Genomic DNA, 72089 nt, shown 5'->3' on the forward strand with positions numbered 1-72089 from the left:
GAAAAAGCAAATAGACAAAAAATACATCATTTACAAACCAAGCAAAGAAGCAGATGTATTCAAAATTGTGCACTGGCCACTCCAGAGCCCAGACCTCAACATCACTGAAAGTGTTTGGGATTAGTTAGAAGCTTAAACTGTTTCCAAGGTGTGGAAATATAACCTTGCAGATGAAAAACTCCAGCAGCTATGCTGTGTCTGATCCATTTGTACCGGCACAAAACTCACTTACACACCACCACCACAGCAGCGCTGAGAATGATCCACTACCATTTTTTAATATATCTACTGTACTATTTATTAAATAGCATTCAAAACATAAAACACTGGCGATATGGACAGAAGCACATAGGCCAATTCATAATATTCCTGGCAAGCAAAACTGACCAAAAAGAAAGTTGTGTGTTGTTCTGCCAGGTTCTATCAACCCTCAGGAGTGAAGATTCAGTGTCTACCGGCACGTCTTCCAGCATGCTCTGATAAGCAGCGCCTTAGCGCACTACGCTAACTTATCTGCTTCCTATCTTTAATTAGCCCTGCTGACAGACACGCTTGCCAACACACAAATCCGTCAAAGGCCACTTTGTATCAAGCACACCGAGCAACAAAAAGGGCCACAGGCTCTAAACCCTTGATGTGGACCTCCTCAAGGCCCAAGTCTAATCCATATGCCGTATCTATATGTGGCATTACACAAACCTTAATTCTAAAGTCATGGCAATAAGTGAAATGTGAATGTACACTCATAGGAGGCCTGCAAAACATTTCAAAAAATGGTGACAGGAATATTTTTACAATTATATTTACAGTCAAAATAAAAGTCAATTTAATAATAAGTTAAATAAGTATAGAATAATAAAAATATTAATGAAATACACTTTAAAAACAAATATAAAACAATTATTAAACTTTGACTACAATGTAAAAATTAATACATAGATTAATTAAAAGGGACACTAAAATAAAATGATATAAAAGAGAACTGACAAATCACTGTTTTTTTTTATTAAACCTACTGTCATTAATTTGTTCACTGAAGAGTTGCAGGGAGTGAAACCATCTCTGAAATGTTCAGCTGTATGCCCATGATTCCACACTTGAGGATGATAGTAAATTATAACTGAGTTTTGTCATGGCGTTCAGAAATATGGGCGCACAAAAACATCTGTTGAACATATTTTGCTTGTAGAATTGTTTTCACGGTGTACCAGTGCAGCCTGGTGTTGTTTTTGTACAAACCGTGCCAGCTGCTGTCCTTTCAGAACAGTCAGGATGAATTGCAGAGAAGCATGTTTTTTAATCTCAGTTCTACATGGAAAAATAATACTGAATAAAAATTAGGCAGTTTATTACAAGCACCTTCCTTGTGTCTATGTACACAAGCAATTTTATCAGAAACACCTGCCATACACTGACAAAACAAAACATTAAGTCCACCTTCATGTTATTCTGTTTTGAATGCTGGCATGGTTCAAACTTACATCCACATTAAATTGGATCCAGGGTTTCCCAGCAGAACTGTCCCAGTGCCTCACACCCCATCCATCAGCTTGTCTGCTTCCCACAGTGCATCATAGTTCATCACTTCTTCAGGTAAAAAAACAGCACCAGTTCTCCAGATGACTGAAAAGAAATCCCAGATGTGTCCCACATCTGCAGATCTTTTATGGCCCACTGACTCAAGTAGGTCTGACTACATCCATTCAGCCACAGAGAGTTGACCCGTCTGGCACACACAACTTGTCGTAACCTACGTCAAGCTTGGTTCATGGCAGCTGGTCCATATCCACCGTTGTAATTGGGTCATAAGCCCCAATGGTGGCATGGATTCGGCACAAAGGTGTCTGCAATATGGGAATGGGACTCATCAGATCAGGCAACCATCTTCCATCTCTCTCTGAGGACCAGTTCCATTTTTCTCAGCTCCATTGTATGTGACTTTTAAGGACAGGAGTTGGCAAGGGCACTCTGACCAGTTTGTAGCTCCATTTTCCAGTACAGGGTGATACATAGATTAAACTGAACAAACACTGGGGCGGCACAGCAGGTAGCGTTGCAGTCACACAGTTCCAGGGACCTGGAGGTTGTGGGTTTGATGCCCACTCCGGGTGACTGTCTGTGAGGAGTTTGGTGTGTTCTCCCCGTGTCTGCGTGGGTTTCCTCCCATTGGCGACTCAAACATGTCCATAGGTGTGAATGTGTGTTACCCTGTGAAGGACTGGCGCCCCCTCCAGGGTGTATTCCTGCCTTGCGCCCCATGATGAACCCACCGCGACCCTGAACTGAATAAGCGGTTACAGATAATGGCTGAATGAATGTATGAACAAACACTGGATTAGTAACACCTACCTCGTATCTACACTCATTCTCCATTTTATCTGCTCCACTGACCATACAGGAGCACTTTGTAGTTCTACAATTAAACAGTAGTCCATCTGTTTCTCTGCATATTTTCTTACTCCTTTTTCACCCTGCTCTTCAATAGTCAGGACCCCCACAAAGCAGGTATAATTTGTGTATTGGATCATTCTCAGCACTGCGGTGACACTTCAGTGACGGTAGGGAGCTAATGTGTTGTGCTGGTACGAGTGGATCAGACACAGCAGTACTGCTGGAGTTCTTAAACACACTGTCCAGGTTACACTTACCTTGTTGGTCCACCTTGTAGATATCAACAAATTAATCATCATATTATGTCCACCTCCTTGTTTCTACAATCACTGTCCATTCTCTCAGATCTACTGCCCACAGGAGCACTTTATAGTTCTACAACTAGAGTGTAGTCCGTCTGTTGCTCTGTATACATTTTTTGATTACTTTCACTCTGTTTATCAATGGTCAGGACCACCACATAGCAGGTATGATTTAGCAGGGGGATCATTCTTAGTGCTGCAGTGACAATGATGTGGTGGTGCTGTGTTAGTGCGTGTTCTGGTATGAGTGGATAAGACACAGCAGTGCTGCTAGAGTGGTAAAAGCCATCAGTGTCACTGCTGGACTAAGAATAGTCCACCAACCAAAGATATCCAGCCAAAAGCATACACTGTCCACTGATTAAAGAATAGAAGTTGCACTTTTCCACCTTGTAAATGTGAAGTCTGACAAAGTAGCCCATCTTTTGTTGCACAACTTTTGTTGGTCGTCCTCTAGTCCTTAATCAGTAGACAGTCTTCCTGCCTTGTGCCCAAGGAATCCAGGTGGGCGCCGTACTCACTGTGACCCAGAGCAGGATGAAGTGATTACAGAAATTATCACATACATGAGCAATCAACCATTTATTAACCAACTGATAACAAAAAAATTAAAGTGATCACCAAGTGTTCTCTTATTGACAATTATCAGGATTGCAAAATATCAGGTTGTAATGTTAAACTTTATATACTTATAATTGCATGAGTATCCTTAATACAGAAAATCTACTGCAATGCCCATTGCTTTCCTGCTGGGTATCAGATATGAATGAAGGAAACAAGGAGACTACGGCTCATCTACGCAGGATCTGAGGAATGCAGAGGATCTATGATGAACTAGGCATGGCTGGGACATGTGGTTGTGTTGTGTCAATCCCCTAACACAGAGGCCCAAGTCCAATTTATGCTTCTGCGTAGGTACCAGATGGTTCCCTATTGGACAGCCTATTATTTGGGTAGCAGCAAGTAATCCTAACCTTTACAGGGAATAAGGAGTCATTCAAGATTAACCCCAAATCTGCTACCTTGGTATGATAACAGTTTGACTGACTTAAGGTGAATAGGGGCTTACACATAACTTACACAGCCAACTCAATGTCCATAGAGCAGTTGGAGCTAGTGATTTGCCTCAAGGGCATTCAGCCATCGATGATGAAGAAAGAGACAACACTATTCCTTCTCCTCCCCTGCCCCCAAATTTCTGCTGCTTGTGGGGATCAAACTGGCAACATTTCTTTCCCATTCCTGCTTCTCTAATCTTAGGCTGTCAGTGGCCTAATGAATTTAACATAATGTGTGTTATTCCCTACAATATCAAAGTTTTTGCCAACAAATGGAAACTACACACAAATATTTGCAGAAAAAGGCTATATTTGTTTGTTTCTCACAAAGAATATTTAAAAAACAAAAAAAATGACGTGAAATTTCGAAACTTTTGCAGGCGTCTGTGAAATAGATTATTTCTAAATTATTTCTTTAGCTTCATAGTTCACTAACGTCACATGGGAAACAGGAAGCCATTTGATGTCAAAGTGGATGAACAGACATGCCTCTTCTGAACAGTCGTGCTCCCAGTGGGTCAGTGCGTGCCTTTCTGGACCATCTGTGAGAAGCGGTTGGTGATGGCCAGGGTGGTGTCAATGAAGCGCTCCACACAGCTCACCAGACACGTCTCCGTCCGAGAGTCCAGCTTGGAGCTTGGTTTATCCATGCATTTGTCCCAGCACACGTCTGTAAAGTTGTGCACCTGTGAAAACATCAGCAATATTAATATAACTCAAAGCCCCAAAACAAGTACTACTTTTGGCTTAACATCATTCCAGCCACCTGCTTCGAAAGGTTAGGACACGTTCCAGCAAATGTTAAAAACCTTTATGTTATCCTCAAATTTGGAGAAATTTACTGATAATTTCAATTCTAATTGAGTTTTTAAGATCTATTATTTTTTTAACTGCTGTACACATACTTATATAGCAATTCGTTTATTTTTATGAATCATTTTCTCTGCTATATTTCCTCTGTTGTCCTCTCCCTTTCCTCAAGTAGCTTGTACTGCTATCGTTGTAAATAAGTTTATTTTCTTAATGACTTGCCTGGTTAAATAAATGAGTGTGTGTATATAGTAGGGTTTTCGGTTTTTACAGGATGTTGAAAGAGAGCCGGTATGGCTAAGAGGATCCTCTCTCCGCCGGGTGTCCAGCGAGAACTGACCTGAGCCTGAAACTGGGCTTTCTGCTGCTCCACTGCCAACATCCGCTGGAGCTCCGCAGCGTCGGCGCTTTCTGACGAGCTGGCGGAGGGCACATCAAAACGCCCGAAATCAGACATCGCCGCTGGGTTTACACAGAGACGTTAAGGAAGGTGAAGCCGCTGAATCTAAAAGTGCTCAGTCAAAACAGCACGCGACTGAAAATGACCTCTAATGCATGGATGTGACGTCACACCGAACATAAGAGTTCGTTAACAAATAAAAAAAACGGTTTGTTCTCTTACATTCATAATATCACCATAACAAATTCCTAAAATGTTATGAAAAATAGATACATGTACCATAATATTTTTTCATATATATTACTTTTTGCTATACAATGTAATTTCCTACTTAAATCTCATTTACTTATTTATACTACCAAAACTAACATTTATCCAATTAAGTATATCGTGTACATTTTGATTTTTAACGATATATATTATTTTATATCGGCAATTTTAACATGGTTCAAAAACTAGTAAAAACCGTTTGAAAACGTGCACCTTTTTCATTGAATAACACCAATATTTGCCACTAGGTGTCACCGAATCCCTCTCCAACGTCTTTAACCAATCCTGTCCAGACCTCCGCCAAACACGTACGAAGAAATATAAAAATAAATATTGTATAAGAACTGTGGAAATACGGACATAAATAATACATAAATGTAGAAGAAATTACAAATAAGTAATTAAATTATCCTAAATGTGTATTCATTTCATGATTTGAGCCTGTTGCCCGTTGAGCAGATGAACCGAACTGGAAGTCGAGCACACATACATTCAGAATGGGACGCGTTCTCCCGGAATGCTAAAAACAGCTGTATTGAATTTTTTATGCTCCACATAGAACGAAAAATTCTGCCTCTTAAATGGAGGCTAATTTCCCTTTTGCCACAGAGGCGGTGACACCCCCTGAATGCAGGAGCGTGCATCTTCTCGGCTCTGATGAGGATTTTCTTGATTCTTTGTAGGCAGTTACCACAGAGGTGTATGTTGGAATCTCCCTGCTGTGACAGACCAGACCCTGTAGTGCTGACCTTTGCTTGAGGCTAACCCTAACGCTATAAACGTTCTAGCAATTAAGGAATTCCCAAACACATCTTAGCAAGTGTAGACCATAATTTTCTCTGGTCTCTCACGGAAATGAACACGTAAGCGTTGTTATTAGGTACTAAATTATGATCCCCACTATAAAATATATAATTCAATGTTCACATTTTCTTAGTTACATATGCTGCATTTATCAATGTCACCACCAGGAGGTGCTGTAGACTGACTACTGCCTTAGTGTTTTATGTGAAGAAGAATATGGAAATTGTTTGGCTTTATTGAATTCAAGTGTGTGTGATAGCTGCAGTGTAGCATTGTGTTTATTTTTTAATAATCAAATACATTTCAATGTTGAAATGAAAATTGTTCTGTTTGAACTATCTGAAATTTCTCTCAATATGTTTGACATAAAGTGATGAGCAGCAGCCTCATGAATGCTTCTATTATACTATTTATAATTACCTGCTTTTAGTGTAATGTTTCAAAACAGTGAGACATGAGTTTTCTATACAGTGTTCAAAATAATTTTGCCTGTGTCCCAAACTTTTTGTAGTGTGCTTCAGCTTCAGATCCTTAATGGGTTTTTATTTGCAAAAAACAATCAAGATTTTCAGTCAGTGAAAACATTAGAAATATTTTCTTTAAGCATGTATCAGGTAATTAAAAGCTCAAGGGTATGTAAGAAAAATCACAGACAGTGTTTTTTACTACATTTTATTAAATGTCCCAAACAACCAGTCCTATTGTGGTCAAACCTTCACTATAATAACTTGATGACATAAGTTCCATATACAGAAATCTCATTACCACACATACAACAATGAAGATTTAATACCTGGTCTGTGAATGTGAAGAAAAAATGCACGGTTTTCAATGGCCCTGTGATCCACTGTAAGTCTTCAATGTGAATAGATAATGTGCCAGTCAACCAAAATATTAAAATAACCTTGTGTCTGTATTTGCTCTGTATTTTATCAGCTCCACTCAACATGTAGGTGCACTTTGTAGTTTTACAATTACAGACTGTAGTCAATCTGCTGCTCAGCATACATTTTTTTGCCCACATTCACGCTGTTCTTCAACAGTAAGGACCTTCATAAGGCCACCACAGAGCAGATCTTACATAAGTGGTAGATTATTTCAGCGCTGCAGTGACACGGACGTGGTGATAGTATGTTAGTGTGTGTTTTGCTGGTATGAGCAGTTTAGCCACAACAGTGTTGCTGGAGTTCATAAACACCTCATTATCACTGCTGGGCACCAACCAAAAAATATTCAGCCAACAAAGTCGAGCGTCGAATGACGACTGATGAAAGACAAGAGTAGGACCAACACAAACTAAGCAGCAACAGATTATTTTGTTTTTTTGCATCTACAAGGTGGACCCACAACGTGTGTCTAATACAATGGTCAGTAAATGGGCTGTTTTTAAAAACTCCAGCAGAAATGCCGTGTGCAGTCCTCTCATACTACCTCAACACACCACAACCATGTCAGCGTTACTGTTGTGCTGTGAATGATGTCTAAACTATACTTGTTCTGTTGTGGCCCTTTAACCATGTAAAACAGGGCAACAGCTGGATTAACCTCTGAAAGACAGAGAAAAAACTGAAACCTTAAAGGTACATGGAACTGATGAAATGGACAATGAGAATAGAAACAAAGAGGTTGTATGATCTCCATAGAAAAGCATGACATTTATTTAGATGTCCTGAAACAGAGGGTCAGTCTAACTTCCCCAAAACGCATCACTGACCCTTCTTAATAGAATTAAGTGTTTACTGAAAATGTTTGAACGAACAAATAAATATCTTATCTTTACTCTCCAGTGAAAAACCTGTATCTCCATTTGTGTGGATTTTTAGTTTACTGCACTATTTGAACTCAGCAGCTGTTCTTCACATTGTGTGAAAATGTCATGATGAAAGAACCAATAGAAATGCTCCAATATCACTTGTAACATAAAATAGACATATTGCATATTTTTCTTTGAGAGTGTGAATGAATGTGTGTGTGTGTGTGTGTCACCCTGTAATGGACTGGCTCCCTTCCAGGGTGTATTCCTGCTTGTGCCCAGTGATTCCAGGTAGGGTCCACACCCACCGCGACCCTGAATTGGATGAGCGGTTACAGACAGTGCATGAATGAATGTTTTTCTTTGGACAGCGTCAATATCATATCATATATTATCATATGTTATCATAGCTGATTGATCACACAGACCCGTTTACTGAAGTGTTGTGAATTATGCCTGTTTTCTGGGTTTTGATTATGTCATTGTACACCATGTTTCACCTTTTTTATGCCCCCACTATCGTGGAGAGAAATGCTCAGCGAGCTCAGAATCCGTGACTTGATTTCTGACTTAAACTCACTGTATTTGCCAAGTAAGGTCAACATGTTTAACCAACATAGTCCCAGTAAAACACCTGAGACAATGTGTGTTTAAAAGTTAATAAACTCAGAGAAGCATTAGAGAAGCTAGCATTCCATCTGTATACAATGTATGGTACTGGGTTGCATATGTGCATTCCTGTGAAATCCCAGGCCTGATCTAAACTGCAGAGTGACTGGCAGCTGAGTATTTTTTCTTAAACTTTAAGTCAAGTTAATACAAATATATATGTCAAGTAATTGTTCTTCTGGAAAATACAGAGCAGCTAATATGTCCAACTCATATAAATGAAAATGAGCAAATCTTTACAAACCTGGATTTCATTAGACAACATCAATGCATATGTGTATGTTCATCCATTCATTCATTCAGGTTCATAGTGGGTCTGGAGCCTATCACTGGGCAGAAGGCAGGAACACACCCTGGAGGGGGCGCCAGTCCTTTACAGGGCGATATTCACTCACACACTCACACCTACAGACACTTTTGAGTCGCCTATCCAACTACCAATGTGTGTTTTGGGATTGTGGTAGGAATCCGGAGCACCCACACCCCAACATTTAACAAAATACTCCACAAGCGGCGCTATGCATTGGTTCATTCATTCATTATCTGTAAGGGCTTATCCAGTTCAGGGTCGTGGTGGGTCCAGAGCCTACTTGGAATCACAGGTCGCAAATTCAGAAATACACCCTAGAGGGGGCGCCAGTCCTTCACAGGGTGACACACACAAATTCACTCACACACTCACATCTATGGACACTTTTGAGTCACCAATCCACCTACCAATGTGTGTTTTTGGACTGAGGGAGGAAACCGGAGCACCCACTCCCCAACATTTAACAAAATACTCCACAGGGGGTGCTATGCAATGCTTCGAATTATGACACAACATGTTTGTTAAAAACCTGAATATGTTTATATGAAGTTGCAATTACTTTCAAAAGTTTGGCTTATAATGTGCACAATAATAAAACGAGGGTCATGTTAAGGTTTATCACCCTATTTCATGTGATGCTGCCAGAATGGTAGTTATGAGGAACGTTTATACTATCACTGAGGTACAACTCTTAAATCTTGAATTTTAAACTTCTACTGTGAAAAAAACTATTGATGAAACCAAATATATATATATATACACCATAATGATCTAAGCAATTACAGACATACAATGAATGTGCCATTTATGAGGAAAAATACTTTAAAAAGCAGTGTTTAATCAGCTTAGTTTTAAAAGAAATACATAAAAGGGATCGTGAGAAGTTTCAGTCAGGTTTTAAACCTAATCACAGTACAGAGTCTCTTCTAATGAAAACAGTCAATGATCCTGGTTTGGGTTGAGCTTAATAAATGTGCCCCTAACTAGATATAAGATATATACTGTATATAACTAGACTGAACATATTTTACAGACAGATGTCTTTTTGATTCTGGAATGTGTTTTTTTCTTGCATTTAATTAATGTGTGATTGATTCAGATTTCTTATTTATATCACCTTTCTTGCTTTGCGACCCTTAGATTGAATGGTTTACATTTGTTGATTTTATATAAAGCACTTAGAATTACATTCACTGTATGAAAAATGCTATATAAATACAAATGTATTGATAATTATTAGAAAATTATTATTATTTGACCACTAACCAGCCACTCTGAAACTGATTTTATCATCCGCCAGGGTTAATCAATATTAACAGATGAGATTGTTGCTTACACACGAGGACGTGAAGGTATTTCTCACAGTGTGAGACTGAGGCTAGTGAAAGTCGGTTCATTCAGCAGACTTGCCCTAATATACATTTAAAATAATCTGAGGCCACTGTAATAACATGACTGACAGCGGAGAGAGGCCAATGAGGAAATGTGAGAACGCTGAATCTGACCAGGAAGTGGGCTTGTTATGTACACATTCACCAAGGGACAAATTCCTCACACAGAGCTTCTAAACCACGTACACTTTAATCCTTTCATTCACCTCACAACACATTTGTATCTACTTGAGTGTTAACCTCTTGCAACCATGAAAGGTAAGCATTATTTTTTTATGCCATTCCTGTGTTTTTGTCCATGTTGCTTCCTGGACTGAGACCTCTATTGTCCCTTATTCATTAAAGAGCTGGATGGTGACATCTGATCATAAAATCATGCCACAAAGTTGATAAACACACTATAACAATCACAATACAATACTTTAATTAATGCTATAGCACTTACACTACATGTCTAAAATAATGTCCAACAACCCTATTAATTAAGTAGTTCACACACTTTTAGATGCATGCTTTGTGGGCACAGGTGTTCAACTGGGCACACAGCTTGTATAACTTCCAGAAAAGGGCTAAATGAAATGGACTACATTGGAGCAAGTGCACATGAGCCCTTAGCACATCATAACTAATGCCAAATGTGGACCAGAAGGGTTTAAAACCTCCCAGAAAAACTGCATTATCTAGATCTATGAAGCATTATTCAGTGTGTTTGAGAATCACAATCTTAAAAAGTGAACATGAAACATGCATTAACCTGCATCTTAACCATACACACATACTGGTGCACTGGGGCCAAGAGCACACAAACACACATACACACAACTGGAGCAGCGGGCAGACATCCTCAGTGCCCAGGAAGCAGTTTCGGATCTGGTGCCTTGCTCAAGGGCACTACAGCCATGTAGAGGAATGTGGAGACAGCACTATTCCTCCATTTTCCTGCTGGTTGTGGGGGATCAAATTATGATCAGTCACCTGTTAATATCACCAGTTAGACCACCAGTCACTGAGGCCAAGGCAAATTTTGACCCACGTCTGACCCACACAACAGTGCCACTGCTATATCTGAGCCAAAGGGCCAAAAGTGGCACAGATTACGTCCACATGTGTTTGCTATGTAGACAGAGTATTTCCTTCTGTCTACACAAATACAAACCCCATGTCCAAAAAGTTGGGCCATTTTAACAAATTACACAAAAGCAAAGAATATGTGATTATTAAATTGTCTCGAATGTATGTTTAATACATCCATTGGCATGGGGTACCAGTCCATAACAGGGCACCACACATACTCACATTCACTCACACTTATGAACAATTTAGCTTGGCCAATCAACATACCACATGTGATATTTGACTGTGGGAGGAAACCAGAACAGACACAAGAGACATTAACTCACTACCCCAAGACCCTGGAGACGTGTGACAGCAACACCTCTTCTGGTGTCATCGTGTCGCTCTATATTTAATGCATTGGTTATCAAAATGATTTCTACAGTGCGTCCTCTTTGTTGATAAGAATATCAATAGATAAAATTGCAAAGAAAATATTTTCAGTGGTTCACTGGCTAACTTAATTGTATTTCCTAAAATAACAACTTTACATGAAATTTTCACACAATGTCTATGGAGAGAGATTAGTCTCAAAATACTTTACAAATTCATAAATGTTAATCTACAAATTAAACAAAAGTCACAAATATGTTTCACTGTTTACAAATGAATCCCAATCTGTGTCTCACAGTCTGCAATTTGTACAAATAGTTACATTCATAAATACATCTTTTTGTTTTTCATAGATATATCACAATTTTATGCGAAAATAAATACATTTGTTTAAATTTACATTGCAAATATTTGTAAAGTAGAAGTCTCGAATCCTTCATTTCCTCTCGCGGGTTTGGGGATTTTGAGACTTTTGCATTTCCATCCGTCCATCCATCCATTATCCACCGCTTATCCGGGTCCGGGTCGCAGGGGAAGCAGTCGGAGCAAAGAACCGTTCTTTCGGTCACTACCCAAAGCTTGTGACCATAGATGAGGGTTGGGACGTAGATTGAACGGTAAATCGAGAGCTTTGCTTTTCTGCTCAGCTCTCTCTTCACCACAACGGACCGGTACAGAGCCCGCATTACTGCTGACGCTGCACCGATCCGCCTGTCAATCTCCCGCTCCATCTTTCCCTCACTCGTGAACAAGACCCCGAGGTATTTAAACTCCTCCACTTGAGGCAGGATATCACTTCCAACCTGGAGAGAGCACTCCACCCTTTTCCGACTGAATACCATGGACTCGGACTTGGAGGTGCTGATCCTCATCCCTACCGCTTCACACTTGGTTGCAAACTGGAGGTCCCGGCTCGATGAAGCCAACAAGACCACATCATCCGCAAAAAGCAGACATGGAATCCTGAGACCACCAAACCGGACACCCTCCGCCACTTGGCTACGCCGAGAAATTCTGTCCATAAAAATTATGAACAGAACCGGTGACAACGGGCAGCCCTGACAGAGTCCAACTCCGACTGGTTTCCTCCGGGTGCTCCGGTTTCCTCCCACAGTCCAAAAACACACGTTGGTAGGTGGATTGGCGACTCAAAAGTGTCCGTAGGTGTGAGTGAATGTGTGTGTGTGTGTTGCCCTGTGAAGGACTGGCACCCCCTCCAGGGTGTATTCCTGCCTTGCGCCCAATGATTCCAGGTAGGCTCTGGACCCACCGCGACCCTGAACTGGATAAGCGCTTACAGATAATGAATGAATGAATGAATGAATAATAAAACGAGGGTCATGTTAAAGTTTATCACCCTATTTCTGCCTCTGAAACAAATCACCCATTTTAACAGTCCAATCTCAAAAATATGAAACACATCGCGTCCCATATCAGTCAAGGCGACTTTTAGTGTCTAAATATAGGATGATTTTAACGTATTTTACGTGACAACCCTAGTATGCAGCGAAATTAGGGAAGTTCCGCTAGACTTTAATGTCGTTAAATTTAGGGCACATTCAAAAGCGTTCCCCAGTGATCACCCACTCCTGTCTGTGATATGAAGCTGAATTCAGCGGCTTGTGCGGATTTTTGTTCGATCTTCCACATTAAATGTTGCGCAAATGCGTCTCCCCCCACAGGGAGTTGGCCCCACAGGTCCTAAAGCAACAGTTGCAGATTTCATTCACCATATTAACATCCCATCTCTCTCTCTCTCTCTCTCTCTCTCTCTCTCTCTCTCTCTCTCTCTCTCTCTCTCTCTCTGTCTGCCCTGTTCCGAAAGCCTCTCACTCCCCACCCTTTCACTCCCTCCCTCCCTCCCTCTCTGTTGTCACTAGATATTGTTATGTAATTCTATAGGCCTGGTGACCGGCTCTTTTAAAAAGGGCTGATCATGTTCTCTTCTCTCGTCACAGCGCACACTCGCCTCCTCTCTCTGCTCTCGGCTCGATCTCTCACCAGCACATCATCTTCAGCCATGTCCTGTGTGAAGGCCTCAGCCTCAGGTAAGATGATTCTGGCTTAACTCTGTGGGCTGCCATCTGTCTGTTTTGGCTTATTTCAGCTGTGGACAGCGCCATAAACCACAGCTGCCACTTTTTTTTTTTTTTTTACACGTGTTTCAGTTCTTCGTCAAAATTTGTAAATGCCTGGGCTTCCTATATTAGATTTGATTTACCGGATTCAGAAAGTGCATAACTCTAAGCGTGCACGTGCCATCGCTGTGCTTTTAGGCAAAAGCCTCTCCTGAAACAAAAGCTCTTGTTTCTGCAGCCAAACAAGGTCACATGTTGTGAAGCGAGCTGGCAGGTTTGTAGGGCACTGAAACCCTCCCTGGTTTTATAATGGATTTGACAGCTAGAAATCTGTGGTGCTGTAAATGGAAGACTGTTCTCAATGCAGCAGAGAGTTATCTAACATTCCTTTAAGCTACTCAGGCTTGCAACGTCAACTAACATCAGTCACAAACTGAATATGGTTTGGATGTGTACAAGATCTTTGCTAATATGAAAATGCCCTCCATGTGCGTGGTATTCAGGAAAAAAAACACGTTGCATAAGTGTCACTTATTTTCAAATGTGAGAAAACATATAGTTAAAAAAACCACACAGAAACCTAAACAACTAAATATGATATTAATTGTGGCCAAGCTTCCTCATTGCCAAACTGCAAGGACTTGTTTTCTACACCTCCAAAACCTTTCTGTCTTCAGTCTTGTTTGCATTTTCTGCTTCTCTTGAGCCAAGTATTCCTGAAAACGTGGTTCTGGGATGGCTAGTCAATTATTTTGAAACCACCATTGGCTTCATTTCCTTTTCTTTTGCACTTGTGTTTTATTGAATCTCAAGAAAGAATAGTAACTTGATTTTCTCCTGTCTCTTAAAAACAAAGTACTCTTTATCTAGAGCTAACAGTTGTGGGGGTCTACTCTGGTCTTTCTAACTGTTAGAAGTCCTATTATCTCTTTAGGCTTCTATTTTAGCTATATTAGTTAGTTGAACAACTTGATTGTATTTTGTAATTATAAATGTATTAAGATATTTACACCTGCAAACCCAAAGGTTTTAGCCCAAGTGATCCATTTTGAATACAATTGTGCACCAAAAGTGGTGCTTAGCGATTCAGATTTTTACAGTTTCCAACAAATGCACAGTGGCGCAGCAGGTAGTGTCGCAGTCACACAGCTCCAGGGACCTGGAGGTTGTGGGTTCGATTCCTGCTCCGGGTGACTGTCTGTGAGGAGTTTGGTGTGTTCTCCCTGTGTGTGCGCGTGGGTTTCCTCACACAAACCGTAGGTGTGAGTGAATGTGTGTGTGTGTGTGTTGCCCTGTGAAGGACTGGTGCCCCCTCCAGGGTGTATTCCTTGTGCCCAATGATTCCAGGTAGGCTCTGGACCCATCGTGACCCTGAACATTATTACAAATGTGTCCAAGCCTAGTGAAACTGGTTCAAGAGGAAGACCCCCCAGCTTTCACAGTAGTTTACCAGTGTACCTTTCATATCTAACCTTGCTTTTATTTTGTGGGGACTAATTTGATTTGAGGTGCCCCAAGCTCTCCTTAGCATAAATACATACTTTTCTGAATTATGGCAAAGATTTACGTTCTGGTTGCTGAAATCCCTTATTAAGCATTTACTGTATGATTAAAACAATCCAGAATTCCCTGTAATTCCTACAGAATTAAAATAGGAAAAACCTACTGGCATATACTTTTCTATTTCCTTTTTCCCTTTGCTGCTGAGATACTGTAGCTAAGCTGTTAATGGTACTGTGCATTTATACTGTAAATATTATGTAACTTTTTTTTTTTAATTTTAAACCGATTTCTCTTTAAAGTGACCCATGCTGATTATAGAATTGTACAAATGTATACATATAAAGAATTCAGCATTGTTTTATTGTATGAGTGACACTGTATATGAAATATATAAAACACACCTTGTGTTACCTGTCCCCAGTTGCCAACAATAAGCAAAATAATGGCTGCAAAGTGATGCGTGGGCTTGAATGCATTGCTCCTCTGGTGCAGACAGTGGAGGAGACTCCAGAGTTTATCACTGCTTCAGTAAGAGGAACAATCCCAGCCTGGATCCAGGGAAGTCTGCTCCGAAATGGCCCTGGAAAATTTGAGTTTGGAAACCAAAGGTGAGTAAGCAAGAACAGCTACATCTGGTTCATTTATTACATAGCATTTTTCAGTGACAATGTCTATCACTTAAAGCTGGAATTTTCTTTTAGCTACAGTTTTTAAATGATCACTTTACTTATTGAGGAGAAACCACTTACTGAGGTCTTTTTTTTTTTTTTTTTTTTTTTTTTAAAATATAACCACCACAATAAAGTTAAAATGATAGTGCTTGTAATTATGGGAGGGACTGTGATATTTTCTTAGGAATTTATTTAGAAATGATATGATAAATTTCTAATAAACAGTTAACACTACTTCAGATGATCCTATGTTAACTTGTATCACAGCTAAGCTATGTATTTATTTCTTCTCTTTTTAGCTACAACCACTGGTTTGATGGCATGTCCCTGATGCACCGCTTTCAAATTCTGGATGGTCAGGTAACCTACAAAAGCAGGTTCCTACAGAGTGATTCATACAAACAGAACAGTGAGAAGGATCGCATCATGGTGTCTGAGTTTGGCACTCTGGCCTTCCCTGACCCCTGCAAGAACATCTTCCAGCGATTCCTGTCCCGCTTTGAAAAGATGAGTAAGTAAATCTCCAACTAACCCCTCCTCTCCAACCCCCAATATTCGACTCAGTGTTGTAAATGTATGCATGCATGTAACCTACCTACCTTCACAGTGAGGCGGTGCTGACTGTGCTCACTCTGCTTCTCTCAAAATTCTAATAAGCTGCTTTTTAAAACGTGGAGACTAACACTATGTTTTAATCATGAAAAATTATCATATGTATCTGACCTCAGTAATGGTGTCCAGAACATTAGAGGCTGTTACTACTCATACGTGGACATACTGTCTAATTCCCCTAATTCCAGAAGATATGTTGGTTGAATATGTTCTTACTAATTGTGTTTTGTGACAGAGTCAGACAGAGTTTAGGGTAAAGTTATTTAAATAAAAATGTATATCTGTCACAGCTGAAACAGTGTGAATTTTGCTGAGAACACACTCTCCATATGAAATGGCTAATAATACTCTCTCAGAATCCAATTATTCAGAATTCTCTTGGTTAATTTGATTCAGTTCAGATTAAATCAGCATGCTGGTAATTATGGTGATGCAAATTGTCCTAAAAGCTTTCATTTTAGAATCTTTACATTTTTATTTACACGTGTGGCCATCAGTTTATCTGACATTTCTCATGAAATCAGGGTTATTTATAGGGTGTTTGTTGGAATGTTTCTTAGGTTTTTGTTGTAGTTAGTCATAAGAACTTTGGTGAGGTCAGGTATTGATGTTAGACCATTTTTGCTGGATCATAAATGCCATTCAAACTCATCATACAGGTGTTAGAAGGAAGTTAGAAGGAAAATTTCTTGATGAATAAACAAGTAGAAATGCTCCATTCCAAATTCACTGTGCTTGTTCTAAAAATATGTTACTGGCTACCACAATTTTTGTTTTTGGTTTCTTTAAGTTATTCTTAAAGCCAGAAAGTTGCCATTTGAAATGCCTTTAGTTTTTTGTCATATCTGTGATCTGCTTTTTTTCTACAAAATTAAACAACTGAAAGAACATCCTCAGAGACTGGTGATTCCATAATTTTTGCCAGGGGTTGTATATATATTTTTTTACACTCACTTCCATCAAAAATTATGAAGTTTTTTTATCCTTCTCAACATCAAAACTATCTTAGAGATGTAGCTCCCATTTTGAGCTGCTTCTGGCCTGCAGAAATATGCTTTTCACGTATTTCACTGCTAGCTGCGATGTGTACATATACGTATGTGACAAATAAACTTTGATTTGACCAAATTCACTGACTCCATCGCTTAGACATTTGATACACATTAATCTTCAAACCCAACTTGTCCCAACTTTTCTAGAAATGGGGTTTTTACATCACACATACATACACATGCATGCTGAAAGGGCAGTTACATGCAATAATATTTACAACAAGTAATATTAGTAAATCTAATAGTGGTTGTTATATTAATTGCATTTTCAAATTAAATTTGCAATATCCAGAAAATGGAAAATAGCATTTTCAGAATGTTGCTTTAAATTTTCTTAGTTCAAATGTGTATGTTGGTTCCATGTGAATGAAACATATCTGTCGATAAATAATTATAGAAAGTTACATGAATTTGTTTTAGTAGGAATTATGATTTTCAAAGATTCACAAATTATTCCTTTGGAACCAGTTCATTGGATCAAGTTTAAAATCTGAAATTCATTCATTCATTCATTCATTATCTGTAACGGCTTATCCAGTTCAGGGTTGCCATGTGTCCAGAGCCTACCTGGAATCATTGGGTACACCGTGCCGCCCAAAATCCGAAATTAAATGGTTAAATTTTATTTTTTCCAGTATAGAGTGCATACTGAACTGTGTAAATAAAACTGTAATCGCTCAAAGCAGAAATACACTATATTGCCAAAGGTGATCACTCACCCATTCAGATCTTTGGTTTTATACACCTGTGGCCATGGAAATGATTGCAACCCCTGGATTCAAACACCTAGGCATGCAGGCTGCTTCTACAAACATTTGTGAAAGATTGGATTGTTCAGAGGAGCTCAATGAATTCCAGCGTAGATGCCACCTGTGCAACAAGAGCAGTCCTGAAATTTCCTTGCTGCGAAATATTCCACAGTCAGTTTTCAGTGGTATTCATAATAAATTGGAAGTCAATGAGAACAAAAGCAACTCAGGAATAAAGTGGAAGGCCATGTAAAATGACAGAGGGTCAGCAGATGCTGAGGTGCATAGTTCAGAGGTCACCAACTTTCTGCAGAGTTAATCGCTCAAAACTTTAGATTAGCTCATGAACAGTGTGTAGAGAGCTTCATGGACTAGGATTTCATGGTTGAGCATCCAAGCTTTACATCACCAATCATGATGCTTGGATGCTCGACCATGGAAACCATGCCTCCACTAGACTCTAGAGCAGTGAAGATGTGTTCTCTGGAGTGATGAATCATGCTTCTCCATCTGGAAATCCGATGGACAAGTCTGGGTTTGCCAGGAGAACGGTACTTGACTGCCTGCTTTGTCCCAAGTGTAAAGTTTGGTTGGGGGGGGGTTATGGTGTGGGGTTGTTTTTCAGGAGTTGGGCTCAGCCCCCTAGTTTCAGTGAAAGTAACTCTTAATGCTTCAGCATACCCAAATATTTTAGACAATGTCATGCTCCCAAAATGTGGGAACAGTTTGGGAATGGCACCTTCCTGTTCCAACATGACTGGGCACCTGTGCACAAAGCAAGGTCCATAAAGACATGGATGAACGACTTTGGTGTGAAAGAACCTGATTGTCCTGACCTCAACCTGATAGAACATCTTTGGAATGAATTAGAGTGGAGACTGCGAGCCAGGCCTCTCGTCCAAAATCAGTGTCTGACCTCACAAATGTACTGTTCTGGAAGTATGGTCAAACTGTTATAGCTACAACCGGTGGGCCGGAATCATATTAAATGCTATGAATTAAGAATAGGATATCACTCAAGTTCATATCTGTGTGAAGGCAGACGAGCGAATACTTTTGGCAATATAGTGTATATACTGGAGTGACCAATTGGTTGATTCTGTCTCTCTATTCCTTCACAGTGCCAACAGACAATGCTAGTGTGAGCTTCGTCAAATACAAGGGTGACTACTACGTTAGCACTGAGACCAACTTCATGCATAAAGTGGATGTGGACACTCTAGAAACAAAACAGAAGGTATACTCATGTCACTCTTCAAATTAATTACACACCTTTTAAGGAAAGTCAATATGTTACAGCAGTTGCTTAATCTATATTTTCCTCTCTAACGGTGCTTATTCCTGTATTATTCTACCAAAATATTTGTAAGCGTTAGCTCTCAGTGCCAGAATGCAAATTTAATTGCAGGTGATATCCCACTCATCTGAAGTCAGGGATCAAAGTGAGCACAATTGGCCTTGCTCTCTCTGGGTGGAAAGGGTGGCCTTTTGCCCTTCCATAAGTCAGCAACCATGCTAGCCAACACGAGTATGTGCTAAGAAAAATAACAGGTCTGAGCAGTTAATGTTTTCTTACAAGTGTTTTGAGCTGTCCACTGTTGTTGTGTTAGCCACAGCTCGAAAAGATGTCTTTTCATCTTGGAGAGAAAAAAAAAAGTGCTATACCTCTCCCTTTCAGGTTGGTAGCATTGTATGACTAGGAGAGATAATAGCTAAAGAGTGAGGATGACTAAAATGTAGGTGGAAAAAACAGATATTACTTTTGGCTAATTTATGCTAACATTCAAGATTCAGTGGATCAGATGAAAGAAAAATATTAACATTAGTAACTCATTGTTTATTCAAGTGTTACATAACTCTGGTTTGAGCATTCATTTTTTGCTGATATTTATTGATAATTTCATTATTATTATTACCACCAGTATTCTTAATTAAACCGTAATTCATGGTTATTATTATTATTTTTTTATTAAAGGTTGACTGGAGCAAGTTCATTGCAGTCAATGGTGCCACTGCCCATCCCCACATTGACCCAGATGGTACAGTCTACAATATGGGCAACTCCTATGGCAGCAAAGGTCAGATGACTCTATGTATACAGTCTTTATATAAAAAAATTTTTAACACTGTGCACATATAAATATATTTATTTTTGTATTTATTTATTTTTAATGAAAAATGGCTTTATTTCCCATCTTGGACTATGGCTTCGTCTTGGTGGAATAGTTTTTGTCTAATCACTTCCAGGGCTATGTTGTCATGAGCTCTGGGTTTCCAGTAGAGTCTCCCGTATTGAACAGGTCTGGAGGGAATATACAGAAATAACACCATTCACTGCCATCATCCCTTATGACTGGTGGAACAAGAAAATTGTCACTGGAACCTACCCCTAGAGTCAGGCCTAGGGTCTGTTGGCAAGCACATCGTCATCAGGGCAGCCCATGTAACCTAGCCAGGCAACTTGGGGGACTTGTGGACCCACGCGCTGAAGCTGGTGTGGGAGGTTGAGTGGTATTGGCTAGATATAGGTGGGCTCGTCTTCACACATTGTGGGCTTTGGAACCATACTTCTCAATAGGGAGGAGTGGTGCTGCCAGAAGTCATCAAGTAGAAGATGGAGACTTTTCAAGCTTGGCTGGTTTGGGGAACTCCTGATTTAGTGAATGGGTACTAACAGGCCAAAACGACTACAGCTTTTGCAATTGAAGAAGCAATAATCACAGTGTGATAAGAGTTAGGCCATGGTGATAGAAGGTGGACTTGAGGAGGTTCTGGAAAACACTTAAGCAGCTCAGGACCAGAGAGAAACTATCTGTCTGATAGTTAAACCTTGGTTTCATGAGGAACAATCGACATTTAATCCTGACCATGGAAGTGTGAATTGTCTCTTCAACCTTTCACAGATAACTGAGGAGACGTGAGTTTTCTACTCCACTCTAGATGTACATTTCGTAGATTTGGAGAAGGCAGAAAACTCTGTTCCTTGAGATATTCTTTGGGGGTGTTTTGGGATTATGGGATGCCAGGGTCTCTCAGGCGAGCTGTTCAGTTCTTGCACTCTCAGTTACGTTCACATTCTTGGCAGCAATCCGATTTGTTCAATGTGGGTGTTAGATTTTGTCAGGGCTGTGTATTGCCCCCACTCCTGTTTCTAACATTGTACAGGAATGGACAGGGTGACAAGGCTTAGGACAGGAGGGCTTCTGTCGTGAGATAATCGTGAGATCAATTTTAGGATAGGTGCAGTGTCTGAGGTTATGCAGTCGCTGTACTGGACAATTGTGGTAAACTGACGTAGCCAGTTGATCTATGTCCCCACACTATTGTCAATGAGACTGTGGAAACAACAGCTGAAATGAATGTTCTCCAGCAGATTGCAGGGCATATTCTCCATGATTGGCTGAGGAGCAGAGCAATCCAAGTTTGGAGTTGAACCACAGTTTATTTGCAATGAGAGGAGCCAATTGAGTTGGTTCAGGCATCTGATAAAGATGCCCCCTGGACACCTTTGACTGGAGGTGCCTCTGACATTACCAACCGGGAGGAGGGCCTGTGGTAGACCCAGGGCACACTTGCAGGAAGTGGTGGAAGTTGTGGAGGACAGAGATCCCTGGGATTCTTTGCTAACCCTCTTGTCACTGTGGGCCTGAAATGAATTAAGAGGAAATTAACATGATGATGATTGCCTAATTTTATATATATATTATAATTTATATGAAGAGGATGATAGATATAAACTTCTATTAAAAACCATTAAAAAATTCCACTCCACACAGTAGGCCTAATACCAGTGAGGATAATTGCAGGGCAGAGAAGTGATTGAACTTTATCAAAATGTCTCAAAAGGTCTTAAATCCTCCTACCATTCTAACATTTGTTCCATGAATATGAGCTGATGAAAGATTCATTAATACATTATTAAAGTGGTAATCATTAAGTAGAGACATTTCCAGTGATTCCTCTTTCTTCATATTATAAAATAGCCATTATACTGCCTTTTAAAGGTTAGGATGTATTAGCGATTAGGTTCATTCATTCATTGTCTGTAAGCGCTTATCCCGTTCAGGGTCGTGGTGGGTCTGGAGCCTACCCGGAATAACTGGGCGCAAGGCGGGGACACACACACACATTTACTTACACATATGGATACTTTTGAGTCGCCAATTCACCTACCAACATGTGTTTTTGGACCGTGGGAGGAGACTGGAGCACCTGGAAGAAACCCACGTGGACACAGGGAGAACACACCAAACTCCTCACGGTCAGTCACCTGGAGCAGTGACTGCAACACTCTTTTACAAGATCATACCCAAAACCGCACTCTAATCAAATAATTAACACATCTTTTCTGTTTCAGAAACCTGCTGCACCACTGTGCCGCTCAAGATTAGGTTCAGTCTAAGCTATTTTAAACCAAATAAATGAATGCAAAATGTCAAAATAAAACAATCACTTTGTTCAGTATTGTTTCCACATTTGTTCACACCGTAATACAAACTCAAAATATTATCAAGGTATACAGTATTAACAAGGTATAACAAGATATCTTTTTCAGATCCCGTCCACATTTTTAAACACCACATATACTGTATTACCCTTATACCACCCAGCTCTACTATTTACTAGTATTATGGTGGTAAAAATGACATACTGCTCCTTTAATATAGGTTAGTGTAGAATCACAATTATTTTGAAGCTGTAATCTTATGGTAAAATATTAGGTATTTCTTCTTTAACATAGAGATATTTTTTTTTAAACTGTCTGTTTATCTATCAGCTGCTCACTTGCGTTTTCACCAAGGTCATCATTATTGTATGGCCATAACTTTCTCTTTTCATGAAGAGGGTTCAGTTAATCTGCTCTTTTGTTTATGCAGGAGCATTGTACAATATTATCAGCGTGCCTCCATGCAAAGAAGGTCCCGGTGACACACTGCAGGGGGCGAAGGTGCTGTGCTCTATCATCCCCACTGACAAAAGCAGACCCTCTTACTACCACAGCTTTGGTAACTAAGCACAGTGTGTTCATTTAGACATTAATCATCCACTTTGCCCTACACATAATTAACCTTCAGGCCTCACAAAGCCATGCCACTCTTTTATAATTTCTCAGTCAGTAATTATTTAATGTGTCTTGTATATTTATTGCCCAAGTGGAAAAAAATAGTGTGGATTCTATTTCTCAAGTAGAAGGATATATATTTTTTTAAATGTGTGAATTTATTAGTGTCAGTACAGACTTGGCAAGCCATTTATGTAGGAGGCATATATGTAGGGTCTAAAATACAAATCAGAAGTCATTGAAATATAGGTGACAACATCCTGTTTGGAAAGAAGTGCTGTGGCATAAAGTATGACATCCATTATATGCTACATGCACAATTGAATTGAATGTCACACTTGCTTAATAGAGGGTATCAGATCAGATTTGAAGTAATGTTTTTTGCTGTGTTTGATGCTCTTGTGATTGTATATTTACATTAAGGCAGACAAACTTAAGTTATCAATCCATGGTAAAATCTTATTAAAGTCAGGCAATGTTAGGCTTCAGAGGTTCTGTGTTATAAGATAATGCTGAATGATTTGTTTTATTTCTTAAATTAAAAGTAACATTACCTCCCTGCAACAGATTCCCCCGGTAGTGGCCAGATACACTTTTCACATGGGTATGTTGCTCAGTCAAACAGCCTGTGAGCAAAAGGGCCATTTGGCAGTTTTCAGCAAATATCACATAACTAAAAGGGTGGTCACACAATATTTTACAGAAATTTGTAGTTCTTACAATATTTTTTGTTTTCCTGTTACACTGCAGTCTTGTTTTTCTAATTTCACCCCTCATAAATGTGAGGTTTTACTTTTGCCCAGTTTAAAGCATTAATGTCAAGACTGAAACATAATTGAGCAGAGTAACTTAATGCCGAATGATTTAGTAAAGGCAACACTTAATATTTTAATGTCCTTGTTTTGTCTTCTTAGCCATGTCTGAGAACTATGTGGTTTTCATCGAGCAGCCCATAAAGATGGACCTGTTTAAGATAGTGACAAGCAAACTGAGGGGGAAAAATATCAGTGACGGGATCTACTGGGACCCTCAGCAAGAGACAGTCTTCCACCTCATTAACAAACACACTGGAAAGGTAACAATGAAGCACCCTGCTGAGTGCACTGAAGGGGTAAGGGCAACTGGGGACTGGAATGAAATACTAAAGTCTCAATTCACTTTTACCCCTTTCACACATGCACAGTAATCCCGAAATATCCCGGTGTTTACACGGAGGAGATGTATGTGTGAACGTGACCACGCACAACATTCGTCCCAGACCTTACCCATATTTTATCCTCCTCTGCCCCCTTCACACATGAACTCCGGAGTATCGGGTCTGGAGATGTCCCGGAACGGTCGTTCACAAATGCAGTTCACAGCGGGAGATTTTCTGTCTCAGGCGCGCTCTAGCAACGGGAGATGAAACACGTGATTGAGGCGCATAGTATGGCATGCTTTTGGGGCCAACATCATCTTAATTCTAATGCCTGGACACTATATAACACGTTAACGCCTCTTCACACCATATAGCCAATCAGTGAACTTTAAAATGAATATATCTGCATGGGAATAAGGTACGTGACAAAAGCTGACAATGCGCAAAGTTTGGCTTCCCATATTCATGAGACACTTAAACATGTTACAACGTATTGCCTACTAAGCATGACACACATGCAAACATAGCATTACATTACACATGATCATAACAGCATTCTTATGTGATGGTACAGGGATATTTTGTCAATAACTTGTAGGTAGTCTGACAAGTTAGCTTTGGTTCCTCCCAAGATTTGTTCCTCAGCTCTGAGAGAGCTTTTTTGGTCGTATTTCTTTTACATGTACAGATGCAAAAAAACATGCCGAAATAAGAAATACATCTCAATACATCAACACACACATATTTTACGTCTGGACACGTAATATTTTTACGTTTCCAGATGTTAGACTCAAGACGATTTTGGCCCCAAATGCATGCCATAATAGTCCAGCACGTGCAGAGTCTTAATGCAGTGGAAATGCAGTGAAAATATATGCATGTGATATATTGTGTATAATGGTGAGCAATTGCTGATTGTAGAATCAATTCCATGCATTAGCAGTATGATATTTGTCCTCTTTAAATTTGTTAAAGGTGAGTCCGGTGAAGTATCACACCAAGGCTCTGTCCACCTTCCATCAAATTAATGCCTTTGAGGAGGATGGCTTCCTGATGGTGGACATGTGCTGCTCAGACAGTGGTCAGGCAATCAACAACTTCCTCATTCAGAACTTACGCAAGTCTGGAGAAGCACTGGATGCAGTATGTTTAAATACACACGCACACACATACACATATAAACTAGAATATGGAATGAAAGTCTGAATATATTGAATGAGTCCAGAAATAACTGCAACAAGGATATTCATTCATTCACTGTGTAACTTCTTATCTCAGGTATATAACAGCTTGGACAGGTCATTTCCTCGCCGTTTTGTACTGCCTCTAAACATCAGTAGAGAGACTCCACTGGAGCAGAACCTCAATGTACGACCCAACAGCTCGGCCACTGCCATCTGCCTAAGTAAAGACAAGGTAAAATACTTAAGACTTTAGATTTGCAGCATTGCTATTATTGGAACACTGAATCGCAACATTTGTCAATTAATGTGTATCAAAGAAAGGCTGTAGCTGAGGTAACAGAGGTCTTGCTTGGGCTGCTGTCCAAAAGCTCCTCTTCAATGTTGAATCCTACACATTTAAGATGGCACAATGCTTTATTGTGTGTGAATGTTTGTGCGTGACTGAAGAGCTGGCCTTCAGATTCTCAGAAACAAAGCAGGCATTTCTCAGCTGTGTTTGAGGAACTTTTTCAAATTCTTTTCCTGAACAATATACATCCTAAATACAATGAGAAAGAACACTTAACAACTTAAGTCAAAAGGATTAAGAAAGGTACAACTTGCTTCAAAAATATTTGTAGTATCCCATATAATTCATAATTTCTGTTATTTTAAGGTAATGTGCTGGTTAAAAGCATTTGAAATTGAACATTCATTCATTCATTCATTATCTGTAACCGCTTATCCTGTTCAGGGTCACGGTGGGTCCAGAGCCTACCTGGAATCATTGCACACAAGGCAGGAACACACCCTGGAGGGGGCGCCATTGACTTTTTCACAAATATACATACATCATTTAAAATAAATAAACAAAAACTTAGATTAAACTTGTATATAAAAACGATCATTTTATTTGATCATTATTGTAGCTGTCAAATAATAACCAAGATTCATTCATTGTCTGCAACCGCTTATCAAATTCAGGGTCGCAGGGGTTTCGGAGCCTACCCAGAATCACTAAACAAATAATATAATAAACAAATGTGAATCTGGTGTTAGTGTTTTCATTTAGTGTATTCTGGTGCCCTTCACAGGCATTTTGTGTTTTACCATTTGCCATTTCAGATTTTTTTATTTTATTTTTTTCTCTCTATCCAGGTGTTCTGCACATTTGAGGATCTCCATGATGATGATCTGGTGGATTATGGTGGTTTGGATTTCCCCCATATTCACTATAATAAGTACAACACTAAACCCTACCGCTATTTCTATGGCTGTGGCTTCCGTCACCTGGTGGGAGACTCACTAATCAAGATGGACCTGGAGAGTAAAAAGTTCAAGGTCAGCAGGACATGCTTCCCAAAAAATCTCTCTAACTTAATGCACTAGTTTTTTCTCCTTAAAATGAACCTTTTTAACATGTTTTTGCTTTTATTATTTGTTTCTGCAAACACAACATCCAGAGAACAGTTTTAAATCCATACTAGTACAAATTCAACAACTTTGGCATGTGTTGGAGAACCATTTCGTAAAGAAGTTGGGGCTGAATGCATAATGCTCTTCCACCAATGGAGCAGTTCACTAACCTAATTTGGAACGGTTCTGAGCACTTTGACTGACATAAATTGGTTCGTGCACCAGAAAAGTTCATTCCTAGCAGGAACCAAAGCATAGTTGGTTCTTCAGTGTAAACCACAATGTCGTTCATTAGGGTGTCAAGCTTAAGACACTCCAAAAAGAACTCAGAGCCTCAAATAAAGTGTTATCATGCAGCGGAGCTACACAGGCTGATTCACAGTTTTATATAAATAAATAATAGGAAATCAAACAGGAACATGCTTCATTTGTTTGGGTTTCCACGGCCATGTGGAGTGCAAAACAAGGTGCACTAGCTGTTTTCTCCCATTTTTACAAGTCCAGGAAGGCTCAGTGCAAAATTTTCATGTGTATTATATCTCGCTATGATGCGAATCAACTGTAAACACTGGATAAAGAAAAAAAATCTGTCCTACTTAAAATGGTTCTGGAGGTGGCACTGCCTTTAAGGCAGAAGGAACGGAATCGATTACCAGCCAACAGGCGCGGATAAATATGATTGGTTAAAACAGATTTGGCGGAGATTTCCTAATACCATGCCATAAATCAGTAAAGCTCTGCCTACACCCTTGTGTTTGCCTGGTTTGCTTTGCTTGAGTTGAGGATAGTGCAACTTGGGGACTCTGAGGAAGCTGCAGAATGCTCTGCTGCCTCTAAGGCAGATTGTGAAGAAGTTCTTTACTGCAGTTAGTGTTCAATCTGAGTTAGTGTTATAACCTTTTGCCAGTCCATCAGAGGCAGTGATATTATCTTTCATTCAAGTAAACATTTGCAACGTTTCCAACAAATTATGAAAGAACTAAGTCTACAGTAAAATAAATAAATAAGTGTGTGTGTTGCATATTTATTATTTCCAAGTCATATTTATTATTTCCAAAAACTTTACTGGTTTCCACCCACTGTCAAGTATACACTTTTTGACTGGTGACCATTGACTGGTCTGTCTCCAAGGCAGTTCTGCCTCCAGAACCATTTTGTGTAGTGATTTTGAACACAGGCTTTAGTTCTTGTAACAGCACATATTAACCTTGTTTGCACATTAAAAATTTGCAATGTTAAATGTCTTCATTTGCTGCAGAAACAGCTTTGCCCTAGATAATAGAACATTCATGTGAGGATTTGAATAAATTCAGACACAAGGTCATAAGGATTTGTTCAAAAAATTGTATAATAACTGAAACATTTTCACTATTGCTGTTTGATTGACAGGTGTGGCATCAGCCAGGTCTGTACCCGTCTGAACCTGTTTTTGTGCCGTCTCCTGATGCTGAGGAAGAGGACGATGGGGTCATATTATCTGTTGTTATCACACCCACAAAGGTACATTAGTGATAAATTTAAGTCCTATAATATTTCTAATAATTAGTTACTTGCATTAACTGCAAACTTGCAGTCAATCCATCAGTACAATACATGCTCTGAATATTTTCAGAATACAAGCACAGAATACAGTTATACTGATGTTTTAGGTTCATGTTTTCTTTGAATTGTAAAACATCTAATGTTCAGCTGCCAATGAAATATTAAATTTTTAAAGGGGAATATTAGTCTACCTTACATGTATGACGTTATCCAGAGCTGTTTCCAGTCTAATTATATTACTGAGATATATATGGAGTGTTTAACAAATTCAAATTCCAAATTTTTACGAATTGCATAGTACACTCTTAACATGTGCGGATGCTGTAAAAACACTCTTTATTAATAATTGTTTATCAAGCCATTTGTGGATCTGCTTAATGGGGACAAATTACACTCCTTTTACAGACGTTAACACAGTTCCCTTGAGTCAAACCACTGTGACATGCTTTGATAATAAAATACCCCAAGGTACAAACAACATAGCCCTGTTCTCCCCATGTTTAAACAGCCCACTTCAGAGTGATCCGTTTGAGCATCATTCTTTTAAATAACAATAAGCCCCAGCTTAGAAGCGAGGAGCAGAAGCTTTTTTTTTATTTTTTTTTATTTTTTTTTAACCTTTACCATTTTTGTTTTGCATAAGCAGATCACGAAGTACTGCCAGATTTTTTGTATTATTTATTTCAAAGCGTGTGTTTTGGTAGTAGCTCCAGATCCACAAATGAATGTGCTAATTTGGCCCCCTTAAATCTTACCAAGATATGATCAAACAGATCTTATCAAAGGAAGTCTTCCATCATTAGAGTTATTTGTTTCCAAAAGTAAATGAACCATACAACTGGTATGAGACAATCGACTTCAGCAGTTGACCAGTCCCTCTCAGGTATGTTTTTGTCTTTTCCTCCCTCTTGTGAACTGTCAATCCAAAGAGGCTGCAGTTGATTATCACCTCTGTGAATGTTGTTCTGTGAAGGTACTCATTGCTCTATCCTCTTTCAAGGAAAGGGGCACATTCCTCTTGGTTTTAGATGCGAAAACTTTCCAAGAGCTTGGAAGAGCCGAAGTGCCAGTTAACATTCCATACGGCTTCCATGGAATCTTCAACTCAGCTTAGGACAAAGAAGTGACCACATGTAGCTTATGATGACCACTACTAGCCTGTGATGACCACATACTGCCTTCATGGTGTATACACAAATCTAGCAATAGACTGTTTCTTATTTGCTCCAATACTTGACAAAAACTAAAATAAATAAATAACTGCAGAACAAAGTGCCAGGAAAAGGTGATGATGATGTTGAAGTTAAGAGTGTAATTCAAGGGGACTCCAAGAAGGCCATTCAGGTACAAATGATCGAGAAAGTTGAGTGGATTGAAATATTTTACAACTGTGAATTTGTTTATTCATTTTTGGTTTAAAAGAGATCATACCAATTAATAAATGTCTTACACTATTTTGGTATAAAATGATTGCATTACACTATTATTGCTATTAATGTAACAACTGAATCATGAAAATGAAATTTGTTATTGTTATTTAAAATGAATTAATAATAAAAGTGGCTATTAATCAGTATACACCATTTCACACATGTTACTGCACACTATGTATTTTGTATAGATTCATTACAAACAGAGTATTCTATTTCAAGTGTTTTTTTCCTCTTTTAATGTTGCTGATTATGGCTTTCAGCCAATGAAAACCCAGAAGTCATTATCTCAGAAAATTTGAATATTATATAAGGCCAATTTAAAAAATACAGAATGCAATAATGTTGGCCTGCTGAAAAGTATGTACAGTACATGCACTCAATACTTGGTCGGGGCTTCTTTTGCATGAATTACCGAATCACTGTGGCATGGCATGTAGGCGATCAGCCTGTGACACTGCTGAGGTGTTATGGAATCTCATATTGCTTTGATAGCGGCCTTCAGCTCTTCTGTTTTGTTGGGTCTGGTGTCTCTCATTTTCTTCCTGATAATATCCCATAGATTCTGTATGGGGTTTAGGTCAGGCGAGTTTGCTGGCAATCAAGCGCAGTGATACTGAGGTTATTAAACCAGGTAGTGGTACTTTTGGCAGTGTGGACAGGTGCCAAGTCCTGCTGGAAAATGAAATCCACATCTCCATAAAGCTTGTCAGCAGAGGGAAGCATGAAGTGCTCCAAAATTTCCTGGTAGATGGCTGCGCTGACTTTGGACTTGGTATAACACAGTGGACCAGCAGATGACATGGCTCCCCAAACCGTCACTGATTGTGGAAACTTCACAATAGAATCAAGCAGCTTGGATTGTGTGCTTCTCCACTCTTCCTCTATCCTCTGGGACCTTGATTTTCAAATGTAATGCAAAATTTACTTTCATCTGAAAACAAGACTTTGGACAGAACAACAGTCCAGTCCTTTTTCTCTTTGGCTCAGGTAAGATGTATCTGACATTGTGTTTGCCATCATTATGTAGCCTACTGAACCAGACTAAGGAACCATTTTAAAGGCTTTGTGTTGATCATTCAAATTTTCTGAGATAATGACTTTTGGGTTTTCATTGGCTGTAAGCCATAATTATCTACATTACAAGAAATAAACGCTTAAAATAGATCAGTCTGTTTGTAATGAATATATATGAGTTAACTTTTTGAATTGAATTACTGAAATAAATTAATATTTTATTAAGGTTCACTTGTATGTCACAGTCATTAATGTGATCTTAAATGTAAATATTTCGTCATTAACTGTTTGTAATTTTATGCTATTTTTCATCCTGATGTGGTCATATGAGGCCTGCCACTTTGCCAAGATTATTTAAAAGTATTTCACCTTGTGAGGACTCTAAAGACTCTACACATAATAGATGTTACACAAAGGTAAAAAAGATAAAAAAGCGTGTATTTACCTTGTTCCTTTGGGACTAACAGCACAACTCATCATATACTCTCACAGCAACTTGAAGTGGAAAGCTAGCAAAAAGGTGCCAGAAATAAAAATATATATTAGCACCATTAATACAGCTAGCTTAGAATATACTTACCAGTGAAGTCAAAGTAAGCATCAAAATGGCATGTCTTTATATATTGTATTGATTGTAAAACTTGTGTAAAGAATCTAGAGTGTAATCCCTGTCTATATATTAGCCTTTAGCATTAGCTTTGACCCTGTCTAATTGTGATAGGGCTATAAGATGATTCAAACAAGTGATTCAGTCTTAAGCAGTGGTTCCCAAAATTTTTCAGCTGTGCCCTCTTTTGTGGATGAGAATCTACACACACATACATGGCTTTTGCTTCCAGTTGCCATAGAAATGTATTATAAATAAAGTAATTCATTCCAAACTGCAATGTTTTATTAAACATAAATAAAGTGAAAATCCTTTAATCCACATTGCCCCATGGGACCAGGCCCCACTTTGAGAACTACTGCTTTAGGGGTTGAACTGTAGACAAGATCCATGGGGCTTCACAGCCTTGCAGTGTCCAAAACTATTCCCTACTCATTATATACTGCACTGTTTTGCGGTTCTGTCATATTTTGTGTCCAAAAACACAGCAGACAATTTTCAGTGCACTTAAACAATCCCACTATACACTGCAATAGGTAGTGTTCAACCCATGTAAACTAGCTGACATTAGTTTATAGTGGATACCCATAATGTGCTGCGCTCTTTGTATAGTGTGTAATATGGGGAATAATGAATAGGAAGCCATTTTGGACACAGTGCCTTAGACTTTACCTGAACTACCACAGAAACTCATTTGTAACTCGAGTTGTTCAGTTTTGTAGTACATTTGATAAAAGCTTTTTCCTGAGTTTAGAGACACATTAAGTGATCAGAAACAGCATAATTAAGTCAATTTTTCCCACCAATGGAACAGGAATAGAGCAATATCCTCAACTCGATTCTTGCTTTTCAACATTTGGAGGGCTCTCTTCATTGTTTAAACAACTCCTGATGCCTCTTCTTTGCCATAAACAGAGAGAAAACCTAGCATGCCCGACCGAGACACTGTTGTGTTTTTTTTTTTAAACCATTAACAGACACACCTCATCTGCTGGTGAGAGTTAATAAGTGTATGCTACCATGTGTAAATGTGATCAAATGGCCAGCGATTCATGAATTCATGATCTAGCAGAAATGATGGTAACATTTTACAATAAAGTCATATTAATTACCACTATTTAAGGCAGTAATAATCATTACCAATGGTAAGGTAATGTCAAAACTAATCATAAATAAATGATAAGAAACAAGAACTAGCATGAACTAGCATTATTTTAAGATTTTATAAAATCCAAAAATAATGCTAGTTCTTGTATCTGTTATGAATTAATGATTAATTGTGACTTAATCATTTAGTAATCCTTATTTCTATCTTATTACTTAATACTCTCTTAACTACCATTAATTATTGTAAACTTTATTGTAAAATGTTACCAATCATTGTTAAGAGACATACCAGTAATATTAAGGTGACAGATGCTGTACTTGACCACTAGGTGGAAGTAGGTAATCGCAGCAGGACATGTGGACTAGTTTTATGAAACGTACAAATGGTAATAAAAAACACAATGGAAGATACTCTACAGGTCCAAAGGATTATAGGATCTTATAAGTAGTGAAATCAGCAACTTTAATGGTCACTCATTGCTTCTCCACACAAAAGCATTGATCAGAAGAATGAGACAAACCAGACCAGCATGAGCCTGAGATTACCCTGCCAAGTGTAAAGCTTTGGCTAGAGGGGTATAAATCCTCCAGCATTGGGCTGTTGGGCAGTGGAACTGCATAGTCTCAAATGAAGGAAATCATTCCAATGACTTTGAGATTAACTGGAGTGGTTTTGATATGAGGAATTAATCATCTAACATCAGCATCTGACCTCACTAATGCTCTTAAGTTTGAATACAATTAAATCCTTGCAGCAAAGTTCCAGTACCCAGCGTAAAGCATTCCCAGAAAAGTAGGAGTTACTTTCCGCAAAGCGGAACGAGCCATTTATTAATACTTATGATTTCTGTAGAATCATTGGAGAAGTGCATGTCTACAAATTTCTGGCCATGAGTGTAACTCCTTTAGACACTTCTACTGAAGTCATTTGATTTTTTTTTTTTTTTTGGCTGTGTTAAGTGTTTTGTATTCTTATTTGTTGTGTGTGAGTGTGTATGTTTGTGCACATGCATTCCCAGTGCTGTTTCATTGAGAGAGATCTCAGGTTTCTGCTAATCCCTGCACATCAAAAAGCACTGAAAACAATGCAGAGAGATACATCCAGTGACAGCACCTTGGGAGCATGAATGCTTTGCGTTTGTAAGTGTGTGTGTATATGGAGGATTCTTCAATTGGGGACTTTTTTTTAGCCATTTTAACTTCTGAAAATGTAAATATATTTATTTAGCTTTAACTTCTACACAATTTCTAAACATCTCATGTGTTGTTATAATGAAAATGTTTGGGGAAAAAGGGATGTTTGGCCAAATGCTAGACAGCTGCTCGTATAAAATGCATTTTTAAATAGAAATGAACAATGTGAATACATATACATTTTCTTTTTTAAAATACTGCCATAAAAGCATAAAGAGTGATGCTGAATAAACCTGCTATCATGAGGAATACAGGGTTAAATTGCTCACATTTCCAGACATCAGCATGTAATTTATCTTCCTTGACTGGCATGTGCTGCCCTGTCCGTTTTTGTTTCCATGGTTTTGTCATAAACAGTTTTATCGTAAAATAATTCCTTAGAGAAATCAGAGGCTGCTGTAGTAATGATGGTAATTTTGGGGGCAATATTATATTTTTCAAAGAAGAAAAATAATTGTATACATTTAAACTAAAATAATACATTCTTTGCTGCCATAACATTATTATAAAAGCACATTTTGAATGTTTTGAATTATGAATTGAGCAGTTTTTAAATCTGGGCTGAGACCAGGCCAAAGGAGCAAAATATTAATGTTTAAAATATTTATTTTATTAAATCATGATTTTGGTGTATATATTTTTAATACCTCAGCTATTTATTTTGTAGAATAAATATGATGTTTAAAACCTAGGGACATAAGAGCTCTTACCACTGAAAAATTCCCCCGTACACATTTTCATATTTGTATAGTTGCCTGGACAAAATTTTGCCCTTATGTCCAAAACTTCCTAAAACAGTTCCAAGTTTTTTTCTGAAGCTATGTTATGGACATAGAATAATAATACAAAATGAGCTGAAAGTCCATCATTCTGTTTAATTAATTCATCATTAAAAGGCAGAATAAAGAAAACTGAAATGTTTGAAATTTTGCAAATCATCTGTACCTGTTTCCTCTTTATACATTTTCTGTGTTTCTACATCGCTTTATACACTCCACTTTTTCTTTGTATCAGTTTCTGCAGCATTTTATGCTTTTACTCTTCTTTCTGTACCTGTTTCTACAGCTCTGTGAACCTTTATTATGTTTCTACAGCGTCTTATACACAAATGTGAATAGATAACGTATGAATGGATGAGTGAAAATATGAATACATGGACAAATGGCTGGATGAATATAATGAGTGGATAGATTACAACAAATACATTAATGCATGAATGCTAAACTGACTAATAACGAACCAATTAATAGTTGGAAGATGGGTGGATAGTGAATGAATAGATGGATGGATAGATAACATGCTCAAAATTGAAAAGTAATATTGTTTTCTCAGAAAGTCAGGTAAAGCCAACTCATGTTTACACAGTAAGACTTAATGCAAAACCTTTATAATCTGATTCATTTGAAGCCAGTGTTTTTTTTTATTTTATTGATTTACAACACTGCAATGGGGTCATTTAGCAAATGGCATATTCAACATTTAAATGCCATCTGTAGTTAACTAAATAACTGATTATACTCTTTTATCGCTGTAGCCAGGAAGGACTTCTCAAATAGTTTCCTATGTCAGCTAGTGTTCTTGGTTGATTGGCTGATTGTCTTTATACTATATTTTCACTAGCCATACATTATAAATATAATATAATTTAGTAGACACTGTTTCAGAGCCACTTACAGCGGACATTAGGTCACAGCAGCAAGATTTTTGGTCACAGATGTAGGCAGATACAACATTAAAAGTCTTGCCCAAGGGTTCTCATTGCTGCAGTATGGTGTGTTTACCTGAATCTTCTGTGTAAAAAGCAGCAATATTAATTATCATTACACTACACCAACCACTGGTCACTGATCTATCAGTGAGAGAGAACAGAGCTGAAGTTAAAGCTCAGCCAAAAAGCTTCCTGATATACCTTCTGGTATTGCATGGCATAGTACAATCTACACTCTTTTATTCTATGCTGGCTCTACTTCTCTTTATGTTATAAATGGTGGATAGTAGACTAATGACACGCAGACACTAACTGGGACAGGAGTGACTCACAGGCAGCTGGGTTAGATCAGCAGTAAACAAATAAACAAACAAATAACACACACACACACACGTGTCCTACATTGCTTTTCATAAACACTGCCCTCCATGTGAAATTCATTACCCTCATACTTTCCAGTCGACTTATACAGGAATCAATACAAGAAAAGCGCTTAGTTCTTATGAATGAATTAATTAACCGATTAATTAATGGGGCAATGTAGTAAATGGTGGATGGATTAATAAAAAAACTACAAACAAACAAGAAAACCCACCAAAATATGGATATGCTGTTCAAACAGATGGATAAATAAATGAATGGATGCATGGTAGTCAGATGAATGGCTGCCCAAAAGAATGGAGGGATGAATGGAGAAATTACCACAGAACCTATGGATATTAGCAAATGATTACAGTACAATTCATATTATGTGTGTGTGTGTGTGTGTGTTACATGCCCTTCTGCCCTGTAAATCCCATTGTGGCACCTCCGCTTGACCCCCACTGCTGCCCCTCCTTTTCAAACAGCCTTCCACAAATACACAAAAAAAAAAAGAAAGGAAGAGAAAATATAGCAAGAAACAAATATTTCCAGAGAGGGAACAAAAAGACCAGGTGCAGACACAGACAGAAAAGGAAAATGTGCATTTGGATAGTTGTATTTCCCTCTTCAGAGCTCCATGACTACTCTAATTGTATCTATTATGCTCTCAACATTTTATATGACTTCAAACAGCATTTGTAAAGAGGCAGAAAATAACGAGTTTGAATGAATTATGTACTTTATTATCAGGTGCTATCTTTTGCTGTCTGTTCTGACAGTGAGTTGATAATTAGGGTGCTTCTATGAACATCAGTAAAGCTTCAGCAGAATACAAGGCTTCTTAACTTTATGTCCAATTCGCAGGCTTTCCAGGAGGCAGGGCTGATGGGAGCTTCACTCATTTCAAGTGTTGTTTTGACATTTCTCAGCAGGTAAGACAACAACTAGAACTGATTTTCCCAAAATGATTCCATGACTAGCCATTATCAATCTTCAGCTGCTACATATGTCCAATTTATTCAGAGCTGAACAACATTTACTGACATACACAGTATAGCTGGGGCAGAATTAGCTACTTATTATGCAATTATAAAATATAAGTTAAACAAAAATGATTGAGGTAAACCTTCTTGACTTTGGTAATATCCAACCACTCCACCTGCTGGCTGTGGGTCACAAAATACAAAATTGCATTCATTTTAATAGCTGAAAAATTATTAAAATTTGCTTTTACAATGCAACTTCTATTTTAAAATTTAATATTGGGGTTTTATGCCATTTGCTGCAGTAAAATCCACTAATCTGGAAACAGGCTTTAGAGAACATAGTGTGTTTAACTGCATCTAGCCACAAGAGCATTAGTGAGGTTAGCTACTGGTGAATGATTAGCTCTGGAGCATGACTAATACTTATGTTAAACACTAACTGCTGGGAATTTGCATTAAATTAGAACAGTATAAAATTATAAGGGTGTGGTCTGCTGGAAGGCATTGGCATTAATCAAATCAGTAAGAAGTGCCTATAATTAAAATAACTTTTTCCCCACTTTGGAAACAGCTGTGGGTCCAATGAATGCCCAAAATGACTTAAATATAAATATTTGCTGCGTTAACATTACCATTCCACTGGGAAATAGGACTTTATTTAATTGTCCTGTAAAAATGCCATCTTGGAGATGTTTTGTTTGCTTGTTTTTCTGATAACACACTTTAGAATTTCAGTGTACCTTTTACATGTATCGTGTTTAATGCCCTCACTCAATTTTAATCCAGGAAATGTGGCGAGAGTGTGACGGGAAAAGGAACATTACATGAGTCTTATGAGTACTAAACATTTTATGATTAAACATTGGAATATTTACGTTTTCTGAGGTAGTTATATGTGTGTTTTAGCACCGCTGCTCTGTAGGCAGTCAGTCATAGACACACACACACCTCCTGCTGCCTCTACTACACATCTACTCCCAGACTTATTGTAACCCATAAAACATGTCTAACATATTAATCAAGTCCGCTGGTGTGGCCTGCGCTTTTTTTCCTTCTTCTTTCTCTGAGAGAGAGAGAGAGAGAGAGTCTCCTGCTGATTCTACTCTCTTCTGGTTGGATAATGGAGCGTATCTGCGCGGCCAATCAAAGAATGGCGCTTCCCCGCTCTCCTAGCAACAGGGCCGTTTTCTATCAGTGCGACAAAATGAAGCTAACGATGCTAACGTAAAGAGGTAAAGCGTGTTAACACTGTTGTGGGGGCAGAGAGACTCGGTTTTCGTTTTCCTCTTCCCCGCTGCGTTCTTATAAACCGCCGTAAAGACCCTGTCTTTTTCCTTGCTTTTTCTCCCTCCCATTACTCTCGCTCTCAGTCTCCACTCGCGTTACTCTCTCGGTCTCGATTTATTTTATTTTCCCCATCTCACCTTCTTTCTCTATTATCTCCCCTCCCTCTACCTCAGTTCCTCTCTTCTTTCTCCCTACCTTCCTTTCATTCTCTGTTTCTCAGTAATTCTGTTAGTGATTCTCTCTCCCTTTCAATCTCTAGCTGTTAAAATCTCTATCCCTTTCAGTCTTACACACACACACACACACATTCAGTTTGTCTCCAGCCATCTCTCTTTCTCTCTCTCTCTCCTGTGAGACTCTGTTAGGGGCGCACACAGGCGACTCCTGTTTCATTCTCTTAAAGGAACAGTGCAGTTTGACTGAAGGGCCCAGCTCAGGGGATTCTGGGTAACAGCATGTACTCGTTGACCCCATGAAAAAGAGGGAGGCACTGTGAGGGGAGCAGCCTTGGAAAGAACTGTCCCACCAACCTCATTCAGCATTTCAGTTCAAATAACACATCCGATAACTCACACACTGCAGTTGTTTTGAAGCTACACAGATTACATCGGAAGACATTATGTGTTTAAATTTAAACATAGGCCTGCAACTTCAACACAATGTTGAAAGAAAAGATTGCAGTTCAGCACCCACAAAACCTTAGCAACTATTGGGACCACAGGGAAATTTGGGCTGGGACATTTGAAATGCACCAAACTCTTTATAGGAAAGTCTCTCCACTTGCCAGCCATTTTGGTAAGTTCGGCCAGTTATTTCCCCGCATTCAAGAAGAGGCTCCTATCTCAGGGGACAGGTCTATAAATCTAAAACTGAAAACCACATTATTTGTCATAATGTTTCTCATAGTTAGCTCTAAATTGCTAAATAAGAAAGTTCAGGCTGCATTGAATCTGAATCAGCAATCTTACTGGCTCTATGTTCAGTGTTATGAGACACTATTAATATGAGCATTTTTATCCTCAACAATTGAACTGTTACTTTCTATTTTATGTTTCTGACAGAACCCAGTGGTCAGAGAATGTCCTGCCTAAGTTTTTATCTTATTCTGATAAAAAGTCCCAAACCAAGGCCTTCATTCACATAAAGGCCTCATAGGCATAGGTGTGCCAGATGAAAAACTGAAACTCAATAACACACACAGATGCATTGAATAATGTTTGCAATTATAACAGATTGTTTACATCTCATATCTCTATTCAGAAACTGGCATTTTTGAGTTGCGTAAAGGCCTTTATACACTTTGTTTCTCACGTTGGCACAGGTAACTACAGAAATACTGAGTGTATGCCAGGACATGTAAAACATATGCCAGAACCCTTAATGACCAATTCAAATATTTTAAGCAACATCCTAAAGTCCGATGAACCCAATATCGTAGGTTGCATATTTTCTGTGAGCAGAAAAAGAGATCTTTCAAACTTAGGAGAGGTAAAAAAGTCAGATTTTTTTGTGTAATATTCCATGTGTAATAACCTTAAGACCAATGAATATCATAAAGCAGAAGCCCAGTTCAGAACCATATCAGTTCTATGGATGATAAAATACTGTTAGTTCTGCTTACTACAGATAGGTCTGTTTACTAAATCTAGTAAGGAGGAAAACTAAGGCAGGGTTAAATACTGGTGTACTAGAAGTAGCGGAGAGGTTATGAGGAAACTTATAACCCAGCCAGACAAGTAAATAAAAGTTGTCTTATTCGAATTTGAGAATCTTTTGTTTGGACAAATGACGGGTAGACCTTGCAATGTCCTAATGTTAGGAAAAATGTTTAAAGCAGTGGTTCTCAAACTGTGGTACATGTTCCACTGGTGGTATGTGAAGCATCCTAATGCGGTGTGCCAGATGACATCAGAAAATTCACTACATTCAATGAAAAAGGAATTATAGCATGATTGAAACCTTTTCATGTGTAAATTACAGCTTTCACAATTCTGTTTACATGTAATTGTGTTTTGCATTATAGAATAAGATATAGGCGATTTCCACATCTCAAGAAATTTCTTCCAATGCTTGCTTGGGATTGCAAAAGAAGGTATGTCATACTAAATTGATGAAGAACTCTGCTTACAACTTGCGTAAGGTAAGACCAAGTACCATAACAAAATTGGATGCTGAACAAGTGTTTAAAGCACAATGATATAGCCCCTTCCACTGAATGGCTAGGCTCAGCCCTTTCACTAATATGGTAAGTGGTAAATGCATATGTGTGCAAGTTTGTGTGTGGGTGTGTGTGCTCTAAAATGTTTGAGAACCACTTGCTTAGACTCAACAATTAAGAAACTCCATGTAATATTTTTTTGACTCTGGTATTGTTGAGATACTGCACCAGTTTTTCCCCCTAAGTCTATTTCAATTATAGAATGAGCTAGCCACACTATTGAGCCTGTCCCCTGTCAGATCCATCAGAACCACGCAGAGAGTGTTTCCATTTACTCCTCCTCCTCCTACTACTACTACAGATCCCCAGCTAGCCTGGCCCTTATCTAAAAATAATCTCACTAAAATATCCCCAGCTTAGGTCTAGATTCAATAACTGAGGACATGCATTAAATATAGATCCACAAAGAAATCAAGAGCCTGATCTGAGGCAGGCTTGATGTAATATACCTGGCCATACCAACAGCAAAGTGCTTTATATTCCACTATAACTGGATCTGTACACTCCCTTATCTCTGCTATCCCATATCATGTTAATACATTACTGTAAAGACCTGTGTTTTATACGGAAATTGTCCTCAGGGAAAATCTGCCTATGTGCTACAAACACTGCTTCTGTGAAAGTACAGGGATAGGTACTGACTGTAATGCTATACCATGGTATAATAAACAGAGCTAATATTACGTTTATGATTAACGCCTTAAAAAGTTACTGTAGGTGTAAAAATATATATACAATCTCCCTGCAAAGCTTGTCAAGACATTGTACATCCACAAATAGTTAAATGGATAGTTAAATGTAACAGTAAAGGGCAATACATATATAAGCTGTATGTACTAGGATGACCAGACGTCCTCTTTTCACTGGACATGTTCTTTTTTAGGACCTAAATATATGTCCAGCCAGACCATCAAGTTCTGTGACACTATTAGGGCATTACTTCATAGCCTTGGCATACGAGTCAGAAATTCTGACAGCTGCCGTCAATTTGTGACCTCACAGAATCTCCATATAAAGTAATGTAGCGTTAATTTTTAAGAAGATTTACGTCGTTAATATCCAATGGGGTTACAAATTGTGATGGCAGCTGTTAGAATTTGTAACACATGCTAAGGCTAGGAAGTAGTGCCTTCTAAGGTCACAGAATTAGGTGTAACACCAGGGATTTTGACACAAATGTCTGGGATTTTGCTTTTGCAATTTTCCCTGTCCCAATTCTTGCCTTAAGAATTGGATGCCGCTGCTCTGCCATAGAAACCCATTCCATGAAGCTCTCTACATACTGTTCTTGTGCTAATCTGAAGGCCACATGAAGTTTGGAGGTCTATAGCAATTGACATTAGGAACAAATATATCACTTTTTAATGCATGTAAACACTTGTGGATCTGGTGCCATTCAACCCATAAACTGCAAAATAAAACAACCGACTACGTTTTTGTGTTGTGTTGTCTAAGTCTGTAAACAAGGGATATAATAAGTTGTTCTGATTTTATGCTGCATCTTAAAGGAGCAATCTGTAATACTGACAGCAAGCAGTTAGAATGAATATTACACTCCACATTCTAAACAATGGAGAGCGTTTTCCCTCTCACCCTCTCATGAAAGGTTTCTTTATATTGATGGAGAATGTGTTATAAATGTTTCTATATAGAGCCTTTTTGGAAAAGGGTCCTTCTTTTGTATCAAGCTTGACATCGTAACAATAGAAGAAACATTTTGGTGCTGTACAGAACCCTTTTCTGATAGGTGATATATAGAACCTTTTATAACACATTCTCCATCAGTCTGAAGAACACCTTTACAATGCAAAACCCTTTAATCATGCAAAAAAATGTTCACGTGTTCACGTTCATGGTTACATAGAAAACTGTTTCATTTAATAAAGAACACCTGTAGAACCATAATTTTTAAGGGTGTACATGTAAAGCCAACACCCACCAATGTAATACACAAAATTCATGAGAACAGTCTTTAGTGCTGTTTATTTGCACAATTGTTTGTTTTTTATGCTACCGTCACAGTCTGTACACTCTGCCCAATGTAATATTCTCTAAGTTCTGTTAAACTTATGCTCTTATGATAGTGGAGAATTGTAGATTTAGAGGTCCATGCCCTTTTTCATTACTTAAACACAAGTGGTTTGCACGGAATTCCCCCAAAAGTAATGAAATTAACATAATAATGCTCAATTTTTAAGTAATAGCATGGCAACCACTTTCTTGAACCTGGTCAGACCATTACCAAGTCTTACAATGCCACTTCAGAGTGAACTTAGAGCCATGATCATTGTGTCTTGTCTTTCTTTTCCTCCTCACCTCTGCTCCAGAGGAATTCTGCCGCTGGGCTTTTTAATATTCCCCGGGCACTGGTGCAGCCCGGCTAACGCGAGCTGACACCACAGATTAAGCACAGACTGCAGGAATGCCGCAGCGTCTTTGTGCCACGTGGAGCGCCGCCAACTCAATGCCTTCAGTCGGCCCAGGCTGCGGGAGAGCTGAGAGAAAATAGAGAAAGAGAGACAGAAAAAAGAGTAGAGTATCTTATAGAGGTCCTTATGCAGGGTTGACTTCATTGATGTGAAAACACTTCATTTCCCATAACCACCCTGAAGAGATAAGTGGGAAGTCGTTTCACACCAGTATGGTTAATAATGGCCTAAAGAAAGAAACAGAAGTGTCATGTATATACACAATACATTCAAATGTTTCTATGATACCCTCATAAATGCTATGTACTTTAAAGGGGGCACTTTATACACTTTTACAGAGTTAACACAGTTCTCTGGTGTTTTATTGAAATGTCTGTGACTTGCCTGTCACAGCATTATTCTCTGCCTCTGTGCCTTTAAAAAATGACATATACACTACTGTAATCAAAAAACACAAAAATGTGCTACAAAACAAAACAACTTGAGTTACAAATGAGTGTCTGTGGTAATTCAAACAGTGAATAATAACAATTTAGAGATAAGTTAAACTTCATTCACATAGAAACAACAGTCGAAATTTTTCCTCAAACATGCTGTTCCACTTTAAAAATGCGGAGCTCCTGAACATAAACAAACCAAAATGAACTGCGTTTCCCCACGATCGTAGGTGTCCCCTTTAAATGAGAATGAGCCACATTTGACCAATTGTAATAAGTGCCCAGTGGTGAGGCAAAAGAAGCAGAAACTGTTTTTTAGCCGTTTTCACTTGGTTCTCTTTCTTCTCTGTTCTTATTTTTTACATATTTAATCAGTACCCTTATTACTTTGTATATTTTTCATTGTGTATGTTTGTTTCCTTAGTCTTTGCAGCCCACAATAAACTGACTGGGTTTATTTATTTTACAGTTTGTGGGTTGACAGGAGCCCCAGATTCCCATATTAATTCCCATATTAACAAGCTAAAATCTTATTTTTCACAATATGTCATTTTTTTAGTGCAGCACTTGAGAAAACTTGACATTCAGTTGCTTTTCCACATCTTGTATAATCTCTAAAGACTAAAGAATCACTGACCACTTTGGAACAGCTGGTTGTGAGACATAGCTCACCATGTCCAATGTCAACTCTAGGCTAGAGGGAATTGAAACCCCTAGCATTTGGCTGTGGACAGTGAAACTGTTCTCTGGAGTGACTAAGCCACATTCAATAAATGTATGCAATTTCCAATATCTACTGTAAAACTGTCCTATAACAGAAGGGACAAAGTTGAGCAGGCTGCTGATTAACACCCTTTCAGAAGAAATATTGGATGTATATGTGTCTTTGTGTCCACAAACCTTGTAGCCATATATGTAGCCACTGCTTACATTAACATAATTGTTCATATAATCATTTTAGCATTATCCCATTCAGCCTTTTTCTACATAACTTAACAGTTTGCCAAAGTCTATATACATATATATATATATATATATTTCATGAGTTACTTATGTCAAAAACATAGACTCATAGAATGTACAAGAGGAAAATACATTATTTGAATTGTTTGTATTTCATTAAAAATTAGTTCTGCGCATAGATGTTTTTTATTTAAAAATGCATAATTAAATAATACATGGCTTTGATCCTCTTTATCCATTGCAAAAACTGAGAAATTCCAAAGTCCAGGCCTCAAACTGTCAATACTTAATGTAAATCTAATTAACATTAATTATGCAGTTAACTAAATTGCTGTGCCAATGTCTGCAATTTTTCATTACCAAGCAGAAGATCAAGATACCCAATTTATTCAATTTCCAGAAGCAGTAAACATGCTGACTGAATATAAAACAAAGCCGTGAATGCCAGCTTTAATATCAAGTCTGTCAGTACTTAATTTGTCCACATGTTTGTGCACACTGCCTCCTTGCCTTCTAATCTTAAAACCAACCAGTTACAGCTGTGTCCTCCCAAAAAAGCTGTTCCCAGAGGAGCCAATGACATTACCTTCCCCTTCAAAGAGACACTAACATTCACACAAGCAACATCCCAGCTGTCTCATGTTTGTTTCTCATCCAAAACCATGATGAAACTTGTCTCAAAAGCTGAGTTTTAAAACATTAATATAAATGCAAAGACAACAGGACTTACATACATTCTGCATGACCTGGTAGACCACGAAATTAATAATCAGTACCTTAAATTTTCATCTTTGAGAGACAAGAAAATCACACAAAAATAAAGAAAGCTGTAATAAAAAAAAATTAGAAATTATATTTTGCTGTGGATTCTGTGCAAGTTTTATATAAATTTATTTTAAGTCTTTATTATAAGTATTATTTTGATTTACTTTTTTCTTTTTCATGATGCTGAAACATGACAAATTTATATTTAATGAGCTGGATCTTGACTGAAACTATTAAATTAATAAATGTATTAATGAGCATTAAGGAAGCAAACATATTACATTAAAGTACACATCTTGTGAAGAATACTTCCACTTCAAACTTCACTGTTATAAGGCAGCTGGGAGGATGCCTTCTGGTTTATTACAGAGGTAGATTCTGATTAAAGTCTAACGTTAAAAGCCTTCTGGTTACAGTTGGGCAGGTGACCCTCTGTGCCTTTAATTTCAGTTCTGTGATGGTTCAAAAAGTTTCAGAATCCAAGCGTCCCTCCCTTCAGCTGCGGTGGCTTAGAGTGTTTCCGGAGGTGATGGTAAGAGTTTGGAGAGCGATAGCCCTTGTAGGGAGGGGTGGGAGACCCTGTGGTGCCAGCAAAGAAGCCACGGACACCTGGCATTTTGTTGGTGGTCAGGGTTGCCATGGTAACACCATCAAGACTCTGCCAGAGACGAAACAAGGGAGTTTTGGTTTTTGTGTGTGAGTCTGAGCTAAATATTATACCACAAACAACACTTCAGTTTGTTTTAGTTGACGACTTTGGTATTGGTTAAAAAAGTAACAACCAATATGTTAACATTGAGTCTGTCCTTGTGCTACATTTCAGAGACAAAATTTCATCATTCTGTAAAGGTCAAAAGAGGTTTATATGAGAGGGATTAATTAGCAAAGGAGGATAGAGAAGTAGAGAGGTATTAGCCAGGCCAACAGGAAAAGAAGCTGTCTATTGCAGATTAGTGAGATGGCGGGAGGTTCAAAGAAAGATTAAAAAGAGTGTGTGTGTGTGTGTGTGTGTTTGTGTGTAAAGAGAGAGAAAAAGCGAGAGAAAGAGAGAAATGGGAACTTTTAGTGCTAGAAAGATCTGAGAAAGTAGCTGAAGCAAATGGGGTGAAAAAGAGTGAAAATCACAAGTTTTTTTTTTTTTTTTAAAGAGAAAAGATTAAGGTAAAGGAGAACAAAACTTCAGGGGAATGAAAGGCTCACTAAGCAAAGAGAGGCCAGAGAGAGGGAGTTCTAACAGACAAGGAGATACAAAGCCAGAGAGGGAGAGTTTTAAATAAAGAACAAAAGAATAATTCAGTGAATAAAACTCCTCTGTATGACGGAAATGAAGTGATGTAAAATGAAAATCTTCAAAAACCCAAGCTGGACAAACAAACACACAAGCACAAGGCCCTCCAATCCTTTCAGAATTACTTCAACCTTGGGGGCAAAGCTGTGAAGTGCCCATGCATTGAACACTTTCCAAGTAATTGCAGAAGATTACTTTGCCTTGGAAAGACTTTGACCACATTATTGTCAGTACAACTTTTAGGATGCAGCTAAGAAGATGGATATGGGGGTGTACTATTTGACTTTAGCTTAAGTTATAACAGGTTCCAGCGTGTTCCAGTGTATGAAAGCGATACTGTACCAGACACATTGTAAAAGTGCTTTATTGGCTATGACAGCAATGAATGTGTGTGTGTGTGTGTGTGTGAGAGAGAGAGAGAGAGGCGGAATACAGTAAAAACATTTAAGTAGCACAAGTAACATGTAGTTACAGTTTTACTGCAGGCCAATGGAATGCACTTACATGTTACTACCAGCTGATAACAGCAATACACATTCCTAATAAGTTCACTATAGCTCTATCTGGACAGGATTAAATTTCCTTGGGGTCCTGGGGCAATTCTCTCTTTATTTCTATCCAAATCGACTATGCCTGTGTTTTTCCACAACGCCCTTGGAGAAAATTACTGGCTGAATTACCTACTGTTTTTCAATGAACCCAGTGGTCGTCTGATAATTTAAATCCTGCCCCAATGCAAATATCTGCCTTTTAACAGACAGATCTCATCTTTTATTCATTGCCTGTAAGCGCTTATCCAGTTCAGGGTTGTGTTTTGTCCGGAGCCTATCGGGAATCATTGGGTGCAAGGCAGGAACACACACTGGAGGGGGCGCCAGTCCTTCACAGGGTGACACACACATTCACTCGCACCTACGGACACTTTTAAGTCACCAATCCATCTACCAACGTGTGTTTTTGGACCGTGGGAGGAAACCGGAGCAGCCGGAGGAAACCAATGCGGACACTAAACTGCTCACAGAGCGGTGTCCTCCAGGTCCCTGGAGGTGTGATTGCGACACTGCTGCACTACCGTGCCGCCCTAGTTCTCATCTTGAATTAAATAAAAGTGGACTTAGGGTACTGCTGCACACTGTATTTAGTCTCTGATTGAATGTTTTCATAGATTTTTCCAGAAATCTATGAAATGGAGAAACTACACAAAAACGGAAGAATTACTGAACCAGTTTCTTTAAATAGGCGTTAAACGTTCTCTGGATTTCACCTGGAAGAGTGTTATTAGAAGAAGGAATAAAATAAAATAAAATAAAAAATAAATGAGAAAAGGGGATCACATAAGATGATTAATGGAGCGATTATAATTCAAGAACTAGAACCTTGCTTGTGATCATATGACAACTCAATATAATGGGGGAACTTTTTCTTCGCTGTCCAGATGTGAGAGCTTTATCACAGAGGACGCATGTAAAATGATTTTTTACAAATGTCCCATTGAAAAACAAATCCAATAAGAACTGGGCTTATGATTTATAAACAGTACGTTTTTATATGACTAATGCAGAAAATCCAGATACTGCAGATAAATGTATGAATTTTTAATTAAGGTGTTATTAATTTTATGCACTTATTATATATACCGTGACCCTGAACTGGATAAGCGGTTACAGATAATGAATGAATGAATGAACTTATTATATATATATATATATATATAATATTCACCACAATATATGTGTTGCACCTAGCCAAATCCATTACAAAATCGTCAGTAGACATATGAGTGTTTTAGCCAACTAGCCAACTAGACTCCTGCCACATCTCTCAGGGGCAATGGTTGCAATGATGGCTTGTTCGTTGTGTAAATTAAGAGCTAGCCACCTAAGCAACTGCCATGTTGTGTTATACAAATTAATCAGGAAATTATCTTGACACTGTTTTCTAACACTGAAGAGTTTTATTTCTGTGGTCAGCTCATGTAGCAATACCAGCAGTAACAACTAGATCCATAAAGCTTAAAACCTAAGCTTTCTCTTTAGCCATACACTTTACAGTATTTGTGGATGGATATATCCAGGAGTTCGTTATGAAGTCTCCTTAATTGAAGTTAATTTTCCTCTACATTAACTTAACAATCACCTGTCATTTAATTCTCAAATATTTTGACGAGAGACCAGCTTTATCATTACTCATATAAAATTATATGCATTTTTCACTCTTCAGTCTTCAGATAACATTTTATTTAGGTGCAGGAGATCCATAAATTTTGTGTTGTGAAATTTTGTGGTAGCCATACTGACCAGGTCGCCAGCTGCTCTCTTTACACGGCTTTGACTGCTCCAATTATCCATACAAGGTCGTGCCTAAAATTAAATAGTGTCATAATCACTATTTCACCACATAGTGAACAATGCAGGGAATAGAGTAGGGTGAAAGCCCTCCTGAAACCCACAAAGAATTAACTAAATGCTCTGCAGCTCAGAAAAAAAAGAGTCTTAACATGAGAGTCTATTAGAGGGGCCAGGTGCGATATTCCACCATCTTGAAATCACCTAAAAAAAGGCAGGAGTGTACAGAACAAAACCTATCACTGATTGGACTGTGATACTCAGAAACAGGACAAAAAGAAAGACAAAAATATCCGCCCATTCCCCTTTGTCAGTGTGCCACACCATCGCCCTAATGAACAAACAGCCCGTGCAGCTAGAATGTATCTTTCCTCACCAAGTACACTTTGCTATTAACCAACAGCATGTCAGTCATTTTCATGCAGCTAAACTGCAGAGGAAAGGCAGAGAATGTGTGAAAATCATTAAAAATCAATTTAAAGCTTGTAGCTCAAAATAGTTCATTTGTGTGGGAAGACATCACGGAACACACGGTCAAGGCTTGAATTCCAGTATTGTGTCACGCTATGCTAATACCTGAGGGAAAAAAATTCAATTTCAACCTGAGGGAAAAAAAATACCAGAGACTGAGTTACTGTTTTTACTTTAAGCACTCATACATAAAGCCCTTTCCAGTGTAATTATTGAACCTTTTTCATATTTCCATGTTAAACAACAGCACGTCTGTTATGGAATGTTGGCCTTTAAACTGTTAGACAGCACTGTAAAACATTATCTTCAGAGATGTTTGCTTTCCACACATTTACTGAATAAACTCATAAAGAAGAAAGCGTTTCCTGCTGACGAGCATGAGCCCTATGCTGCAGTATTTATGTAGTTTCCCCCCATTAGCAATGAAAGGGTTTTGCCACAAGTGAGAGTGGGATTTCTGCTAAGCAAATACACACACACACACGTTTATATTGTAGCAGGCGTCAAAAAAGAGAGATGAGAGGTACAGCCATTACCCACAAGTTTACTTTTTATAACGCCCTAAATATGGCATAGGGAACAGAGAGCAGAATGGGTATACCGCGGGACACACGTTACACGAACCGTGAACTTACTCACACATGTACACAACTTGCAAAATTGTCATGGAACAGTAATAGTGTTTATGTTTGTAGTAAGGTACAGCAAAATATTTGTTTCATAGGTCATAGATTTTTGGGGCGAATAATTAGGTTTTATTTTTGTTTTACGCTATAGTTGTCTAGAGTGTGATGCTATATGATAATTATGGGTTGCAGCCGATATCACAGTACAGAGTAGCCACCATATTGGGGACCTACTCATTACTTAAACACACAACTCAAATAAAAGCTGTGGCATTTAAATTGTTATATTGTTTCTGATAACACTTGTAGTCCTAATTTATACATTAGTATGAAATAAATATATGTTTGAATCCCTGTCCCATTTATCCATGTCTAGTTTGTTAACAGCTCTGCTCTGTTCATCCGTGTCAGTCAATTTAGAAGCTCAGGCCACATCCCAAAGTAGCGCAATACTCCCTAAATAGTGCACATCATAGATAATAAAACAAATAATACAGACAGTAATTAGATGGTAATTTGACAGCAAAATTTTAACATAATAGCTCAGTTATCATTATTTTTGACACACAATGCTATTATTGTATGACCGAATGTGCCCAATGGAGGGTGTAGGGAGACGTTTGGGATTTGGCAAAGGTATATGTGGCTTGTGTCTATAGTCTCTTGCACACTAAAATAAGACACAAGTAAAATAATACAATTACTGAAGATCTGTGTATGAATAACTCACTCAGCTTCAGACAAAACAGCAGAGAAACACATTGGAGACTGAATTGTTTTCCATTAGACTATGATTTAAACACACTACATGGACCCATTACTTCTTCTATCACTAATGCACTATATGGACCCATACCCTATCCTTTATGACTCTATTTTATGTGCAATATTTGCTACTATACCTCATTCCCTGTATAACTCTCTTGACTGCCAATGTCAGTATTTATGTAACTGCTGTGACAGAACAGTACCTGTGCAATATCTACACAATTTATGTGCATTATCTATGCTGTGAACTTGTATATTGTATAGTTTTTATTTTTATTTATTTTTTTAATTGTATTTCTCTGCTAATAGTTGTTTACATATTTAGATCTTCAGCATATCTTATATTTTGTATAATGTGCACTGTTGTCTGCTTCTGGCTATTTATTTACCTATTTTTTTATACTCTGCTGCTGTAACAATGCAAATTACCTCCTGTGGGATAATAAAAGACTATTCTAGCCTATGATGAAAATGCTAATGTGGCTAAATGACTTTAACAGTCTTTAACTGTCCTCCACATTATGCTACACAGTGCAATCCTTTACCCTAAATACATAGACAGGAGGTGAGTTTCTGTGCTTTTGGGTGTTGTAAAACTGTAATCAGCACAAGGAGAGGAGCTACATGAGATTTATCCATCCCTCACATTAATTAACATTAGTGCTGCACTCTAAAACCAGACAATTAGTCCCCAATTTGGTGTCCACGCCAAAAACACTACATCAATGCAACTCATGAATAGCTGTGTCTCCATGAAACTAAAAGCATTACTGCTTAGACTGATACAAATCTGTAGGTCAAATGCTGGAGGAGGGATTTAGAACAGCCTATAGGAAGAGTATGAAAAGGTTAGTGTGCATTTTGTCAGACCCATCGTTTTGCTATATAGTGAATAGAACATTTTGCCTTCAAATATACGCTTTAGAGTACCGAAGTCAAGACTTAATAGGATTAGGAGCATGTCTATACCTCTGTCAGCTGGGACTTAAAGGGCACAAGCACAAAGGTAGTACTAGGGTTTTGTATCAAGGGAATCTCTGGTATGGTTTTTAATTATACTGTACTGCGTTATTGTAAAACATGTTGTAAGATGTTTTTAGATGTTTGTGTTGGTCTGTTTGTTCATGAAATGTCCTTCACTCCCCATCCCTTCTTTGTTAATGCAAAACTAATTTCAGAGGAATCTGACAATGAATTCTGTGAAGCTGCTTTGTGACAACATCTGCTGTAAAATGCGCTATACAAATAAATTTGATTTGATTTGATTTGAAGAGTACCGTATCATAAATATTGCAGAGCTGAGCTAACGGTGCGCTTTGTTATGGTAAGAAAACCCATGTAAACACGGTTTTACAGTAGAACATCCCATCAAGCCCAGTAAATAGCCCTCAAACCATCTCAAACATGACAGGGCTTGGCAAATAAAAATAGGCACTCTCCATCAGTCTTGACTGGCCCAGGGCCCAACAAAAATCCATGGCCGACGCTACAACCTAACAGAAAGCTGCACTAACAATCAATGTAATTGCCATTCTAAAGCAAACATATCATGCAGTAGTTTTATTTTATTAGCACATGCAATGATACGTGCTGTCTCTCACTCTCTCAATATCTATGTCTATTCTCTGAATTGATTCAATGTAGCAAAAATTATGTGAAAATCCCTCCCCCTTTATGTGCACCAACTGTAGAAATTGGATGTAGCCAACTTAAATGTGGCACTGAATTAGAATATCTGAATAAGCTTTGAGATCTCAGGGTCAAGTTCATACAACATTACTTGTATTTTCAGTATTGTAATGCAAAAACTTTTTTTTTTTTGGTATTTTTTAATGTTTATTTCCGTTTCCTCAGTAACCGCTTACTGAGAGCTAAACAAGACCCATGAGACAGTAGTGGGTTGTCATCGCACAGTAAATGGATGAAAAGACACATATGCTTTATATCGGGACAGTTTTGGTGGTGTATTAAGTTGTTAAAGCCCCATTTTCTTTCTATCTTGTAATGTTTTGCCCACTCCTGGTTTTCATAAATTTTCCCCTTTCTTATGCAACTGATCTTTAATCAAATCTCCTCATATCTCCTTTAGCTTGTTTCATTGTACAAAATAAACAAATTTGCCTGGCATTTAAGGAGTGTTTAAAACCTGAAAATAAAGAAGTTGTCTCAGTGTGGTTATGACAGTTTGTCTTGTGTGTTACATCAGGTTAGTTTAGTCATGTCGTTGAAGGTTGAAAAAAAATTGAAATGGAAACACAGATAACATCAACACTCTGCCTATTTTCTTCAACTGCCATGAGGAAAAACATTAAAACATTGGCCTCAAATCTGTCTTTAATATCTCCAATTTATTGTGCACAGTGCAAGTATTATTATTTTTTTAATGTTTGGTTTTCAATCGTTAAAGGGCTGAAAAACCTTTTTTTGCCCTGTCTGTCTTACCTACGGAAAGGCAAAATTTGTATCGGTCTTTCCCAGAAACTGGCAAACCCAAATGCATTGAAATCTGAATGTATAAATCCTGAAAAAGCACAAACACGCTAAAAAGTAAATATCCATATTAACGTACTTTAATTATTTCATAATTATTTGTTGGGGGTGGGGGGGGGGGTTATTGAATATAGTTCAAAAAGTGATTTATATATATATTTTTTTTCTCATGTATTCATTGTTTTGAATTAGGGGGGGGTTGAGAGGTTTGTGACCTTTGACCTTCAATTTTGTTATGACCCAGCTGGAAAACCCATGAGATTCTCCTTTAGTCACAGTCAAAACAACAGGATTATGAGCAAACTCATTCCAGCACAAAGAAGAGCCCTTTTACATAGTACACAGCAGTAACATAAACCTTTGCAACTTCTCATAACAATACATTAAGCTCCGTTGCTATGGTTACTCAGCCGGTCTGCACCAAGCACTTGAAGGAGCTCGTAATGCATCAGCAAACAGCAGCGCAGGGTCATCCAAGTTCAACTGCAACATTCCCCTTTATTGGTCATATAGGTAAATCCTATACATATTATTATAAAGGCACTTTGGCATCTCCGCTTGTCAGCATGTAACATAAACACAAGGCCTATTGTGTATATGATAAGGCTTAGTTTCATGAAACATGTGGCCTTTTACCTAAGCTTTCATCATCTAACCACCACAGACATTATATAGATAGAAGGATGATGTAGCACATCTGACATTTACAAATAGCTACTGAAGGATCCACTGCATTTTCAAGACTGAATACATGGCCATTTCAATATATTATGAAAAAAAAATTATATTAACAATACACCTGGTCTATTCTGTGAGACACAAAATTCCGTGTTAATTAACAGTGTTAATTTCGGCTGATTTTGATTTACTTTGTGTTTTAGATTTAGTCACATTTTAGTCCGTTAATGTTGTTAGTTTTAGTTTAGGATTAATCAATGAAAACTAAAAACATTATTCCATTAAAATGTAAAAAAAGTATCCTATTTAATTATGTATTTACTATTTTATATGTACGATTTATGACTATTGATTAATTACTGTTGTTCAATATTATGTAAGGCATATGGACACTTTTTTTTAAAATACATTATGCATTTATATAACTTTAACATTTTAAGTGCACTGCAGAAGGTGCTTACAAACTAAAACTGAGTCAACTCCAAGAGTCTTCACCAAGCCCAATGCCAACCATTGTTTAGAGGGGTATAAATTTTCAATGGCCCGGTGAAGCAGTAAAAATGTGTTTTTTGTACATTTGGGATGAGTTGGAGTGGTTTTCTGATCCAAACCTTCATACAACATGCTTAAATTCATTAACAACCTCATGGATCATAGCACTCATCACAGCAATCTCATAAGCCTTCATTTAAAAAAAAAAATAAATAAACTTCAGTGAGCAAGCGTTGACACACTTTTGGAAAACAATATAGTTAGCCATGGATTTGACATGTCAAATAAAAAGGCCATGGTATAAAAACTAAAACACAACTTCCACAGTACAAACGTCATGAAACAGTTCTCTTTTTTGCTCAGACTGGATTAGACTTGATGTTTAACATTCATGAAGGTAAGTGAAATGCATCTGTCTGTAATGTGAATGACACTGAATGAATCTGTGCCTCATAAAAGATATATGTTTATGCAGCTCTGTCCCAAATGGGTCCCTAAGCTCTGTATACTGCATGATGGTTGTTCATAGAGAAAGGCCATCTACAACCAAGCACTGCGCAATATGTTTAACACAAATCCATTTTTAGATATCATCTGCATGGCTCCCTTGCCAACATTCTGTGCATTATTTTGGTGCAGAAGCCATAGATTCATGACTTGCACAGAGCGCTTTGTAGGAAGCACAGAGCCATTTGAGACACAGCCTTCATGTCACCGTCTGATGAATACAGGCAAAAAATACACATGAACTCTAATCTATCTGTTTACTTTCATGTCACATGCCCACCATGTATCCCATCTGGGACCACATTTGAAAGTTACTCAAATCTGATTTGCAAAGATCCAATTTGACATATCCACACAGCCCTGAAAAAATTAGACCTGTGTCACATAAATGCAAAATATCAGACTTGAGTCACTTCAGCCTGTTAATGTGGACGCAAGTGCCAGATGATACACCCTCTACAGATAAGTGCATCCAACCATTTTGTGCACTGTCAGAAGGGTACTGTAAAGGTACATTAATGTCACTAAAAGTGCAAACAGTGTAAATGCACCTTTACAGATATAGCAGTGGTTTTAAAGTCCAGTTGTGTTCCATAAAATACATTACATTCACTTCTCCAGAAGGAGAGGTGAATATTTGTAAGCTTTCATTACAGAATCTATTAAAATAAAATAATGATATATATAAGTCCGGGCGGCACGGTGGCGCAGCAGGTAGTGTTGCAGTCACACAGCTCCAGGGACCTGGAGGTTGTGGGTTCGATTCCCGCTCTGGGTGACTGTCTGTGAGGAGTTGGTGTCCGCGTGGGTTTCCTCCGGGTGCTCCGGTTTCCTCCTACAGTCCAAAAACACACGTTGCAGGTGGATTGGCGACTTGAAAGTGTCCATAGGTGTGAATGTGTGTGTGTCTGTGTTGCCCTGTGAAGGACTGGCATCCCCTCCGGGGTGTATTCCTGCCTTGCGCCCGATGATTCCAGGTAGGCTCTGGACCCCCCGCGACCCTAAATTGGATAAGCGGTTACAGATAATGGATGGATATAAGTCCGGTACATGAAATTGAGCCTATGAAATCAGTGCAACTTAATTAATATTACAATTTATATAGAATATGGTATGATTATTATTATATCCGTAACTAAAATGACTGAATATGTACCCTTGAGCGAACCAGCACTGTGAAAATTCCAGTTATTCCAAGAATTTTTTTAATCATATGTTGCAGTTAGTGTCAATGGTCTTCAGCCCTGTATGCCACTGACAATTCAACCCAAGTGAGTCCAAGGTAAATGCATCACAAAACCAGCTTGCATTTGTGGCTTAAATGAGACATACCTATAATCTCACATTCCATTTTTAATCCACTGAATTTTCAACAGCATTGTGCAATTTGAAAGGATTTACACCACACCTGTAGTTCACTGAAACAAGCTACAGGACTTAGAGAAAACGTGTGATACACTACAGTGTCAAAACTCTATGGACCCTGCCTGATTTTGTCCTTGCGCATTTTTCTTAGTGAAAGCTTTGTGAAAGGTAAACATAATGTGACGTAACACAAAAGGAATCATTTCAAACACAAATGTTCATAACATTCTGTAATTTATTTAAGGAAAAAAAGAGTTATCCAACATGCAATTCGCCCATGTAATAAATGATTGCAATTAACCAACCAAATTTAATGTAAACTGCTCTAAAAAGGGGTTTGAGAGCACACAGCTCCGATAAATATAAACTTTATACCGACCTCAATATCAGAGTGATGTAGCCGTCCCATAGTTTTTGCAGGCACACCAGGCTATGGTTAAATGAAAATTCATTCATTACCTGTAACTGCTTATACAGTTCAGGGTTGCGGTGGGTCCAGAGCCTACCTGGAAACATTGGGCACAAGGCAGGAATACACCCTGGAGGAGGTGCCAGTCCTTCTCAGGGCAAAACACACCCACTCTGACACTTTTGAGTTGCCAATCCACCTACCAGCGGACCGTGGGAGGAAACCCACACAGACACGGTGAGAACACCAAACTCCTCACAGTCACCCGGAGCAGGACTCGAACCCACAACCTCCAGGTCCCTGGAGCTGTGTGACTGCAACACTACCTGCTGCGCCACCGTGCCGCCCCAAAGGAAAATTAATAAAAATAAAAAAAAACATGGAAATATAATTCTGGAAAGACTTGTCAAAAATAATTGTTTTTTTAAACGTCCCCAAAAATGGTGAGAGCCATTAGCTCCAAACTGACAACTCTAAGAACATTGGTGAATTTTCCCAGGGAAGACAGGTCTGATATAATTTTCCTTAGGGAATGCAGGCAAATCATCCATGATGTCACCAACTGAATACAACTGACCAAAAGAAACATTAAAGCTAATCTCACAATAAATCACTTGCACAATCCGTAAGGGTGTGTCAGAAGAAGCTCCTTAGTCCAGCGGTTAGAGCCCAGCCCAGGGAAATCAGCCTCTTTCTAGTGTGTCCCATTACACAGGTAATTTCAGGACTGTAGAGCGTATTGTCAACTGTTCAGTGTGCTCCCTGATCAGATATATCAGCATCACTACTCAAAAAGTTCTGGAGGCAGTGCTACCTTAGAGGCAGGTGGAACGTAATTGGTTACCAGCCAGCAGGCAGGGATGAATGTGATTGGTTAAAATGGATTGGGCTGAGATTTTCTTAAATACCTTGAAGTCATATTCACCATGAAACCTGAAATGAAACCAGATTAAACTGTTGATCTGTCATCTATGTTCTATTACGAATAAAATGTTGACATTTGCCATCTCCACATCACTGCATTCAGTTTTTATTCACAATTTGTTTAGTGTCCCAACTTTTATGGATTCCGTCTTGTATTACATGGAACGGCTTTGTACATTCTACAATTAGACTGTACTCCACCTGTTTCTCTGCATGCTTTTTATCCTCATTTCACCCTGCTCCTCAATGGTCAGAAACCCCACAGCACCACCATACAGCAGGTATGATCTGGTGTGGAGGTGGTGGATCATTCTCAGCACTGAAGTGACAAAGACATGGGGGTGGTGTGTTATTGTGTGCTGTGATGGCACACAGACACAGCAGTGCTGCTAGGATCACTGCTGGACTGAGTGTCACTGCTGGACTGAGACGAGTCCACCAACCAAAAATATTCAGCTAACAGCATCCTGTGTCCACTGATGAAGGACTAGAGGACCGCCAAGACAAACTGTGCAACAACAGATGAGTTACTGTCTCTGACTTTACATCTACAAGGAGGACCAACGAGGTAGGGGTGTCTAACAGAGTGGACAGTGAATGAACACACTGTTTAAAACTTGAGCATCACTGCTGTGTCTGATCCACTCTTAACAGCGCAACACACACTTACACAAAACAAACATGTTTTGTGGAAAGATCCACCACTCAAATCATTCCTGCTCTGTGGGGGGTTCCTGACCATTGAAGAACAGGGTGAAATGGGGATAGAAATGTAGAACTCCTTTATACAGATGTAGTGTAATATATAAATGTACTGCTCCTTCACAATCAATGGACTGATAAAATGGACAATGAGTGTAGATTCAAAGTTCCTAATGCAGCGATCATTCAGTGTAATTAATGCTGGAATGTAAACCTATATACAAGAATTTTAGACGTTCTGCAGACAAGAGCAGGCTCAATCACATAGTCTGAGTTTGTGAGTAGATTTCTTACTGGACTAGATTCATTTGCTGCAATATTAGGTACTGAATTAGTGCCATCTCTAGTAATAACTCAAACAAATTCAAGAGGGCTAATCTTCCTTTAAAAAGCAGGTATGTTTTGGCAGACCTCCTAGAACTGCGGAGAATAAATATGTAGACATGTTAATGTGCAAAAGTGTGCATGCAGTCAAATCCATGGTTATTTATTAGTCTGTGAAACCTTTACCTGAAAAATTCAGAGCACACAGGGATGTTCTCTAGTGGTTTAAACATAATACAAAATAGATGAGTGTAACTGGAAGCAACAAAATAGCCTAGAGATAAAGGTTTATTATTTATTCTCCTATCCGCTGGTCTTCGTATGTGATGTAAATGAACCAGGCTACCGATCTAAGATGAAATTCCTTTCATTAAGATCAATGGACTGATAGTCGAATTGGTCTTCTGTTTGCACTTAGTGATATTACAGGCCTCCTACATGGTGCACACACTGGATGTTGTCTGGAAGCCGGTGGCATGTTGAGAAGAGAGGATTAGCAATGGGACTGATAACCAAGCTTTGTATAAAAATCCACTCAGCCATGCTGAGCTTAACACAGAACCATCATATAAACATGTCAAATGCTAGTCCACAGCTAAAGGAGAGGTAAAGTTCAGGGAACAGTTGCAAAAGAAGGTGGCGCTCTCTTCGGATCTAAAACTGGGATTGTTCTGATATTTTGACACCCCCAAGGTGAAATTCAATGCAACTGAAATTAAGAAATTAAGCACCCAGTTTTTTCATTAGGCAAAATATAGTTGATAAGGCAAGAGTGTGGTGATCTTATGTCTCTGCTCCATTTTTTTGCAAGAAGAAAAAATGTATGACCACCAATTCATCTTCCAGAGGCTCTGGACAATCTGGTCAACCCTAATGATAAACATGCTAATGAAAATCCACCCTTTAAACACCACTGTCATTCCGACAGAAATGGTTCTATACAGAACCCTGAATGCTTGAAGAACATTTTGCATGATTAAAGGGTTCTTTGCATATTCTTGATATTGATGGAGAATGTGCTATAGACTGTTCTGTTCTGTTGTGGGTTCAAGTCCCGCTCCAGGTGACTGTCTGTGAGGAGTTGGTGTGTTCTCCCCGTGTCTGCGTGGGTTTCCTCCAGTTTCCTCCCACGTTCCAAAAAAAACCCCATTAGGCTACTTGAAAGTGTCCATAGACGTGAGAGTGTAATGTGTGTGTCGCCCTGTGAGGGACTGACGCCCCCTCCAGGGTGTGTTCCCTCCTTGCACCCAATGCTTCCAGTTAGGCTCCGGACCCACCACAACCCTGAACTGGATAAAGTTTACAGACAATCAGTGAATGAATTAATGTTATAACAACTATATAACAACTTTTAGAAAAGGGTTCTGAACAGCAGCCTAAACAATTCTTCTATTGTAACATAATTTAAAAGCTTTAAAAGCTGCTACATAGAACCATCTATATCACATGCTACAAAATATTCTTCAAGTGGTCAGGGTTCTATATATAACCTTATCCTTTAATAAAGAACCCTTGTAGAGCTATACATTTTAAGAGTATAGCCCAAGAGCTGTGGTTGTGGCAAGTCCTGCAAGTTTCATACAAGGATCGCATTATCAATGAGAAGATTCATCACAGATCAACCACTCATGCTCTGAAATATGTTGTGACTGAACGCTGCCAACGATTTGCTAAACACATCCTACAAAGTTTGCCATCACATGGAAGCCACTAAGAGGCCAACGTAAGCAGGGCTCTCTCTGGAAAATGTGGCGTCAAACCTTTGTTGAAAATTTAGGATCACAGCTGGGACAAAGCTTGGTGAAATCAATGCACTAAATTATACATCTAAATTCAGTCTACGTAACTGTCACATACTTCAACGTACAGTACTTTGAACTACTCAGGACAGAATATTTTATGTAAATTGGGCACCGTATGACATATTATTAGCTTTTTAAATGGCCAAACGTACACAGCATTTTAAATTACTTAAACATTTTATATGGGTTTGAAACTCGTGGTAAATCAAGCAGTTCTAAAGTTGATATGTTGTTTTAAGAAATGTGCATTTAGAGGCAACACTGATGCATCCGTGATCCTGATATCCACAAATGTTCATAGAAACCTATACCAGCATATTCCTAAATGCAGAAAAGAAACCTCAGTACAAGAACATGACCAATGTGCATTCAGTATATTTTCCTAGAGGCAGATTATGAGTTCAGCGCAGGGGCACACTTCACATCTTGAGCCGCTGGCGAATGGAAAGCTTTCAGAGATAAAGGGATGACCACGATAGCCAGGTGTGCTTACAAACGTCCTCCTCTCACAGTAATGCTTAAGCTGAAAACACAGGGTGTGGACTGAGATAGCACTCTAGAGCTGTTAGGAGATGTCGCCAGAAGAGACAGTAAGCCACAAAGAAAAAAGAGTGATGAGAGGATGACTGTCGAAGAAAAAAGACAGGCACGGGGGAAGATGAGGGTGCGGGTGGCAGGTGACGTTCAGTTATAAATAGATTTGTCTCCAGAGAATTGTCAGAAACAATAGAACAAAAAAGCACAAAGTGGGTTTGATCTGAATGTCCGCAGACAGCAGGGGTGTAGAAGGTGGGAGATGCAGAAGGGTGCCATGTTTGATAACACTTGACGTACATATCATAAGCACATACACCCGTTATCTGATGCAGATAGCAGGGCAGCACTGTGTGCATAACATCTGCAGTGACGGCTACTCTATAGGTGAAACTGTAAGAATATATAAGTAAATTAGCCTATTAGATTACTTATATATTTTATATATATATTGTACATTTTACACCCACACACACACACACACACACATTCATTGTCTGTAACCACTTTGGGAGATGCCATAGAAGAGCCACATTTGATGAACCAAAAGTGATGGATCATTAAACCTTTAGAAGTTTCTTCACGCTCTCACATCTCTGAAACAGTTCTTTAAAGGGTCTTGAACCCACAACCCCAGGACCCTGGTGGTATGTGACAGTGACATTACCTGTTGTGCCGCCTTGCTGCCTCTACGTTAGAATTATACTGAACGAAATTCTACTACAAACTTTAACATTAATAAACGAAAGCACCATCTAATGAGCTAATGTTTCCAAAATTGTTTTACAACTACTGAGCAACTTTCAGTAAAGTTCAGGCAAGTTACTGACTTTTAGAATAAATAACACTTTAACCAAAACATTCATTCATTCATTCATTCATTATCTGTAAGCGCTTAGCCAATTCAGGGTTGCGGTGGGTCCAGAGCCTACCTGGGCGCAATACAGGAATACACCCTGGAGGGGGCGCCAGTCCTTCACAGGGCAACACAAACACACACATTCACTCACAGCTACGGACACTTTTGAGTCGCCAATCCACCTACCAACGTGTGTTTTTGGACTGTGGGAGGAAACCGGAGCACCCGGAGGAATTAACCAAAACAGAATTTCAAAAAAACAACACATGAAAAAAAAAAAAAGAAAATGGTACAGGGGCATCTTTACAAATGTGTTCCATCACCTCTTCTTTTAACAACACTCTGTATGCATTTGGGAACTGAGGAGACCAGTCGCTGTAGTTTTGAAAGTGAAGTTTTCCAGTTCTTGCTTGTTATAGGATTTCAGCTGCTTAAGAGCTCAGTGTCTCCATTATAGATTTTTTTTTTCATAAAACACCAGTTAATTTCAGTGGGTGACAGGCCTGGACTGGACTGGTCTTTTACTAAGAGTCAACCACGTAGTTGTAATCTATGCATATCGAGTGTCTTACTGAAATAAACAAGGACACACCTAAAAAAAAGACATTCTCTGGATGGCATCATGTTGCTTCAAACCCTCTACATATTATTCAGCATTAACTGTGCTTTCACAGATGTGCAAGTCATGCATGTCCTGTGCACTAATGCCCCATCATATGATCATGGATGTTGGCTTTAGAAGTGTGTGCTTAAAACAAGCTGGATGGTCCCTCTCCTCTTTCGCCTGGAGGACACAGCATCCATGATTTTGAAAATGAATTGAACAAGACACTTTTCTGCTTCACCTCTGTCCATCTTAAATAAACTTTTAAATCTTAAATAAACCTTTAACTCTTAAATAAACTATAAAAAAAAAAAAAGTCTTTGTATTTGTGAGTTTTAACTTGTGTCTGTGGATATAACGAGAAATTCTGTTCACAAACCCTGGTTTTAGGAAGAATGGGTCCGTCTCAGGAGCTCAGTGAATTCATGTGGTACGGTGACAGGATGGCAATTGTGAAATTTCCTCGCTACTAAATGTTCCACAGTTAACTGTCAGTGTTATTATAACAAATTGGAAGCAATTGGAAACAATCCAAGCCTTGCATCACCAATTGTCATTGTCCGCTTATCCAATTGTATTGGGTCGAATTGGGTCTAGAGCCAACCCGAAAACACTGGGTGCAAGGTGGGAACACAGCCTGGAGGGGGTGCCAGTTCTTCACACTGGTTTTGGGCCTTTTTCCTTCCATATAAAGATTTCTTTGGCTTGTCTGAAACTTTTAATAACATTATATGTCATACATGTGGAAATCCACAAGTTCTTTACTATTTTTGAGAAACATTATTTTTGGATTATTTCTCTGATCGTAAACCCCTCCCCATCTTTACTTCTAAAAGAGTCTGCTTCTCTGAGATACTTTTCCAAACCCAATCATGTCACCAACCTGCTGCAATTAAAATTCTTCCATTCATTCATTTAGTAATTATATTAGGTATATATATATATATATATATATATATATATATATATATATATATATTTCTCAGTTTCAACATGTAAAATATTGTCTTTGTTTCATTTTGTATTAAATAAAGGTTTTAAATAATTTGCACTCTTCCAAATTCTTAGAAAATTTGGTTGTCCTTTTAACAGTTGTGTAGTCTCTAGTCTGAAAACGACATTCATTCATTCATTGTCTGTAGCTGCTTATCCAGTTTAGGGTTGTGGTGGTTCCGGAGTCTGCCGGGAAACACTGGGCACAAGGCAGGAACACACCCTAGAGGGGGTGCCAGTCCTTCACAGGGTGAAACACACTCACACGTTCATTCACACACTCACACCTATGGACACTTTTGAGTAGTCAGTCCACTTACCAACATGTGTTTTTGGACCATGGGAGGAAACTACAGCAAAACTATATTCATTAAGCTGAATTAATTAGTGCCACTGTTCCATAAAGATTATCCAACACTGTAACAACTGGGTCAACCGAAGCTATGTCTTGAATATCTATAATCTTGATCTTTAAATTCAAGTCATAATTTGTATGTGCTCCTGATATGATGGAGATTAATCAACATGTCTTAGCACAGAGATTACACATCAGTGGTGACTTTTGATGTTTTTAAGCCATTGGTTTAATGTAACAAATATGAAGGGCATATAATACGTCCCAGAAGTTCACACACACCCATACACAAAGATTACCTTTGTCCCTCTTTATCTCTCTGACTCTCCAGCATCTGGCTCGAATACTAACAGATCCGAGATGTTTAGTCTCCAGACATCTCTTCCTGCACACGTTCTTTTTTTTCCCGCAGGGAAGTTAATAAGCTTAAATCTGTCAGGTGCTCAGGTCTGTCCCCCTGGGTTGGCCCACAGTAATCCTGTCTTTGATGATACACACTGTGCTGAAAGGGAGGCAAGTGAAAGGTCTACTGAAGGGCCCCCAGTAGCTGCAGCTCACAGCCTTATAAAGAACAATGAAAGGAGCACTGGGCAAAGTTTACTGGAGGTAATTGTTAGTGATTTAATCCATGAGCCTGTAAATATTTTACAATGGACACACCCTTAACCTTGATCTGATGAGTAAAGTATGTCATCATTAGTTGACGCTGTATTTGCTGGCATATAATCTATTGGATATGTAACATTCTGAATGTTTGTAGTGCTCTGAGTTGTGTGCACAAGTTTGGGTGACCCTGGTCAAATGATGTTGTGCTGCTTTTCTAAGACTGTCCAGTATATGAGCAATTGTTTGTGGATTTCTTCTGAAAGTTTGAGTGAAGGCTTTACAGTAGACACACAAACATTTCTGTGAGCGTTTAATAGCATTTATCCATTTATCTAACCTTCACAATCCTCTAGCCCACACTTGACATTGAGCATAGTGGCCTTAAGATACTCAAGAGCATTCCACTTTGATTCTGCTTAACTATGGAGATTACAGCTGAACATCTGTGACTGCAATGGACTTTAAGGTAGCTGAACTGAGTAATCATTAGGGTTGCTTATGTTTTTGGGTATTATTTTTGTAAATATAAATAAAATGCATATATAAAAAATGTTCTGGTGCAATATACAGAATTTTCTTTTTTTTTTGTTCTTATTTTTTTTTAAGTGAGGATAGTTTAAGTTTCTCATTTTTACAAACATGTAACAAAGTAATATAGTCATGGCAAATTCTAAAATGGCTGTATACTAATACACTAGTTTAAACTGTAATGCACTTTTAAAAATAATGATGCCACAAATGGTTCTTTGAGAAATGCCTTAGAAAAACCACTTTTGGGTTCATAAAGAACCATGTTTTTCTAAGAGATGTGTGAGTGTGAAGAACCTTTTAAAGGTTTAAAAAAGTCCTTCACTGAACTTTAAGGTGGAAGAACCAAAAGTGGTTCTTCTGTGGCGTTGCTCAAAGAACCCCTGTGTGTTCTGAAATCTAAAGTCACCTGAGATATCTATTTAACTACATTCATAATCACTGTATGTGGTAAGTTATGCAAATACCAAAAGAGTCAGAGTTTCCTTTTTTCAAAGACATTTGTAATATGTCGGGATATGTACTGAGTGTTGTTTGGTTATATTTTTCAGGATTAAGCGTTATGTAGGTAACTTCTCAGTTTTCTGAAAAAATAAAATGGAGGGCTGAGGAAGGAGGTTTCCTCAGATGTTTTCTTAAATTTCAAAGATCTTATTCATTCATTCATTGTCTCTAACAGCTTATCCAATTCTGGGTTTCAGTATGTCCGGAACCTACCTGAATCACAAGGTGCAGGGCAGGAACACACCCTGGAGGGGGCACCAGTCCTTTGCAGGGTAACACACACAGTCAAACATTCACCTATGGGCACATTTGAAAAGCCAATCCAGCTACCTACCAATGTGTATTTGGAACATGGAAGGAAACTGAAGCACCTGGAGGAAACCCACACAGACACAGGGAGAACACACCAAACTCCAAAGTGCTGCCCCTTAAGAACTTATAGTTCATGTCCTATGTACATGATCACAGAGACTTTGGTCCATTCCCAGCCAAACAAAACAGTCACCAAGCAACAGACCCCTAAAGCTGAGAGTAATTCCTTTTTCAGTGTGATTCCAAAGAACAATTTTTTCCTAAAACAATGTCCGGTCAGTCACTGGATCTTCTGAAATATGAATTTGTTAAAGAGTCAGACTCTGAATATTGTTAGATACGAGATTCAACCAAGCTACAACAACTTGCACACTGATGATATGTCATCAAGTACATTTTACAAAGGGATGCTCTGGTAAAGTTGCCATGTTGAAACATATTTTCAGTCAGGAAAAACAATAAAGGGGTCGGCACCGTGGTGCAGCAGGTAGTGTTGCAGTCACACAGCTCCAGGGACCTGGAGGTTGTGGGTTCGATTCCCGCTCCGAGTGACTGTCTGTGAGGAGTTGGTGTGTTCTCCCCGTGTCCTTGTGGGTTTCCTCCGGGTGCTCCGGTTTCCTCCCACAGTCCAAAAACACACGTTGGTAGGTGAATTGGTGACTCAAAAGTGTCCGTAGGTGTGAGTGTGTGAGTGAATGTGTGAGCGTGTGAGTGAATTTGTGGCACCACCTCCAGGGTGTATTCCTGCTTTGTGCCCAATAATTCCAGGTAGGCTCTGGACCCACCGTGACCCTGAACTGGATATGCAGTTACAGATAAAGAACGAATGAAAAAAAAAAACAATAAAGGGGTCCTACAAATTTTAATGTGATAAATTGGTAAGAAAATAGTGTTTTGAACTGTATATATGTTTTATAAGTATATACAGTTCAACATAAATTTCTGTAATGAAAGTGTTATTTGCCTCCCTGAAGTTTAAAAACATTTCTCTTTCTTTTAACAAAGTATTTACTGAATGCACTGGTCTTGTCTTTTAAACTGAAATATATTTTGTAATCAAAGACACTTTATCTGAAGTAGTGTCTAAACTGTAATGTTTTAAGCTTTGTTAAATGCAATGTCTGCAGATAATAATCAACTACAATGTATTTTCGAGAGTCTTGAAACTAAATTCAGATTCATCTTGTGAACATCTGCTCTAAGTTAACATCTAGCTGGATTAATTTCTTCACATTTTTAATTTTAAAGCTATATCTGTGTTTGTACACAAACCATATTCATAGGCAGTGCTGTGTGTATGCTGTAGATATGTTTGTAATTCATCATACACACAAACAAGGACATGTACACACCCATATTGGATAGAGCAGGGCTAGAGCAGACTCAATCGATACTCCCTCCACAGAGAGCAGCTGTTGGCCAGGATCTTCAGCAGCATTTTGCTGTCGCTATGGCGACACCACCAGCGCCGACAGCTGGACGGAGATGGTGTATGTGTGCATGTATGCGAATGTAAGAGTGTGCTTCATTTGTGTGAGTGTGTTGATGATTAATCTGTGTCTACCACTTAACACTCCACTGTATGTGCTGATCCCCTAGGTACCGTAACTGCTCCAGCAGAACAAGAAAGCTACAACAGAAACAACTGTAACTATAAATAGGGGTTTCAGAGAGAATTTAGGCCTCATATTGATAAAAAATCACATCCATTTCAAGCTCAAGGCAGAAACCGCTAAACTTGCAGAGCTGTTTCAGGGCCAGTGCCGAGTTCACTGAAGGGACAGCACCTACACTAGGAGTCGGTGATGTAGCCCTAAAATAATATCACAATATTTCAGAGTGTATTTGTGATAATGATATTCTTGGTGATATGAAAAAACACTGAGATATATTTGATTAATTTCAAGAACACAGTACTGTAACAAAAGTTAGTAGAAGTTCAACAGTTTCAAACACTCAATAAACTGTCAGAAAAACTGTCACTGTGGTGGTACATTCAAGGGTATATATTAAGTACTTTATTTATGGAACATTGTTGTTGTTTATTCTATTATTATTATTATTTTATTTATTTTTTTTTTTTTGTAGATTTTAAATCTGTGTTGATTTCATGAGCCTCACTTAATCTCCACGATATTTTATTTGACACAGTTGTATAATGGAAGGTTACAAATATTCACCATTATTTCTGGAGAAGAGAGTATAATGTTTAACCTTTAGTGACCAATAATGAACCTGCTCCACACCTTTCATCTGAGAGAATAGAAGCAAATAAAAAAGTCTGTAATGTTTTTTTTAAATTTTGCCAACAATAGTAAGAGATAATGTAATAATGTAACAAATAAATCTACCCCAACATTAAGGTGCATAAAATATAATGCATGCACATAAACAGCAAAAAAAAAAAAAAAAAAAAGTACAAAACACATGCTATGCCAAGTCAGTGTAGTGCGTCTGCTTGGGTTAGAGCTCACAATGGCTACTGAGCTCTCCTCATTGAATTTTTGATTTTCCTCATACTCAAATGAGTGCTTCTGCTTGAGCTGAGGAAACAGATTTGTTGTGTTTCTCCATTTGTTTTTTTAGGCTTCTACTGTAGAAATCTTACATATTACTCCGATATTTAAAAACACAACTGTCTCTCCCATTTTCAGAACAATCTCTTCTACCAGAAAGCCACATTCTGCCATACTTGTCATATTAAATTCATTTGGGGATGTGGAGCACCTACTAACCCACAAACTAAAATAAAACTATACAGTCAGTTTTTTGTTATCTAAATCTGAAAACATGTGGTAATATGAGTCATTCTGATGTTATGCTGAGACTTCAGAAAAACGGCAAATTCATTAACAAACAGATCTAGGTCAATTTTAGAGAGTTGTAAATGAAAAGAGTGTATAGTAACTTTGTTGGCTGCAAAATTAAGAAGCACCTGATTGGATGTAAGCCCTTTATGCCAGTCCATTCAATGGAATTCAATTCTGTTATAACATATCAGCCATAACATATTGACCACTTCCTTATTTCTACACTCACTGTCCATTCTCTCAGCTACACTGACCATTCAGGAGCACTTTGTAGTTCTACAATTACAGACTGTAGTCCATCTATTGTTCTGCATACTTTGTTTGCTCCCTTTCACACTTTTCTTCAATGGGCAGGACCCCAACAGAGCAGGTACAATTTTGGTGGTGGATCATTCTCAGTGCAGCAGTGACACTGATGTGGTGGTGGTGTGTTAGTGTGTGTTGCATTGGTACAAGTGGATCAGACACAGAAGTGCTGACAATGTAACAAAGTACTTATATACAAACTTAAACCATTTCACCATTTTTAAGTTGAAGATTATATAAAAAAAAAAACACTTTTTGTAATAATTTCACAAGATGTTTCCTCATTACTTGCTAGCTCTCCATTCTGTTTGCACGCTGGAAACTGGTTTAAAAAGTTTACGATCTCCAGTGTTGGTAAACAAGTAAAAAATACCCTAAGTGGCTCAGTCATACATGCTAGGCTTCCTCTCTCTCTCTCTCTCTCTCTCTCTCTCTCTCTCTCTCTCTCTCTCTCTCTCTCTCTCTCTCTCTCTCTCTCTCTCTCTCTCTCTCTCTCTCTCTCCACACAGCAGAGAAACACCAAAGAGACCTCCAAACAAAATGAGAATGTCACTTATTTGATTTTGACACAATATTTCAGACATTTTAAGCAGTTACTTAGTTAGCTGCTGCAGTTATAACAATTGGTTTTTTGGTCTGAAAGGGCAACAATAAGATAGCAATATTGTATTCCAAGTATTTGTGCATATAGCAGAAGTAATCTTTACATTAACTTGATAAGATTGATGCATTTGGGAGCTAGCTAAATAGGTTTTCTCTTCACCTAATTAAATTGAATCATTATGAAAGGGACATGAAAATCCTCTGATAACTGATTAAGAATTCTGATTCAAACAGATTCAGATCCCCAAAAAGAGAAACACATACACATGTTTGGGATTTTTTCCCCCTTTAACTCAAACAGGTTGTTTCATAATTGGTATGAATTATTAATCACATTAGCTAATGTATTATTTATTTCATGACTGAATATCCGACGGGAAAATGTTAGTACAGCAAGAGAAAAGTATAAAAGTACAGCAGGCAAAAAAGAGAGAGATAGAGAGAGCGAGAGGGAGAGAGAGAGAGAGAAGAGATAGAGAGGCAGAAAGGCAGAAGAGAGGGAATACAGTGCAATGAGTGCATGGAGTAAGAAGGAGGGAGGGTGAGCTTCGCCTCACATTCCACTATCATTTGCCCCCTTGAAAAAAAGAGGGTAGAAAAAAAAAAGAAAAAAGCTACAGCACACACAGGGCTCCTGTCTGGTTTCTATGGCAACCGTGAGGCTATTATCGTACCTTGCCATTCATTATGAAAGGACTTTGGTTGACAGAGAGGGAGGGGTGTATTAGAGAGAGAGAGAGAGAGAGAGAGAGAGAGAGAGAGAGAGGAAGGAGTACACAGCTGGTAAACATGGTGGGAAAGAACCTGATTTGAAGATAGACTTGGAGAAATGACTTTAAAACAGTGCATACACTGCCTGAGGCCCATTTTATGAAATAAAATTTCTAAACGGCATAAGAAAATATACATTCAGCGTAAGATGCTAGTACATCCATATACTATTAAATGTATCCAGTGTCCATGTTATGTTTCAACAAGTTTCTCCAATCTCTGGCTCTGACCGGCTCTGGACCAGTTCTGGACAGCAGAGGCTCTGGCAGCCTCCAGAGACTCTTCATAACAAAAAAAAAAAAAAAAAATCAGACAGCAAGGTTGAGAGGGACATAGAAAAAGAAAAAGGAGAGCCTCAACAGAGAACGTTAGCAACACACTGATACAGACAACAGGCAAGAGTTTGAAAAGCACTTCGTTAACACATTAGCCACTTTTGCTTTGGCCATATAGCAGAAAAGCATGCACCCGCACTGGAAAAGACAAAGTGTGTGTTTGTAATCATGTGTGCTAACTCCATTTGCGATAGTGTTGTTAGCATTACCATGGGTAATATTAGCAACAGCACTACAGTAATGATGGCACTAATAAAAAGAGATTTGTGAGTGTGTATGTGGCCTGCAGCAGTGAGAGAGAGAGAGAGAGAGAGAGAGAGAGAGAGAGAGAGAGAGAGAGAGAGAGAGAGAGTTTATTAAGCAGGTCCAGTCCATCTCCTAATGTCCTCCCTCTGGTCCTCCTCTACACCAGCAGCACAATAGCGCCATTTTAAGCAGCTGCATTCTGCAGAACTTTACCAGCCATAGCTTTCATTCAGGTAAAACATTAAGAAAAGCACACAACAACTAAATAAATATTAAACAATAAGCTAGAGGCAAAATATGTTTTAGATTGCTGATACATTGGCACCTTCCAAAAGTTTATAGACACATGCTTTTTTCTATATTCAAGAGAATTTATAGAGTTTACCCATTTTGCTCTTATAGCTCATGCTCTTCTGAGAAGTCTTTACAGTAAATGTTGGTGGCCAAAGGATCTTTAATTAGGTCATGTCCTGATCTGGAGACAAATGCCAACAAGTTATATTATTTCTATAGTATTGAATGAAAAGTCACACTGCTCCTTGGTGCTTGGTATTTGGGCATCTTAACTTCATAGACTGCTCCATCTGTTGACAACTGTGTCAAAGATATTAAAGAAACTCAATTCACTAATTAGAAGGAAATTTTTGGACATATGTGTAATGTGAGGGACTTGTGTCAGGTGAATGTTTATTCAATATACATCAATAAACATACAATACAATTATCTATATTTACAAAGTAATGTATAAACAGGGTTCCACCATTTTGAATTGTGAGACGTCATGGCATCAAGTACTGAGTGGTTTTATTTTTCTTCAAAATTTAGTTGAATGGTAAGATTCTGTCCTAACCTTAAACATAAAAATCAAATAAATAGCTGCAATTGCGGGGCTTAGTTCTGATAGGTTCAGACTAACGTCACATGTAGGCCACCAATGAAAACAATGGAATATGGGCAGTAAGTCATATTTGGGCCAGTTTACCAGTATGAACATGACCAGAATAATTTCGTAAAGTCGGCAAACCTACTACAAGTTCCATGATAGATGTATGCTAAAACTCATCTTACAAAGTCAGATTTGTTTTTTTAAAGATGTTTTATAGATGTAAAGTGCCATTTTGAGGCAATGACCAGCACGTTTGCCATTTCTAGAAAGCAGAATTAGTTTGTTGATTGTTAGCTCTACACAGCTGCCTCCTAGTGCCACAGAGATCAGTCAATGTTTAAAAAATAAATAAATAAAAAGTCAACATTCCATTGTTAAAACTGAGTTGAATTTGAACATCTTGGTCAAAAATTCAAACCATTCCATTTAATTCAGTGTTTTTGCGATGCTATTAAAGTGGCAAACTGATTTATATAACTCTGCCTATTTAACCCCACCTATACATACATTTAAATGGAATTATTCAGTCTGGATTTCTTTCTGA

The 72089-nt window shown here is 38.4% G+C and overlaps 2 protein-coding genes across 2 annotated transcripts; one reads left to right on the forward strand and one right to left on the reverse strand.

Moving 5' to 3' along the window:
* Nucleotides 1–3312: 3312 nt before the first annotated feature.
* On the reverse strand, nucleotides 3313–5117 carry timm8b (translocase of inner mitochondrial membrane 8 homolog B (yeast)). The gene is made up of 2 exons (XM_066660555.1): nucleotides 4902–5117; nucleotides 3313–4437 (listed from the first exon to the last, which is right to left on the reverse strand). The coding sequence occupies exons 1-2, from the start codon at nucleotides 5016–5018 to the stop codon at nucleotides 4270–4272; spliced, it is 285 nt and encodes a 94-aa protein (XP_066516652.1). The 5' UTR covers nucleotides 5019–5117; the 3' UTR covers nucleotides 3313–4269.
* Nucleotides 5118–10313: 5196 nt separating this feature from the next.
* Nucleotides 10314–31210, forward strand: bco2a (beta-carotene oxygenase 2a). The gene is made up of 13 exons (XM_066658520.1): nucleotides 10314–10416; nucleotides 13563–13652; nucleotides 15607–15793; nucleotides 16156–16367; nucleotides 19391–19506; nucleotides 20245–20347; nucleotides 23147–23275; nucleotides 24246–24406; nucleotides 25445–25612; nucleotides 25748–25885; nucleotides 26791–26973; nucleotides 28438–28548; nucleotides 29591–31210. The coding sequence occupies exons 1-13, from the start codon at nucleotides 10410–10412 to the stop codon at nucleotides 29702–29704; spliced, it is 1719 nt and encodes a 572-aa protein (XP_066514617.1). The 5' UTR covers nucleotides 10314–10409; the 3' UTR covers nucleotides 29705–31210.
* Nucleotides 31211–72089: the final 40879 nt, after the last annotated feature.

This window comes from Hoplias malabaricus, chromosome 2 (assembly GCF_029633855.1).
Source record: "Hoplias malabaricus isolate fHopMal1 chromosome 2, fHopMal1.hap1, whole genome shotgun sequence".
In the NCBI taxonomy this organism is placed as follows: Eukaryota; Metazoa; Chordata; class Actinopteri; order Characiformes; family Erythrinidae; genus Hoplias; species Hoplias malabaricus.

Coding starts and splice junctions, on each gene's coding strand:
- timm8b (XM_066660555.1), bottom strand. CDS start 5,018: ATGTCTGATTTCGGGCGTTTTGATGTGCCCTCCGCCAGCTCGTCAGAA. Junction 4,438..4,901: donor AAGCCCAGTTTCAGGCTCAG/GTCAGTTCTCGC, acceptor ATGTTTTCACAG/GTGCACAACTTTACAGACGT.
- bco2a (XM_066658520.1), top strand. Junction 24,407..25,444: donor TTAACAAACACACTGGAAAG/GTAACAATGAAG, acceptor AATTTGTTAAAG/GTGAGTCCGGTGAAGTATCA. Junction 28,549..29,590: donor TTGTTATCACACCCACAAAG/GTACATTAGTGA, acceptor TCCTCTTTCAAG/GAAAGGGGCACATTCCTCTT.